Source organism: Nicotiana tabacum, chromosome 22 (genome assembly GCF_000715075.1).
Source record: "Nicotiana tabacum cultivar K326 chromosome 22, ASM71507v2, whole genome shotgun sequence".
Classification (NCBI taxonomy): Eukaryota; Viridiplantae; Streptophyta; class Magnoliopsida; order Solanales; family Solanaceae; genus Nicotiana; species Nicotiana tabacum.
The window spans coordinates 83,227,450-83,299,538 of NC_134101.1; the positions used below are offsets into that span (position 1 = coordinate 83,227,450).

The following is a 72,089-nucleotide window of genomic DNA, read 5'->3' on the forward strand; positions in this document are numbered from 1 at the left end:
CAAGCTTGGGAATGAGATTATTTTGTAATTATAAGTATTATGCTATTTCAAATAAGGAATAAGTAAATTTGTGAAGGTGAGAGGGCAAGCAAATCGAAGAAAATGAGTTTCATCAAAGTTTTTCAATTTGGGATAAAATATGGTCCGAGTTATAATACCCGGTATTTATGGACTAGTACCATATAAGGTACCACATGGCCATGATAGTAAGGTGTATAATGTGAACTAAAAGTGAGTAGTATTTTAAGTAAATTGAGATAATTCCTAATTATGTGGATAATTGACTAATTATTGGTTAATGGGGATTAGAAATTAATAAACAATTAATTAGGACACTATTGGATAAGAATTAACTACTAAAATGTGGCAGCCCACAACACCCCTAATATATGACTATTATATAATTATTCAAGGTGTCATTCTTAGAGAATTGGATGGACAACTAAGACAAAATATAGTGCCCACTCCTAAAGGTTAATAAAGCCTTTCAAATTCATTTGAGAATCTCTAAAATGAAGAAGGGTGCTTCAGCAACTTATTCAAATATTATCAATGTGACTTTGCTACCAATGATCATACGAGACTATGTGATGTTATAGCAACGAGGTTTTACGATTCTAAGGGAGTACGGTGCAATCATTCTCAAACAATATCATACGGATTCTTTCCTACTTTGATCCGCCGTTATGTGATTTGTTGCAATTGACGTATGTTAGAAGATTGTTAAGAGAATCGACTCAGGTATGTTAAGGCTATCCCTTCTTTCTTTTTAACATGATCTATACGACACGAACGAAACAAGAAAATACATAAATTCCATAAATAACTCTGTTCAACGAAATACTAGAGATGTCGATGTTTTTGATTCCCTATGTGTCATATTATTCTATCATCTGTTCATGGGTCTTAAAAATACGTAAGTTGGTAAAATTTATTTCATGATATTAGTCAGAGTCATAATGGTCTTATGACGTACTGAGAGATTTTATTAACATATTTTTACATGCATTTACATATGCACATTGACCTATGACTAGATGGCGTTATATACGCGTATATATATATGTATATGGGATATGGGAAAGGTTATGGCGTTATATATGCACCACCACCTGATCAGCTAGTATACGTTGATGATTTTGCCCATAGTAACGAAGATGATATGATGGGATGCCCTCAGAGGCTGATGATGTTATGAAACATGTACCTATGCATGGTATGACATTTATACGCATATGCATGATATTATAAAAATGAAATGATTCATAGAGCTATGCAAAAGTATATGTCGAGTCTTTTACTCCATGTTTCTCTCATGTCTATTATTTATTGATTTTCATTCCTTACATACTCGGTACATTATTTGTACTGATGTCCCTTTTGCTTGGGGATGCTGCGTTTCATGCCCCCAAGTCCCGATAGACAGTTCGAGAGCCCTCCAAGTAGGCTATCAGCTCAGCGGAAGATGTTGGTGTGCTCCATTTGTTTGAGAGTTGCTTGTTTGGTTAGTATAATTTAGATGTGTATTGTTTGGTATGGCGGGACTCTGTCCCGAACTTTATGAAAATTATGTATTCTTAGAGGCTTGTAGACAGATGTCATGCACGTAAAAGACTGTATGGCCTTGTTGGCCTATGTTTAGTGTACGAGTGGTTATTTTGGCCTCATAGGCCCGTATGTCTTATGTATAAGTTGATATCACATGTTGTATTCTACTTATCTCACATTAGCCTTCCACCTCAGTTATCTATGATAGTATGACATGAAAAGATACGTTATGTTGGTACTCGGTTGAGTAAGGTACTGGGTGCCCATCAAGGCCCATCGGTTTGGGTCGTGACAAAAGTAGTGTCAGAGCAGTTCTGTCCTAGGGAGTCTACAAGTCGTGTCTAGTAGAGTCTTGTTTATGGGTGTGTCGTGCACTGCACTTATAAGTAGGAGGCTACAGGGTATTTAGGACTGTCACTCTTTCTTCCTACTCTAGATCGTGTGGTAGAGCTCAGTTGTAAGAACTCAATTTCCTAAACTCGATCTTATTCATAATACGACAATGTCTATATCTAGAAAGACGGTTGGTAAGAGATAGAGCTGTGGAAGAGTTGAGTTAGAGGAACTCAATTTTTGCATCATGCTTATGATTGATAAATATAAGGTATTCAGCAAATCGTGTATATACTAAGATGTGTAAGTTTCTTGATAAGGATCCCTAAGGCAAGAATGTCTATCCACTCTTACGGTAAAAAGGAATAAGGAGGGAGACACAAGTTTCAGCATGTAAAAAATGCAAGGTGAAGAAGAGTACGAGACGCCCAGTTAATGAAGATTATCAATATTACAGTTCCGACAGAAAAATATAAGCACTGTGAGTTACCCTCAACAATAATAGAGGTATGTATAATTGGTCATACCCATCTCTATTATACCCAATTGGGGGCGAACAGGTGTAGATTAAGAAAAGGAAGGGATATCAGGATCCGGCTGGGGTTAGAGTGACCCAAAATGATGAATTAATTGTTTGCGTTAGTTGAGATTTTCGAAGGATATTGCAAATGTGCTAATAGATCTCCTTGTGAGACACCCGGATGACACACTCCAAAATAGTATAGCTAGATATAAGTACTATGAAGATAAAACCTGGAAGCCTTGAAAGAATAAATATTACCATAGTGTGGCTCGTGTCCCTAGTATAGCGAGAACGTTAAGCAACCCAAATAGCCACTGGAGGGAGCAAAGGGGAGCTCAAAGTAAAAGAATGTCTTGTTCGAATCAGAATAAAGTGATAGGCATAAATGTTAGCAAAAAATAAGAAAAGAGTTAATGAAGCATTATGAGTAAGATATGATACATGGATGACAACGGTAGATCAAAAGATGCCAGTACTACAGAATCTATAGTCAAGTGAAGGAAGAGACGAGAGGCGATAGGCCTTAGGACAACAAAAGAGTATAGGCCATAAAGTCATTTCAAGGAATAAGTTTGTGACTCTAACGTGATTACCAAAACGAAAAGTTAGACCACAGAAATAATAGAAATCAGTATGGGCTGATGAACAAGATAAACTAAACATGAATTAGGGACTGAGTGATTTGATAACAGTCGATATCATGAGAATTTTAGATTGCGTTCCGACGATAATAGAATGGACAACAGAAGAAGATTCATGAGAAATTCAGAGAATGATCATTCAGGAAGACGCTTCCCTAAAGCAAACAATGTGAGCAAAGTTAAGCTTAAATGACTGTATATGCCAGTTACATTAATTGTGGCCATCGCGAGTAAGGAATTTTGTTATCCTTAGTGCAGAAGGATTACCACAAGGCGGGTAAGAGTCATCGATGATGTGAAAAGATGCCAATGAGGTAAATCATCATAGCGCTAAATCTTAGCACTGCCCTAAAGGGCGGAATATGGAGTTATGTGGCATTAAGTCAGAATTAAGTGGTTTAGTAACTATGGAATGGTCAACGAAGAATGCAATAAAAATGAGAAAGGAATGAGATTGCACTTATGCAAATCCTACTGATATGCTACGATTCCGGAACATTATGCAAACATGACGTCAAGGAAAGGAAGTAAGGGTTACTGCCCGAGATGTTATTGATAAGGAGCTAGCGCGAGACGTAAGATAAGACAAAGGAAATAACCCAAGAAAAATCTCGTGGAATATTGATATGAGAATGGGCCAGCGAGTAGTTGGTAGTTTATTTAGGAAGAGCCTAGTTATGGCTAGACAAGAGGATACAGACAAATCAACAGATTATGTAAGACAAAAATAGTAAAACCCAATATACAGCCTCACAGTTATGACAATACTTGAGATATATTCAGATAGGAGTTGGTATAGTTAAAGGTACCGTATGAGTATTACAGAATTAAAAGAGAGTGCCGCCGGGAAGATAGCCAAAACTTCAGTTCAGAAGCAACCGTACGAGCACATGAGTGTGGAGGTAAGTAACGAAGGATAATTATAGGTAAGTACGAACATCAAAAATTCTATCGGATAAGCAATATAACAAGTTGGTAACTTTACAAGAGCCAGAAGGTCCTCTCTAAATACTACGATAAAAGACTAGCTGAGGAAATAAAGAAGAAGGCTTCAACCAAAGCACAGTGACCTAAAGAGGAAATGGTTTTGTAACAACTGTCCCACTACAAAATTGTATGCACGCCAAAAGAAAGTGACACCTACCGTGGCTAATGAACTGGAAGTAACTTCAAAAGTAATATTCGAGATCATATGAGTCACACGAAACTTCCAGTGCGTGGGAACTAAGATAAGCCAAGTATTCATGCAACAAGTGGCAGCACGACCAGGAAAAGCAATTGCTTGCAATTAAAGAAAGCTAAGAAGGAACGAAAGAAATTATTCGATTGGTGACGTTATGAACGCACTTAAGAGTTTGGAGTTTTATACCTACAGTATATACAGCCGTAGAAGATTCTAGTATACGTTAAAAGAAAGAATTGATCCCAGGTCATAGTCGAAGGATCAAATTGTTAAAGGATTGTATCATGAATATCCCTCAGTGCCTATGAAAGGCTAAAGTAATAACTAATACCAAGAGCCGTAGATCGGAAGATAGCTTAGGCCTATGTAAAGGATGATTAGAAAAAAATAGGAAACTAAAGAGTTACATCGACTAAGCAAAACAGGAGTGGACCAAGAGAATTGTTGACCTCAGGCTCACTCTTAACTAGCAGAGGTATATTAGAGATAGTACAATAGCCATATTTTATAATGGCTCTACGATGAAGCCAACTAAAGAGTACCAGCCTCATAAGAAGTCAGTATGAAGCTCTCACCGGATTATGTAAACACTAGAGGTGCAAGTATTATAACAAAGCTTCAAGTTATGGATGTGAATCTATGTGGGAGGAAGGTCATGAAAGGGGTATAAGATGTGATGCAAGATTTTAAGGTAAGGTAAAAGTGAACAACGTACGCAATACTTAAGTGCAGAAGGTTGTGAATATTCCATACTTCGGATAAAAGTCTAGAAGCACGGGGATTCAATATCCAGGAATAATAGTGGCATCGTCAGTGGCATATCTCATAGCCTATGGTTTCTAGGTATCGAGGAGGCTAATAAAGACAGTAAAGAAGAGTTAGAGACGATGTAATGTCTCGCTTGATGTTCCAGAATGACATAAGGGAATTTATGGTGCAAGCAAGTTGAAGGAAGGTTGCGAACAATTATGAATAGATATGTGTAGGTTGCAAGCTAAAGTATGGTAGAGCGACAAGGATTTAGGAAGACAGGAGTAAGGGTAAGAAAATGTAAGTGAAAAGGTGACAAGAATTGATAAGTTCTTGGGATTAAGCTCATGAAAATAAGAGAGTTGATGGATTTTCTAAGTTATAGAAGGATCAGTATAGCCAGAATGAACTCAAAGGAGTCTAAGATTTGTAGCGCTTATAAGGGATGGAATGCTGCCCTGGTATTGAAATAAGGGCGTAATTGTGATAGATAAAGGATGACGTTTGGGCCTTAGATTAAGTAATGACTTGAAGAGGATTTCATCAATTGTAAGGGACTAAAATACCCACGCAAGATGAATCACATTGAGATACTATGAAATACGATTATGGAAATCACTTCAAATATTTCTCGATGCAACGTTAGCCCTAGTGGCAAGGTATTACGTAAGAAGTTTCAAGTTATCAGTGATATATTATAGATCAATATTGAGGCAAACCATAATTGATGGACAAAAGTCACAAAGTATGAGTTGAGATTAGGCCGTCATTCTTAAGATGAGTAATAATGAGGATGCATTAAAGGAATTAGATTTATACATATGGGATAAGCAACAAGAGTAGGCCAGAAATTGGTAGCAGACCTCAGCAACGATAAATTGAAGTAAGAGTTATGGTAAAATATGACCTACCTAGATGCAGTAAAATCATGTGGATGAATAACTAGGTCTATGAAACAAGATATAACAATAGTCGTAAGTTCGACAAAGTACTAAGCAAGAACTTTAGTACACCTATAGATGCCCAGAGAAACATCTTGTCAAGTTATGTATATGTTCCCAAAGTGAAGCCTAGAGATTGGAAAGCTGAAGGGAAGAGTCGCACAGGCGCACATACAAGGAAAAAGTCGGACTGCATAACAGAAGGTAGTAAGAGTTATGAGATTGGAAGAATCAGGTCATGGTGTGAGAAAGAGGCCAAAAGGGGAGAATGCCCTGGCCTTTGGATTTATTTACAAAAATAATTGCCTAGATGACAAGAAGAGTACTAAAGGAGAGCTGTGGGATATGCGAATGATAAGTGCATCAGTCAACATTCAAGGACGAATGTTCCAAAGGGGGGAATGATGTTACACCCCATATTTTCGTACGTGAAAATACGCCATAAATAAATTAATGAGAGCTCAGAAGTGAGATGTTACGTCCCACATTGTTTTGTACGTTGATGTTTCGTCGTAAGTTAATCGACGTAAGCTTGGGAATGAGGTTATTTTGGAATTATAAGTATTATGCTATTTCAAATAAGGAATAAGTAAATTCGTGAAGGTGAAAGGGCAAGCAAATCGAAGAAAACAAGTTTCGTCGAAGTTTTTCAATTTGGGATAAAATACGATCCGAGCTATAATACCCGGTATTTATGGACTCATACCATACAAGGTACCACATGGCTATGATAGTAAGGTGTATAAAGTGTACTAAAAGTGAGTAGTATTTTAAGTAAATTGAGATAATTCCTAATTATGTGGATAATTAGCTAATTATTGATGGGGATTAGTAAATTAATTAAGCAATTAATTAGGACACTATTGGATAAGAATTAACCACAAAACGTGGTAGCCCACAACACCTCCAACATATGACTCTTATGTAATTATTCAAGGTGTCATTCTTAGAAAATTGGATGGACAACTAAGCTAAAATATAGGGCCCACCCCTAAAGGTTAAGAAAGCCTTTCAAATTCATTTGAGAATCTCTAAAATGAAGAAAGGAGCTTCAGCAACTTATTCAAATATTATCAATGTGACTTTGCTACCAAAGATCATACGAGACTACGTGATGTTATAGCAACGGGGTTTTACGATTCAAAGGGAGTACGGTGCAATCTTTCTCAAAGAATATCATAAGGATTCTTCCCTACTTTGATCCGCCATTATGTGATTTGTCACAATTGACGTATGTTAGAAGATTGTTAAGAGAATCGATTCAGGTATGTTAAGGCTATGTCTTCTTTCTTTTTGGCATGATCTACACGACACGAACTAAATGAGGAAATGCAAAAATTCTATAAATGACTCTATTAAAAGAAATACTAGAGATGTCGATGTTCTTGATTCCCTATGTGTCATATTATTCTATCATCTGTTCATGGGTCTAAAAAATACGTAAGTTGGTAAAATTTATTTCATGATATTAGTCAGAGGCATAAGGTCTTATGACGTACAGAGAGATTTTATTAACATATTTTCACATGCATTTACATGTGCACATTGACCCATGATCATATGGCGCTATATACGCGTATATATATGTATATGGGATATGGGAAAGGTTATGGCGTTATATACGCACCACCACCTGATCAGCTGGTATACGTTGATGATTTGCCCACAATGGCTGAAATGATATGATGGGATGCCCTCAGAGGCTTGATGATGTTATGAACGCATACACCCATGCATGGTATGACATTTATACGCATATACATGACATTATAAAAATGAAATGATTAATAGAGCTATGCAAAAGTACATGTCGAGTCTTTTACTCCATGTTTCTCTCATATCTATTATTTACTGATTTTCATTCCTTTCATACTCGGTACATTATTTGTAATGACGTCCCTTTTGCTTGGAGACGCTACGTTTCATGCCCTTTGGTCCCGATAGACAGTTCGAGAGCCCTCCAAGTAGGCTATCAGCTCAGCGGAAGATGTTGGTGCGCTCCATTTGCTTCGGAGTTTTGTTTGGTTAGTATGATTTAGATGTGTATTGTTTGGTATGGCGGGACTCTATCCTGGCCTCTATGAAAATTATGTATTCATAGAGGCTTGTAGACAGATGTCATACACGTAAAAGACTGTATGGCCTTGTCGGCCTATGTTTAGTGTACGAGTGGTTATTTTGGCCTCATAGGCCCGTATGTCTTATGTATAAGTTGACATCACATGTTGTATTCTACTTATCTCATAGCAGCCTTCAGGCTCAGTTATCTATGATAGTATGACATGAAAAGATACGTTATGTTGGTACTCGGTTGAGTAAAGTACCGGGTGCCCGTCGCGGCCCATTTGGGTCGTGACATTACTTACCTTGAAAAAACTAAATTCCAATACCGAGCAAGCCAAGCGATACTCCAAGAATGCCTCACGCGCGTAGCAACCTCCGAATGGCTCAAAACTAGCCAAAAGCAACTCAAATACATCAAATAAAGCCCAAGGAAATAATTCTAAATGATAAAGATCGAATCCTATCTCAAATCCCGATTCCGGCTAAAACTCTTACCCGAGCCTGCACATCAGAACCCGGCAAACCTTACAAAATCAGACAACCCATTCAATTATGAGTCCAACCATACTAGTTTCACTCAAATCTGACTCCAAATCGGCGTTCAAAACTCAAAATTCATATTATGAAACTTTAGGCCAAAACCTCCAATTTTCTCTTTTAAATTCATCAACCAATTGCCAAAAATGAAGATAGATTCGTGAAATGTAATCAAAACTGAGTAGAGAACACTTATCCCAATCATTGTGATAAAATTTGTTTCAAACATTGCCTCAATCCGAGACCCACATCTCGAAATATGAAGAAAGAACCAAAGTATAACTCTGCCCAACGATTCTATTTTCGGTCAAAATGTCGCATCTGCGACCTACGCTTTTGCGGATGATGGACTCGCATTTGCGAGAGGCGCTTCTGCGATGGCCCTGACCGCATCTGCGGTCACACTTCTGCGCAAATACCTCCGCATCTGTAGACCTCCACCCCTTAGTGAAATCTCGCATCTGCGATGGTTGGATTGCATCGGCGGCCATCGCACATGCGCAATATCAGTCGCAGGTGCAGAACACCAGAACCAGCAGCTCCTTAGCACTGAAAACATGAAGGAAAATGATCCGAAGATAATCCGAAACACACCCGATCCCCTCGAGACCACGTCCAAACATACCAACAAGTCCCATAACATAACACAGACCAACTCGAGGCCTCAAAACACACATAACAACATCGAAACGACGAATCACACCTCAATTCGAAATCAATGAACTTGAAACTTAAAACTTTCGCAACCGATGCCGAAACCTATCAAATCATGCCCGATTGACCTCAAATTTTGCGCACAAGTCACATTTGACATTACGGACCTACTCCAACTTCCAGAATCAGAATCCGACCCCGATATCAAAAGTTCCACTTCCAGTCAAACGTTCTAAAATTCCAACTTTCGCCATTTCAAGGCAAACTTTACTACAGACCTCCAAATCACAATCCGGACGTGCTTCTAAGTCCAATATCACATAACAAAGCTAATGAAACCATCAGAAATCCTATCCGAGGTCAATTACTAAGAAGTCAAACTTGGCTAAATCTTTCAAATTTTAAAGCTTCTAGCTGAAAATCATTCTGCTAAATAAGTTCCAAATAACCTGAAAACCAAATCCGACGATTCACATAAGTCCTAATGCATCATATAAAGCTACTCATGCCCTCAAACAACCGAGCGAAGTGCAAATGCTCAAAACGATTGGTCGGATCATTACACTATTCATTCAATAGGGGTCCTAAGACGGGTATTCGTTCACTTGTCATGACTCAATTCTCACCGTAGGCAGTGATAGTGCCCAACACTATCATTAGGCAAACCAATAGTAAACCATCAACACAAACAAATGTTTATAACAATTTTACAAATCAAGAATTTAAATAATAAATCGGAGATAGATTTAGGAACCATGATAAAATACTTTCATTCTTAGTAAGTCACGAAATATGAACAAAACATAAGGCAAAATATTATAAATATCAAATACAACCATGAACATCTACTAAAAATCTCCAAAACCTGGTGTCGCCAGTGCATGAGCATCTAATAGAATATACAAAACCACTACAACTACTATCAGAAATGAAAATAGACAGAATAAAGTAAATATATGAGGAAGGAAACTCCGAGTGCTAGGGGTCGAAGCATGAAAAATAGCTCACCACTAAGTCTCCACCTGATACGACTACACGCCTGAGTGACCACCCGATGTACTTGTCTTAGTACCTGCACAATCAGAAGTGTAGTATGAGTACCTAATTTAACGCATACCTAGTAAGCATCTAGTCTTACCTCGAAGAAGTAGTGGGGAGGGGTCGACATTGGCATTTACTAGTGGCCCAATAACAATATATATATAAAAGCATATCGGTATAAGACACAATCATATAACATCAGCGTGATCGTACGGCTCGATCCATAGATGCATCTCATAATACCGACAAGGACGTACGACTCGATTCGTAATGATATTTTATAGTACTACCGAGGCGAACGTCTTGATCCCACAGGAATAGAGAAACTTTCATCGGGCTACTAGCCCCACTCGCGAACGTACGTGCGAGTAGATCATACAACTACCGATCACATAAACCCAACACGAAGATATGAATACAAAAGAAAACATAATTTTACCATCAATTAAGTATCCCTCCAAAACGTAAAGTAAGAGGCTATGTCAAATACACAAATTCTAGTCTCAAGCTCAGTTATGAATTTATGTAATCAAACATGCAAGATTAATTCAAGTAGTACAGTTAAGGCATGATGTAGGTCTAATTCTACCCGGACATAAACAAAAATCTAGCTTACACACGGACGTTCATCATGTCGTACATACATAGCACCCATACGATAAAGCACATGATAAATAAAATACCTACGGGGATAATTCCTTCTTACAAGATTGGGCAAGAGACTTACCTTGCTTCCAAGTCTACTACTCGACTCCAACACATTACTAACACCTCAAATCGATGTCGAAGAACTCGAAACTAGCCAAAGGAACATGCAAACCAATCAACATATACTCAAGTACTCATAATTTAATTATTAGAATCAATTTCCAACCCCACACATAAAGTCAACAAAAGTCAACCTCAGGCTCAAGCACTCTAGATTTTCGAACTTTTTAAAGATAAATATTAACCATGCATCACAAACTCAAATAAATAACTTATTTTTAATTTCATAATTAATTTCGTTGTCAAATCTCATTTTTATCGATTCTAGGTTTTCAAGAAAATCCAATAATTTGTACCTATTTTTATGTTAAAACTCACACCTGATCCATGTATTTTACACAGAATAAGTAGAAATCACTTACCTAGTGATACTTGATGAAAATGCTCCTTCAAAAAACTCCCAAATCGCTCAAGCCAAGAAAACATGTGATGAAATGAGACTAAGTCCCGAAACAAAACTTATATTCTACCCAAGACCTTCTTCTTCGCGCTCGCGGAAGCACTCTCTGGATCGTAAAGAACAGAACTTCCCCTGCCCAGGTCTCTTTCTTCGTGTTTGCTATCGCTCTGTCGAGTTCCTGGAGAACACTTCTACCATTCCTTCGCGTTCGCGGACCTACTGCGGCATTCGCGAAGGCCAAGTCTGCAAGTCCTTCCCTTCCTCTTCCTTCTTCGCATTCGTATGGCCTCCTCTGCGTTCGCAAAGAGGAGCCAGGCCCTCCATCGCATTCTCGAGGACTTCTTCACTTTTGCGAAGAGCAATAGCCGCCCCCTCCAAATTTCTTCTTTAAGATCGCGAAATACACAAGCGCCAGAAAAAATCTACCAACTTCAATATTACTTCGAGTGGTCCGAAACTCACCCGAGCTATCCAGAATCCCGTTCAATTATACCAATAAGTCCATAAACATAATCCGGACCTACGCAACGTCTCAAAACACTTAAAAATGATATCACAACCAAGAATCACACCCCAAATCAAACTAATCAACTTCTAAAGTTCAAACTTCTTCCAACTAACTTCGAACGCGACAAACCATAATTAGACAACTCGAAATTGAACCAAATTTTACACACAACTCCGATATGACAATACGAACCTATCTTCGGGCTTGGAAAGCCAAGCGGGGTTCGATATCACTAAAGTCCTCTTCAAGTCAAATTTAGAAAAGTTTAAAACCTTCCAAATGCCAACTTCTGGTAATAAGCGCCAAAACGCTCCCGGTCCACCCAAAACTCGATTCGAACATACTTCCAAGTCCAAAATTACCATACAAACCTATTGGAACCTTCAAATCTCGATTCCGTGGTCGTTTACTCAAAGTGTTGTGCCACCTTAGGCCACTATTATGGAACTAAGTATTTCGAATTCAATTTGAACCTTTCCAGAACCAAACGAGTCACCCCTGCAAGTCATAAAATAGGAAAAACACATGAAAAGTCTTAAATAAGAGAACGAGGTTCTAGAAAGCAAAATAACTAGTCGAGTCGTTACGGCACTTCTGACAACACTTAAATGGTATATTAGCTATATGTGATATTGATATGGAATGATTGCTCTATGGATCAGACTCTTGACATGTTCGTAACAGGTTGGTGCAGTTCTAGTCCAGCCAAGCCTGGTTTTGCTGCAATGAATATGTTTTTTTTGTCATGGAAATTACAGCGATCAATTAATATAGGTATCCACCACAATGCAAAAGTCTCAAATGCTGAAAATCTATTGTAATATAACATGCAATTTTACATGGAACGAGTTGTCGGAGATTTTCATAACCATTACTATGACATTCGGTCCTAAGCAAATTTTGAATAGACATCCTGAAATAAATATTCAGAGCAATAAAAGATTTTGGCATTAGGATTTAACTTTGTACATGCTTAAAAGAACTTTATAGTATCAGTGAATTTACTTGTTGTAACATGTTATAAATCTTATTTGCTATAGATAGTTACTTGTATACTTGTATTTCGCTGACCTGATAGTTTAAAAGTTCTTACACGATCAATATATAAGTTAAACTCTTGATAATAAATCTGTATCCGGGAATTCTTCATCAAATAAGAAAAAAATGTAACCTGGAATATGGGTTTCTTGAAATGTCTTTAACTCAATCTAGCTCAATTTAGAAAAATCTCTACAATGTAGAAGAAGACGTACTTAGCACATCAAATGTGGTTCAATGGAACCTTCCCTTTTGCTTGCAGATAAGCTCCCAATCAGCATCATGAACTTTCAGGGTCAGATAATCAACGTCTATTACACTGTTGTCACAATATTTCCTCAAGAGATGATCAGCAACACAAAAGCAAGTGCGAGAAAAGAACTCTTAGAAACTCCTTAACGAAAACTCCAAAGTTTGCTGAACTTGAATCATTTCAAGAAGCTCTTCTACAACCAGGATTTCCTTTGAGCAGTGATCAAACATAATGTCACTTGACGTAGCAAATAGATCTCGTGGCTAAGAACGAATTGAATCCAATGCTAGAGATAAGAAATAATCTACGAGTTGGATTTCTGTAACAAGCTTGATATATATTGAATTGAAATAAGGGTAAAATCAACGTGGTCCTAAAAATCTTTTTGTTCCCTGTCCAAAAAATTCTCTCCGCACAATAACGGACAAATCTTAACGTCTCTAAGAGACTCAGCGCTTGGCACTTACGCGCCGCTTCCATGTCCACATCGGACGGCCCAATATCGGCGCGTCCTAGCAATAATTCGAACCCTCTAGCTGGAGCGACTACCTCCATGGAAGAAATTATTCCCAAATCAACCTATGCCACCACAGTTTATCCACCGGTGATACAGAGCCCCAGGGCGGATTTAGGGGGCGGAAGGGTGTTCACCCTAACCAAAATTACACGGTATATGTAAGATAAAATTTATTTTTTACCTCTATATATTATATTTTGAATCCCTTTGACATAGCCCAAAAGCCTATGTTAGTCAAAATCTTTGAAAGGTCATTGGTTCTATTTCCACTGGCTGCAACTTTTCTAACTTTTTTCTTTTTTTGAACACCCTTGGCGATAATCCTGCCTCCGCCACTGCAAAGCTCTAGCTCTAATGTCAATAGTGGATACCAAGTGAAGGCTAGAATAACAACTCATAATGGCATGCCAGCAGTGATTTTCAAATCCAAAGATTACTATGGAGTGATGGCTCAACATTGCCGACTTACATTAGTCGGAAAATTTCTAAAGACCAGACCCAAAATTAAAATCATTCGAAGCTCTTTTGCCGAGAAAATCTCAATAAAAGGTAATGTCAAAATTGGTGCTTATGGTTTTAGAACTGTTTTTATGGACTTTAGTAATGAAGAGGATTGCAAGAATGTCTTTTTCAAGCGGATAATTGAAATATATATGGACAACAAATGTGGCTTGAACAATGGACACTGGATTTCAAACCGGATGAACATTCCCCATTTGCCCTGGTTTGAGTATTATTACCAGGTTTGCCATTTCATTGTCACTACTGGGAGTATGTTAAGCAGATTCTAAGTCCAGTTGGAGTAACACAGACTTTAGACATAGCTACTGGATCAAAAACAAGACCTGAGATGACAAAAGTTAGAGTAATTATTGATCTCACAAAATCAATAATGGACAGTGTATTTGTGGGTCAAGAAGATGAGGACTAGCCCTTAAAAGGTTATACTCAAAAGTTAGAATATGAACAAGTGCCCAAATACTGCAAACATTGCAAGCGAATTGGACATTCTCTGGTTCAATATAGGTGGGCTGAAAAGAAGAAAAAAGAGCAACACGACACTGAAGGGAAGAAACAGGAAGACGGCAATAAGGAACAGCAAATACAAGAGAGTACTACAAAAGATGAAATAGTATTAAACACTACTAGAATTCCGGAAAAAAGCGACTAAAGTTGGTCTGTCAGGAAAAACGACCAAAGTTGGTCGCTAAATTGGTGAAAATAATAAAATAATTATTTTAAATACATTAGCGACTAAGGTTGGTCGCTATTTGGTCGATAATTTCGTCAAAATATTGACCGAATTGTCAGACTTGCTTAGTCAAAGAAATACTGAGATTAGCGACCAACGTTAGTCGTTAAAGGGGGACCCACTTATAAAATTTTAATAATTATAATATTATTTTAAAAAATTATAAAATATAAATAAATATAATTTAAAATTAGCGACCAAAGTTGGTCGCTAATTAAGGGGTACTGAAATTAGCGACCAACTTTGGTTGCTAATATGGAACCCAGTTATAAAATTTTAATAATTATATTATTATTTAAAATAAATTATAAAATATAAATAAATATAATTCAAAGTTAGCGACCAAAGTTGGTCGCGTACTCAAATAGAGACCAACTTTGGTTCGCTAATCTGGGACCCAGTTCTAACGTTTAACAATTATATTATTATTTTAAATATTATATAAAATATAAATAAATCTGATTTAAATTTAGCGACCAACTTTGGTCGCTAATTTTAATTCCTGGATAATTAGCGACGAAAGTTGGTCTCTTTTCAGGTCAACATTGGTCAAAATTAAAAATCACTTTTGTATTTACTATCTAAATAATATAAATGTAAGTCGTTAACACTTTTGTAATACAAGGGATGAATAGACTAAAATATACTCTAACATGCTATATATGCAGTTAAGTAGTACTACGAAGCGTGCGTGTGTGTCTATATATACTATGCACTAAGTATTAGTGCATTAGCTAATATAATATATATATATATATATAAGAACATGAAGCGCTCGGAACACAGGGCCGGATTCTTTTAGGTATTGATACACTTGTAAATTGATTCATCGACTTATAACCTACTCAGATGCATGTATATATATTAAAAACAAAACGTCTCGACTTATATCAATTAATATGTTATAATTGATTCATCGACTTATAACCTAGTGATGAATGAATGTAATTCATTAACTCTGTTATAATACAAATAATGAATACTATTATATCAATTAATAGAATAATATTATATTGGTTTATCAATTCATTAATTATTCGTACGTAGTAATGTATAAGATTGATCATCAATTACAATATAGTTTATGCGTGTGTATGAAATTACTCATATACTTAAATATAACTTAAAAAATTCCTTTACATACATGCTATTATAATCTATTAAAAGTAATTACCTAGTTAATATAATTTTTTTTAAAATTCAGAGTCGCCACTTGGGATGATTTATGGTGTCCCAAGTCACCGGTTCAAATCCCGAATCGAGTAAAGATTGACTCTGTTTTACAGTCTACGAACACAGAAATCCGGGTAAGGAATTCTTTTAACCCGGGAGAAGCTGTTAGGCATTCCCGAGTTCCGTGGTTCTAGCACGGTCGCTCAACTGTTATTATTGGCCTAATTATCTGATTTTAAAACACTTTTAAGCCTATGTGCATTTTAACTTTAAAACCGCTTTTATTTAGATATTTTTTAGAAAGATTCAACGTCATCTAAAACACATCTTGGACCACGTCACATAAATGCACCCGCGGTCCACGACACGTTTTATCTAACGTTATTGAGATTTGGATTTGGGTCACATAAATGCACACCTAAATTTATAACATATGTATCACAACTACGTCACGGGAACCGTACCCGTAGCTATGATAATTCATTATTAGCCGCGCCTAAAGCAAACTAGGATATTAAAGAGTTATTTTTCTAAATTTTGAGATTATTGTAAGGTAATGAGAGTATGGAAATTATTTTTGTGGATGAAGTGTAAATTTTATTTCATTGTTATCTTCCCGAACCATAATCCTCGTTGTGACCTATCAAATTTAAAAGCCCAAAATCTCATCAATCTCACATTAAAAATTACATGGCCCAATTTCTCTAATACACCATAGTTTCTTCAACTTAAGACTCCATTTTTAGCTATTATTAAATTACTAAAATAATTTCAAACTTAACACCAAATGTTCTTTCATGAAACAAGATATCAGAACAATGAAAAGCAAGCAACATAATATCAAATAAAGAATAGAATGTTAACACACATGTTATTGATAAAAAAAAAGAGTTTCCTTTAAAATGTTGACCCATTTACGTTTTAAGTCTAACATGGACTTGTCCAATAATATTAGCCTAAAAAACATAGATGGAGAAACTTACATTTTAGTTACTTGTAAAATTAATCTCGATCAAACAAGCAGAAACAAAACTAAAGAAGAAAAAAGTAACAAAATTTAAATCGATCTAAAAAAAAAAACAGAAGCATTGTAAGAAATAATTAGAAGATTAAAAGAATGAATCCTTCGATAGATTTCTAACCTTTGTTGCGTACAGAGAAAACAAGAATTTCAGTTTTGGGAACGGAGATCAACTGCGACGTTCCACCCCAAACTCGCAGAGCGGAGCATCGGACGAGAATTCAAACAGACCTCAAACTTTGACCTCTTCTAACTCACCAAAATGAGATAACAAAGTCGGACCTTGCGAGGTGTAATTATGGAGGAAAACAGTTGGTTTTAATCTGTTCTTGTGGTTGATTTCCGGACAGATTTTGGGGTTGGATTAGAGTGGAGTTTGGAGATGAAAACGGTGATGGTTTGGGAAGGTTTTCCGGCGTGTTCGACGCTATCGTGAATGGGAAGAGGCAGAAGAAGCAGCAGGGGTCGTTTGTGTTGTGTTCTGCGGCTGTTGGTCTGGTTGAGGTGGAGGAGCAGCAGCGGGTTATGGGGTCTGTTGAGGAAGACGACGACAAGAGGGGGATGGGGGTCTTTTTTGGAGTTATACGGCGCTGATGGTCAGACTTTTTTGTCCCTAGGCGTTCTTTTTAGTATTTCAGCTCTAGGTTTGCTTTCTCCGTTTTTTCCCTGTATTTTTTTTGTCCCCCTCTCATTGTAGGCGATAGTCTCTAATATAGGTCTAGGTTTTAAATGTATTTTTTGTGTATTTGTCAATTAGTCCGTAAATCTTTTTGCGTTAAGTCCTTAGGATCTTTTTATTTATTTTTTATTCCAAAGAAGAGTCAAGAAGGGTCCATGGGGTTGGCTTAATTGACATTGGGTATTGGGCCAAGAATTGAGCTCTATAACTCTTAAAATTGTGTTCTAACACCTTAATTGACTCCTTTTTAAAATAAGATACAAATACTACATAATGCCAAAGTTAATCCTAATTAATTAAACTAAACATGAAACTATTTTTGTGTTTTCGAAATTATATAAAGATAAAAATAAGGTACTATTTTTGTATAATTTTAAAATTTATGAAAAATACATAAACTAATTTTTTTTTTGTAATTTTTATTTTTCTTGTAATAAAATAAAGTAAAAAGTCAAAATGAATTGAAATAGCTATATTAGGCCTAAATTAAATACTTACGTGCTAAAATATAAAAAATCTTGGGAGGGTCAAAAATCACATGTCTACAGCTGCCCCTCTTTGATTGGAAACGCGAAAAGTTTTCAGACAAAGAACGATTAGACAGGTTTTTTGACCCGATCCTTATTTGGGAGAGACTAAAACTGAGAAAAAGGGAATATGACCGAGCCCTGGTATCTAAGCTGCCTACATATCCTTGGCTATAAAGGAATCAGGCCACGTGTAGTTCAGAGGTGAGTGAGATGATGGAGTATGCCGAGGTGGAGAACCGGTCGAGGTGCCGTTCCGCCAAGGTTTCGGTCCGCTGTCCTAATGTTACATCAAAAATCAAAACATAAAAAAGACTAGCTAAGCCTATCAACTACGAGTTACAGGATTCTTGTCTATAAGTCTTCTGAAGCTTGATCTTGAATCTTGAATGGTTCTTCATGCAGACTTTGGATTTGAACCTTGACGCTTGCTAGTTGCAGGTGCTAGCTCATTCTTCTTCATCTTTTCGGATCAAAACCGGGCATTCTCTCTTTTTCCTTATTGTGACTCACTTCTGTTGATCACCTCGGACTGTTGACTCACATTCTTACCACGAGCTTCTTTTGTTGTTGACTTGAATTGTAATCTGAGATGCTTTCCCTTATTCTCTAGGTGGATGCCTGGCTGCTGAACTCGAACTGTATTCCCTTGCTCTCCAGGTGGGCGCCTGATTGCCACAACTTTAACTATATTCCCTTGCTCTTCAGGTGGGCGCCTGATTGCCGAAACTTGAACTGTATTCCCTTGCTTTCCAGGTGGGTGCCTGATTGCCGAAACTTTAATTATATTCCCTTGTTCTCCAGGTAGGCGCCTGATTGCCAAAACTTCAACTGTATTCCCGTGCTCTCCAGGTGGGCGCCTAATTGCCAAAATTTTAACTGTATTCCCTTGCTCTCCATGTGGGCGCCTGGTTGCCAAAACTTGAACTGTATTCCCGTGCTCTCTAGGTGGGCGCCTGATTGCTGAACTTGAACTGCATTCCCATGCTCTCCAAGTGGGCGACTGATTGCTGAACTTGAACTGTATTCCCGTGCTCTCCAGGTGGGCGCCTGAATGCCAAAACTTGAACCTGATTGCCAAAACTTAACTGTGTTCCCTTGCTTTCCAGGTGGGCGCCTGATTGCTGAACTTGACTGTGTTCCCATGCTCTCCAGGTGGGCGCCTTATTGCCGAAACTTAACTGTGTTCCCTTGCTTTCCAGGTGGGGGCCTGATTGGTGAACTTGAACTATATTCTCGTGCTCTTCAGGTGGACACCTGATTGCCAAAACTTTAATTGTATTCCCGTGCTCTCCAGGTGGGCGCCTGATTGCTGAACTTGAACTGTATTCCCGTGCTCTCCAGGTGGGCACCTGATTTCCAAAACTTAACTGTATTCTCGTGCTCTCCAAGTGGGCGTCTGATTGCCCAAACTTTAACTGTATTCCCGTGCTCTCCAGGTGGGCGCCTGATTGCCAAAACTTGAACTATGTTCCCGTGCTCTCCAGGTGGGCGCCTGATTACGAAACTTGAACTGTATTCTCGTGCTCTCCAGGTGGGCGCCTGATTACCAAACTTGAATTGTATTCTCGTGGTCTCCAGGTGGGCGCTTAATTGCCAAAACTTTAACTGTATTCTCGTGCTCTCTAGGTGGGCGCCTGATTGCCAAAATTTTAACTGTATTCTCGTGCTCTTCAGGTGGGCACCTGATTGCCAAAACTTGAACTGTATTCCTGTGCTCTCTAGGTGGGCACCTGATTACTAAACTTGAACTGTATTCCCGTGCTCTCCAGGTTGGCGCCTGATTGCTGAACTTGAATTGTATTCCCGTGCTCTCCAGGTGGGCGCCTGATTTCAACAAAATAGACAAAACAAAGAAAATTGTCTGCCCCAGTTTGGTAGCTGGGCACATATGTGAGTGTTTATCGAATATTTTTATGAATTTGAAAGCTAGATCCCATTATACACGAGGGTCCTGACAACTCCTAGTTAAATGACAGTTTTTTTAAAAAGCTGAATTATGCTTTCTAAAGGTATGACTACCGCTAAATCTGGTTATCTAAGAAGGTCTTAAAACTACATCCCATTAACCAAGAAGGTCCTGAAAGTCAAAAATCAAGTATTATCTTAAGAGTGACAACTTTTACGGCTGAATTATACTATCCTACAATAGAACTCATGCTAAATCTTGTTATCTAACAGAAATCTTGAGGCTAGGTCCCATTATTCAGGAGGGTCCTAACAATTCGAATTGAATCCTATCCTAAGAATGAAAACTTCAAAGTCAACTTATATTTCTTTGGGGTACATTTATACTAGATTTTTCTATTCATGATTGTTTTGAATTTTAAACTAGGTCCCATTTTCCAGGAGGGTCCTGAGAATTTACGGTCAAACCTGTCTGGTGCTTGCTTTTCCTTACGGAGAGTTTCTCCGAAACAAACAAAATTTTCTGCCCCTGTTTCAAATAAAAAAAATCTTGTTAGTTTAAAAATATGGTGGTTGGTTTGTGGCCTTGACTTTGAGGGCGATTGCTCCTTCACTTCCCATGATAACTTTGATTTCCACTCAAATACCTTGCTTGTTTATTGACTAACCACTTTCTCTGTCACCCTTATCACAGAAAATACCTATTCTCCATTTAGACCCAATACCCTTTATATGTTGCATTGCTTATGAACTGACATTTACCAAACCTTTGTGTCTCACATGAATCCCAAAGAACGTCAATTTCCACCCCCTCAGTGCGTATGCTGTTCTTTCTTGACTTAAACCACTGGCCTTGAGGTCTATTGCTCCTTCACTTGCCATGATAACTTTGATTTCTGCTTGGAAGATCTTGCTTGTCCCTGGTTAATCGCTTTTTTTGTCAATCTTATCACAGAAAATACATTTGATCCGTTCACCTAACACCCTCCATCTGTTGCATTGTTCATGAATTGATATATACCAAACCTTTGTATTTCACATGGATCCCAAAGCATGTCGATTGTTACCAACTCGGTGCGCTTGTTGTTCTTTCCTGACTTATGACACTTTGATGTGCTAGCCATATCCCGTTTTGTGCAATTGGAAAGCTGGTGGCAAATTTTGAAGTCATTTCTCACTTGTTCTGACCAAACAGACTCAGGAAGAGGAAGTAAACAAGACAAAAGGAACAAAGTAAAGGACAATGGAAAGAGATGATTCCTAACAAGAAATTTACAAAGTAGAGTAGAAACCTATCAGATGTGGATACCAACTCTAATGACCATGACATGCACATGTTGATTAAGTGACCTAATCTGTCAAATAAGTTTGATGTTCAACTCTTGTTATACCCCTAAACCGTGGAACTGGGCTTCAATGCTCCGATTATCTAATCTGATTCACGATCCTTATTCGACTTGTAGTGCCCGGAGGGTATTCACCATCAAGCCTCTCTCATTTTGTTCTTTTTCTCAACTCACTATCGCCTTATGGTGTCTGTGAAGGTTTTTCAATTGTGAGCACGTGATTTTTGTTTCGCGCGACAATCGCTCCAAGAGAATTAAAAAAAATAACAAATGGTCCTGCTATGCAAATTTGGATTTTACATGGCACTTTGTTAATTATTTTTGATTTTGTGCCCATTTTTTATTAAAACAAAATACAAAATGTATGTTTCGTGCGTAATGTGAACCGTAATCCGATTGTTAAATAGGAGATCACAAAAATACGCATTTCTTTTGTCCTGATTTGTTGCTTTGTTTAAGTTTACCTACTTTTAACATTTTATACGCGTTAAATAAATATGTTAAGTGTTAATTAATGGTGTCTAGTTTTATTTAATTAGGTTGTGTATTTAGGAAATTAGAAATAAAGAAAAAAAGAGGGGAAAATTTGTTTTAAAATGAATTTGGGCCACAAACATTATAAAATCTGAAGCCCAAATGAATGGCCCAATCCACCAGTCCGCACAGCCCACTCCCCAGGCAGCAAAACGACGTAGTTTAACACCAAAACTACGTCGTTTCAATGCCAATCCATCCCAACCATTCAAACCAAGCTGATCCAACGGTCCGGATCTCTCACCCATAACCCCATTTGCCCGACCCGTTACCCGAACCAACTTTGACCCCAACACCTGAAACGACACCGTTTCCCTCGAGCTGAAGGATCCTGGCCCTTCATCGTGCCTCATCCAACGGCTGAGATCCATTCACCCACTCCATATATAAGCTTCCCCTCATACCCCACCCCCTATCCAAATACCCCTGCCTTTCATCATCCTCACAAAGAACCCCGGAACCCTAGAGCCGCCCCCATCTCCCTTCACCAGAAACCCGGCGGCATGAACGCCGGTGACCTCCGCCTGAACACCATAGAACCCCCTCACCGCCCTGAACATTGATCTGTTGGCCGTTTAGTTCGAATCCCTTCCCACCTTCTCGAATCTTCATTTGAAGATTCGAGTTGGAACCCGATTTACACCAATCGACCTCAACTTCACACCAGACAGTCCCCAGACCCCCCTCGTGACCAAACCATGCTTGGTTTGGTCCGAATCTAACCAGGGAAACACGAATCCCAGATCTAATTTTTGAACCCTAGTTTTCTCCGTGCATGTTCCGTGTCTGTTCAAGCCGAAGAGATTAAGGTCTAATGGACCTTAATCGAAGTGTTTCTCATCTGAGAAACACTTCGATTAAAGTCCGTTCAGCCTTAAGAAAGGTCTGTCCGAGTCCAAGTTAAGGCTTTTGATTTTTTTTCGAGATTTAAGGTGAGTTTTGCTTTTTCTTTTCTTATTTCTGTTAGTCCATGTGATTGATTAAAGGTCTGTTCATGTTTTGTTTTAATTTGTGTCTTTGAATTTTTATCAACTGTTGTTTGTCCACTTTACCTGAACCTCTGTGTTTGTTTGAATCCCTCTCCTATTCTGATAATGCGTATGTATGTATGTGCTGTGCGAATAATTGAGCTTCAAATTTTGACTGATCAACTGATTCCTCGAGTACCACTTTGTTTAGTCAGTATAATTCAAATCATGTGTCGATACTATTAAATGTCTGATTTTTGGCTACGATTGTGCATGTTATGATTAATATAATCGAGTCGACATGTGTCGTCAATTAGTTTCAATTGCCTGAACAATAACAAATCGATTTGCTTCTGGACACATTTGTTTGAATCAATTAGGAACTGAGTTTGTTTACTTATAGTTGTTAATTTGAATCAGAAATGTAAAAGGAATGTTTGTTTAACTTCTGAATTGGAGGGCATGTGCACTTTCTGCACAACATGTGCATTTGTGCACCACAGGTGCATTTGTGCACAGCCTGTGCCCTGCATAAGGGCTTTTGAATAAAATAATCGACAGCACATGCTGTCAGATATATATTCTGCTGCCCATTACCCTACTTTAGTTAAGAAGTATTAAACCTCTTTCAAAAGGGTAAGTCTGCCAGGGAATGTGATGGGTTTCTAATATTAAATAGCTAAGTGGAACTGAAAAGGGACAGCACATGGGAGGGGTATCTGATTAATCTAACAGGCTGTTAAAGGGCAGACTTTAGGCTTATAAAAGAGGAGGACTTCCATCAGTTTTAAGGGAAGACATATGATAATAGAGAGAGACAGAGGGAAATTGTTAAGGAAAAGATAGAGGAGATCAAGAGAGATCTGAGAAGAGAGGTTTGGAGACATACATAGATACACATATATACAGAAATAGAAAGAGAGCAAGAAAGAGATAAAACAGATTAGGAAATCAGAAACTTGGTTTTGTTTGTCTGAAGTTCATATGTTGTCAATTTGTTAGGTAGTGTTGCTTCTTCTAAGTTTCAATCGAGATTACTGTTAGTGTTTTGTTGCATTTGGTATATCTCGGAATTGGATTGTCTGGAGTTTTGTTTCCACCACACTGTGTGCTGCTTCATTTGGCTACTTTCTCTTCAACTATAGTTCCACCCCTTGCAATAGAATCTGCTCTGCTGTGTTGTTTTGATTCGCTGCTGTTACTCTGATTCCTACTGCTGCTGATCTTCCCTGTTATTCTCTTCTTCCTCTTTGCATTTCAGCATTCCAGGTACACATTTCAAGTCCCATATTGATGTAACTGAAACAGTTTGAAAGCATGAAATGAAAAGGTTGAAGAAGTTCAAGTATTTGTTGTAATATTCATGGTACATTAACGGGTCTGTAAAAAATTGATTAGTTTATAATTCAATAGTGTGAAAGTATGTACTGATACTCGATTGAATTTAGCCCTTTGTGTTAGTTCGTCAGTTGTTTGTTAGTACGGGGTACGTATACTCCGACCTTGTACAATGCTGTTTCTGTTTCATTTTAGTTTTTTTTGGGTTCCATTAGGCAGTACATAGGGTCACATTCAAAGTCCCATTGGTAATAATATCTAGTAGCTAAATCCTTTAATCTAGCCTAAATAAGTTTAGTTAAGTTCAACTCAAGAAATGTTCGGATTAAGTGTTATATTTCGTTAGCTCGTATGTGATTTCTTGTCAGATTAAAGCATTTTTCCATTAAAGTATAACATTTTCTTAACTTTGTAAATAATTAATTATAAGAATCCGGATCAGGCCAAAGCATATAATTAAATTAGCATGTACCTTTTCTTCTAATTTTAGGGACAAATGTATTAGAAATGTAGCCACTTTAGGATATCCTTTCTAAAATAGAGACGAGCCTCGCCAAATAAAAAATGCAAAATTGCGGGGCCCTCGATAAATAATCATAATAAATATTTAGAATTCAGGCTAGGCCGTTTAGTGAATCTCATGGCCTTCTCAAAAATAATAATGCGTTAGGTTCTTTAGGCGCGACTTAATTAAAATCATATTCTTAAATTCGGGTGCACATTGATGTGACCCAAATCCAAATCTCAACGAAGTCAAAATGTGTTGACAATCACGGGCGCATTGATTGTGACGTGGTTCGAGATGCATTTTCACGACGTTGCAATTCTATAAAATAAGTGATAATGATAAAAGCGGTTTAAACTTAATAAAAGCATGTAAGTCATAACATTGTATTTAAATCAGATATTTAGCCATTATAACAATTTAAGCGACCGTGCTAGAACCACGGGATTCGAGGGTGCCTAACACCTTCTCTCGGGTCAACAGAATTCCTTACTTAGAATTTCTGGTTCGCAGACTTCATTTGGGAAAGTTGAAAATTTCCTCGATTTGGGATTCAAGATAAACCGGTGACTTGGGACACCAAAAGCCAAACCTTTCCCAAGTGGCGACTCTGAATTAAATAAATAATCCCATTTCGAATATTGTCACTTAAATTAAAAAAACTCCCCTCGCGCATTTAACCCTTCGGGGCGGGCGCGCAAAAAGGAGGTGTGACAGCTCTGGCGACTCTGCTGGGGACATTTACCCAGAACCACTGGTTCAGGGTTCAAGAATTCGAGCTTAGAATAATTGTTATATTTGGCTTTATTATCTGATCTTTATTACATGTTTTTGCATAACGTGCTAAATGTTATCTTTTACCGCTTTGATATTATCTGAACTGTATATAAACTGTGCCGAAACCCTTCTCTTCTTACCTCCGGGGAGAAGCTCGCTGGTCGAGACTCCCTATTCTGTTAGTGTTAATACCTGAAATAAGAAAGAGGTCGGACAAGTTACAAAGCCGGACGATCTCGCGGGTCCCCGGTACGTAGCCCCCTCCTCGACTCGAGTTGTCCGCTCGGGTACACAGTCTAGAACAAATACCCAGGTTACGAACCTAGAATAACTTGACTTCATGCCGGATCCCTAGTAGGAACGCTTATCTGCATCATGTTGCATTTGACTTAGGGGACTCAACACAGGGGTTGGGTCCGTCTAGGACAGGCAACCTGAAATGAAAAGACCACCCTGCTGCATCCTATTTGTTTTGCGCATTTATTTGCCTCGGTTCCGCATGCTGACCGGTTTTTAAAAAAAAAAAAGAAGAAAAATAGCGGCATAGGGAGATAATTACTTATTTTGGAAAAATAGAACCAATGTCCAAGTAGTGTCAAAACCTCGCCGGAATTTTTTCTAAAAAAGGAATAAAAACAAAATTTGTCTTCTTAGTTTGAGTTATTAAAAAAAAAATATAAAATTTTTCTTTTTTTTTATCACTTCCAAAATCAAAAAAAAAAAGAGAAGGTATTTATTTAAAAGTAAAAAAAAAAACGGAGATTCATAATTCAAAAAAAAAAAATATTGTCTCTTTCGTAGTACCCCTTTTATAAATTCAGACTAATGGTCCAAATATTTCCTAAAAAATAATAATATTTTCTTTAGTCTTTATCTCTTTGCCAAAAGAAAAAAAAATATAATAAAAATACGTATTCTTGATTTCTAGGTTTATTTGATTTTTTCTATTTACGGTATTCTCGAACTACGCCGGTTTGATTCTCACCAGATGTGAGATACGTAGGCAACCCTCGTCGGGTTCAACCCCATTTTGCTAAAATAGCCAAAATCAATAAATAAAATAAATAAATAAAAAAAGAGATGTGTCAAATTTTTAAAGAGTCATAAATAAGTCAGGTGACGCTGTTTTGTCATAAATAGCCGAATGATTCCGAAAAGGGACGCCGGAAGGCTGACTTTGCATAAACAGCCACCTTTGGGTCTTGTTTAGCATTTTTGTCCAGTTGACCCACACAGCCTTAAAATCTTCGTCCCCGAAGTGTTTAAAGGCCGTGTTCAAAACTTGATCCCCTCTGTAAAATATTTTGAGTCAAGTCATTTTTTGTTAAAATCACCTTAATAAATGTGCAGGATGAGCACGATGCAAAATGAACATTTTTCAATAATGACCAAAATCCCTGTCAAGTTACGGCTATGGTGGAATGATCTAGGTGTTGAAGGACAAAACGAGGTTAAGAAATATCTGAAAGGTCTTGTGGGTTTGTTGGAAATCCAGCCTCGGGGAGATATCATAAGAGCTTTGGTTACCTATTGGGACCCGGCGCACAATGTTTTCCATTTCTCTGATTTTGAACTCACCCCGACTTTGGAAGAAATGGCCGGATACATCGGGAATACTGAACTTTCCTTGAAGGAAAAATACTTGGTCGCCCCAAGAGTCGTCACGGTACATCGGTTCCTAGATTCATTGAAGATACCTAGAACAGTCCACAACCCGGATCTGGCAGCCGGATTTTGTACTCCATGCTTCATATATGATAGGTACGGTCATGAGGGGGGATTCAATAATCCAATCAACAAACTGTGCAGCAAAGGAGTTCGTCATAAGTGGGACAAGCACAGACGGGTAGCGTTCATGATGATGTTCCTGGGCCTTCTGGTATTTCCAAGGAAAGACGAAAACATTGATTTGAAGATATCTGGGGTCGTCAGCACTTTACTCACGCAAAGTGACAGTACTCTCGCGCCAATGGTGGTATCTGACATCTTTCGAGCTCTTACAACTTGTAAAGCTGGGGGAAATTTCTTCGAAGGTTGTAACTTGCTCCTACAGATATGGATGACCGAGCACCTCTGCCATCATTCCGAGATTTTGAGCCATGGTTCCCCGGAAAAGACCTGCATAGAAGAATCTTACACGAGAACCAAAGAGATCAGTTTGCCCAAAGGAGTCCTGGCATGGACCTCGTTCTTTCAAGCTCTTACTGCCAGCCAAATACAATGGACGTTGGGATGGTTGCCTGTTGATGAGATCCTATATATGTCTGCAGCTAAAACTCATTTCTTACTGATGGGGCTTAAGAGCATTCAACCTTACGCACCCCGCCGAGTTTTGAGACAGTTCGGGAGATGCCAGACAGTACCTCATGAGGAAGATCTTAGCACTCAAGCAGTTGAGATAAGTCCTAACGGACAATTCCCAGAAGCGAAGATTCGCCAAATCTGGAGCGAGTGTCAATATTTGAAATCAGATACTTGCGTGCGGGATCGAGCCAAAGGAGAGACGGCGCCAGGTTACTTTGCATGGTATAGAAGGGAACTTGAGCATGAAAGGCCAGCTAAGAGACCCCACATCCGGAATTTCACCGAATCATCGCAAAGGCAGTGGGATTGGTTAGCGAAGGAAAGAGGCTATTGCGCCGAAATCAGCAGGTTAAAGCAACAAGTGGGAAGCTTGAAATATGAGCACAACGTACAAGTTTCTACCAATCTGGGAGAGCGGAACAGGTTAATTCAGGAAAACGAAATGCTTAGAGCCCAGATCAAACAGATAAGGGTGGATGCGGATAAACAGCCAAGGCGTCGATCAGACGAGCAACTGATAAAAAGGCTAAAAGTGAAATCAGGGAATGGCAAGATGGTTTGGAGAAATCTGAAAACGTCATAGCAGAGCTCAGGGCACAGTGGGATACAAGAGCAGATAAGCATCGCCGATACCTGAATCAATTGGAAGGCGACCACGAGAAGACTGTTGCTAAAATAAAGAGAGAGATGGCTGCACTTGAGATCAAAGCAGCTAATCAGGCCAAGGATTTCCAAATTGAGAGCAGATACTGGTACGACTCAATAGCCCAGATAAAGTTGGAAGTATGGCGACTGAAGCATCAGCATATACAGGATGCTCAAGTATTCAAGATATGTAGCGATCAGATAAAACGCCTACTCGTAGAGAAAAAGCAAACCAGAGATTGGATCAAGGCTATTGCTCATGCCATCACCAGACGATGTCTACGATGTGAGAACATGTCCAGCGTTACCGTCCTCTCGGCAGTAATGGGTTATGTCAAGCAGACTATGCATGAGCTGGAGCAACTTGAGAGGGATCTCACGCCTAGGACCGCGGTGAGGCCGAACGATGCCCCGCGGACACCAATTTTCAAAACCATAATGCACTCATAGGTCAAATCTGTATCTTAGCATCTTCTGCTTGTTTTTCCCATCAGAGTGATTTTTAGTCTATTTTGAGTCTAGGTTTATTTTCAAAGTTCGCTTTTTCTTTTGCAAAATGTAGTTTGTAATAGACCATTTCAACAATAAAGAGGTTGCTTCTTTTACGCTCATTTGTGTTTTTCAAACTACGTAATGATCTGATTCACGTAGGCATCGTGATACGTAGGCAATCCTCATCGGATCCGGTCGCATTTCTTTTACTGCAAAAAAAATAATAATAAAAAAATAAATAAAAGAAAAACAAAAAAAAAAGAAGAAAAAGAAAAATATATAAAAAAGGGGAAAACTAATAAGAGGAAAAATGCCGGAATGATGCGTTGCTCTCGTAGCAAACATATAGTAGTCCACTTAACTGTATAGGTGCATCATGCCCAACGTGAGATTGACTATCTGTTATTTGCTGCAAATTAACCGTGCATTTGTCGTTGAGTATCTTCCAGGGTTTTTGAAAAGACGGTTGGTTTGGTGAAAGTCTGGCCTCGCACTCATACTTCACGAGGTCAAGGAGAAGTGTTCAACTACCTGTTGTTAGGACCAGAAGCAGTACTCACACTTACTTCACCCGGTCAAAAGGAAGTGTGGAAATGTCTTCAGAAATTCCATTGCAAACAATCCCTGTTTCCGAGGAGAGCTCGATCTCAGCCGTCCTCACACCTGAATCCACAACTGCGGAGGAAAATAGAATCCTACAGCTCCGCATGTTGGAAATGTTGGACGACTGGAATAATGGGAAAGAGCCGCCAAGTGTCGTCCCTGGATTCCCTGAATTATTCTCCAGGTCAAGTGGGACTTCTAATGTCCCCATAAATTATCCTGCTACCCCATTCGGGTACCCAGCCACCTCAGCCTTCTCTGCTGGATCGCCTTCTGAGCCTCATCCCCGAATGTCAGCCACCGATGCAAGCATGAACATCTTTACTGCATCGCCTTGCCCGATTACGGCACAGCCCGCCACGTGCAAACCAAGCTTTGACTCATCCTCTTTTACATTCCAAGCACCATCGTTCTCAATGGAACCAACTAGGTTCGCTACCAGCACTAATCCTCTACCGCCTCAGTGCGAGCTTGCACCCGGGCAAGATCAGAACCCCAGAATTGCAGAACAAAATGAGATTGCCAAGAGAATGAGAAGCCTTGAACAAAGTTTGAAGAATATGTAAGGATTGAGCGGACAGAAGAGCGTCTCTTATGCCGACCTATGCATGTTCCCTCACGTGCACCTGCCAGCGGGTTTCAAGACCCCGAAGTTCGAGAAATACGATGGGCACGGTGACCCCATTGCACATCTTAAGAAATATTGCAACCAATTGCGGGGAGCCGGCGGAAAAGAAGAACTGCTAATGGCATATTTTGGGGAAAGTCTAGTAGGGATAGCCTCAGAATGGTATATGGACCAGGAAATGTCCCGATGGCATATATGGGATGATCTCGCCAGAGATTTTGTGAAACAATTCCAGTATAACATCGACATTGCGCCAGACCGAAATTCGCTGTCGAATTTGAAGAAGAAACCTTCAGAAAGCTTCAGGGAATATGCTATTAAGTGGCGTGAACAGGCGTCAAGAGTGAAGCCTCCCATGGATGAAGTGGAAATGGTCACTACTTTTCTCCAGGCTCAAGAATCTGACTATTTCCAAAACATGATGTCAGCCATGGGTAAGCCATTCGCGGAAGCGATCAAGATTGGAGAGATGGTAGAAAATGGTCTGAAAACAGGTAGGATTCTGAGTCAAGCAGCCATAAGGGCAACCTCCCAGGCCGTCCAAAGCGGGTCCGGAGGAATGACCAGAGGGAAGAAGAAAGAAGAAACAACTATGGCAGCCTCGGAAGCAAGGGAGTATCGTCATCCCAGGCCCCGTTTCCCGGAAAGAACCCCACAACACTATTTCCCCCACTCCAATTTGGCATATGCTCATCAGCCTTATATGGTCATGAATGCCCAACCTTATGCCCATCCACCACAACAAGCCAACCGAGGCCCAGCTCCACCTCCCAGAAATCAGCCTCCTTACCGCAACCACTATAACCCACAACCCCCGCAGAATAACTTTCGCCCTCAGGAGCCACCTCGATGGCGGACTTTCACGCCCATCGGTGAGCAATACTCTACTTTGTTCCCTAAGCTAGTCCAATTGGGTTTCTTGCAACCAATCCCTCAAACAAGGCAAAACCCGACATCACCTTCTTACAAAGCTGGAGTCAGATGCGCCTATCATTCAGGGGCCGAGGGACATGATACAAATGATTGCTGGTCGTTGAAAAGAGTGGTCGAGAATTTGATAGAGCAAGGGAAAATAGTGCTAAGGGACGAAAAGATCCCAAATGTGACTAACAATCCATTGCCTGCTCACAATAATGGGCCGCTGATCGGAATGATTTGCGAAGACAAAGAATTTGACCCTACTTTGAAAGCCATAATTTCCATTGTCGACACGGGGAAGAGGCCCGAAACAGACCAGAAACCAGGAAAGGGGGAGGAGGCCAAGGCTATAAAGAAAGAACTTGAAAAGAAGGTGGAGAAGAAAGTGGTACCGGTAGGGGATGGAGTTCTTTACATACCACGAGGTCGAGCTGAGAAGACGCAGAACTTCGCAATCAAAAAGACAAAACCTATGTACGTGCCGAAAGGGGCCTATGTGGTCCGGGGGACGATTCAACCACCTCGGCTGAACGAGCCAGTGGTTATCGGACGCGCGCCACAAAAGCCAATGACCAACCCGTCCACAGTGCCGTGGAATTATCAAAAGACTTTGGTAATGTACAAAGGTAAAGAGGTCATGGGAGAACTTCCAGAAAATACTTTCATTGGAAGGTATTCAAATACCCAAGAACTGAACAACGCCACACAAAGGCGCTTCCCACCAAAGAAGCCCGTAAGTGTTGAAGAAGCGGAAGTGTTCTTCCAACAAATGAAAATGCCGGATTACGAAGTGATAGATCAACTGCGCAAGTACCCCGAGCAAGTGTCCATGCTATCATTATTGATGAGGTCGGCCGAGCATCAAAAGATCTTACTGAAGACCCTGAATGAAGCATATGTGCCAGTTGAAACCTCGGTTGAACAACTAGAGCGGATGACAGAAAGATTCTTCGCCGTCAACCAAATCTCTTTCAGCAAGAATGATTTACCCCCGGAAGGAGCGACACACAACAAGCCTTTGCATCTAACAGTTAAATGCGAAGACTATTATGTCAAGCGGGTAATGTTGGATGGGGGTTCGGGTGTTGACATTTGCCCGCTCTCCACGCTGCAAAGAATGGAAATTGGGACCGAAAGAATCCGACCCAACAATGTCTGCGTAAGAGCTTTCGACGGCATCAAGAGAGATACCATGGGAGAAATAGACCTGTTGTTGGTCATAGGACCAGTCGAATTTCAAGTAACCTTCCAGGTGCTCAACATGGATACATCCTACAATTTTCTCCTTGGCAGACCTTGGATCCATACGGCAGGAGCCGTGCCTTCCACTCTTCACCAGATGGTGAAGTTCGAGTACGAAGACAGAGAGATCGTGGTCCATGGGGAAGATGAGCATGCTATTTATCGGGACCCATCCACCCCATATCTGGAACCGAGAGAAGGGAGCGAACATACGGTCTATCAAGCTTTTGAGATTGTACTGGCAGAGCAGCACGAAGAGGGAATACCCTGCCCCCAGCCTTTCTTGTCTAACGCCTCGGTTATGGTGGCCAAAGAGATGATCCGGCATGGATTTAGGCCAGGGAAGGGGCTTGGACGAACCCTTCAGGGAATAACAGAACCCATTACTTTGCCAGTCACCAAGAAACCTTTTGGACTAGGTTTCAAACCTACTCCAGCAGACGAAGAGTGGGCAAAGAAAAGGAAAAATGAGGTTTGGAAGTTACCTCAACCACTGCCGGATTTATATGCAACTTTCATCAGGCCAAGGTACGTTGAAGAAGAAGATGATGAGGTCTTCACAGCTGAGGAAATCGAGGAGATATGTGGGGCGATGAGGGAAATGCTCTACGAGGTCCACATGGTTCAACCAGGTGAAGGCACAAGCACTGCTGCAATGCTGTACATGGGGCCGAACGCCCAACTTCAAAACTGGGAGGCCACTCCATTCCCGACTAGACGGAAGTCCGGGTAGACCTGTCCTGCCACCTTTCCTGTGTCACAAGTTATCTCCAGGACATAACTTGAGCGTTTTCTTCCTTTCAATTGTTGTTTTGAATTCCTAAGTTGTAAACATTGTTGTCTTCCAACTTTCCAAAGAAAAATAAAAAAAAATCATCATTGCTTTCCCATTCTTTCTTTTGTTCTAATTTTTGTTATTTTTCCTTTTACCTTTCTTTTCAGTTATAATAATGCGGCTTTAAATATGACATGCTCGCGGACTTCACGCCCAGGTCACAATGAGCTATTTAACTGCGAATTAATGAACCCAGAATCAGAATATGATGCGGAAGAAGCTTTTAGGGAGATAAACCGAGAGTTGGAATATTTCGAGAATAAACCTAAGCCGAATCTGAATGACACTGAACCGGTAAATTTAGGAACCCCGGAAGAAATCCGGGAGACCAAGATAAGCATTCACACGGACAAGAAAACGCGAGAGGCGATAATTCAACTTCTTTTTGAATTAAAAGACATGTTTGCTTGGTCATATGATGACATGCCGGGACTAGGTGTTGACCTAGTGGTTCATAAATTGCCGATTCATCCTGATTGTCCTCCAGTTCAACAAAAGCAACGAAAATTCAAAACTGAGGTCAGTGACAAGATTAAAGAGGAGATCACCAAACAACTGAAAACGGGAGTGATTCGGGTAGTCCAATATACAACATGGTTGGCAAATGTGGTTCCAGTACCAAAAAAGGACGGGAAAACTCGGGTATGTGTAGATTACCGAGATCTGAACAGAGCAAGTCCTAAAGATAATTTCCCGCTGCCCAACATCCATATCCTCGTTGATAATTGCGCCAAACACGAGATACAGTCTTTCGTAGATTGTTACGCTGGGTATCATCAGGTATTGATGGATGAAGAGGATGCCGAGAAGACTGCCTTCACCACGCCTTGGGGCACCTACTGTTACCGGGTCATGCCATTTGGTTTGAAGAATGCTGGGGCTACTTACATGAGGGCCATGACTGCCATTTTCCATGACATGATGCATCAGGAAATAGAGGTGTACGTGGACGATGTGATAGTCAAGTCCAGGACGCAAGATAATCACATCCAAGACTTGAGGAAATTCTTTGAGAGATTAAGGAAGTATGACTTGAAGCTGAACCCAGCCAAATGCGTTTTCAGAGTTCCGTCAGGCAAACTTTTGGGCTTCATCGTAAGCAGGAGAGGTATCGAGCTAGATCCAACTAAGATAAAATCCATCAGAGATCTGCCTCCCCCGAGAACAAAGAAAGACGTGATGAGTCTGTTGGGCAGGTTGAACTACATCAGTCGGTTTATTGCCCAGCTGACAAGCACGTGTGAGCCCATATTCAAGCTGTTAAGGAAAGATGCAGCGATTAAATGGACCACTGAATGTCAAGAAGCTTTTGACAAAGTCAAAGAATACCTTTCGAATCCCCCGGTCTTGGTCCCTCCAGAATCGGGAAGGCCACTTTTCTTGTATCTAACAGTCTTGGAGAACTCTTTCGGTTGCGTCCTCGGGCAACACGACGTAACCGGAAAGAAGGAGCAAGCAATCTACTACTTGAGCAAGAAATTCACTGGCTACGAAGCCAAATACACTCTGCTAGAGAGGACATGCTGCGCTCTCACGTGGGTTGCTCAAAAGCTGAGACATTATCTCCAAGCCCACACTACGTTCCTCATAAGTAGGTTGGATCCTCTGAAGTATATATTTCAGAAACCAATGCCTACTGGGAGACTGGCTAAATAGCAAATCTTGCTTACGGAATTCGACATAGTCTATGTCACTCGCACGACAATGAAAGCCCAGGCGCTAGCAGATCATTTGGCCGAAAATCCGGTCGATGAGGAATACCAGCCAATGAGTACCTACTTTCCAGATAAAGAAGTAAACACCGTAGAAGTGGTCTCGGAGGACGCTCATGTCTGGAAGATGTTCTTTGATGGAGCCGTGAACGCCAAGGGTGTAGGGATTGGGGCAATTTTGATCTCGCCTTCTGGTCAGCATTATCCCGCCACAGCTAGACTTCGTTTCTTTTGCACAAATAATACAGCTGAGTATGAAGCCTGCATCATGGGCATGCATATGGCAATCGATCAGGATGTCAAAGACTTACTGATTATGGGAGATTCTGACCTGATTATCCGGCAAGCCCAAGGCGAATGGGAAACTCGTGATGTCAAACTTATCCCTTACCGACAGCATGTGGAGGACCTCAGCAAGCGCTTTACATCAATAGAGTTCAGGTATATCCCGAGGTGTCACAATGAACTGGCAGATGCACTTGCTACTTTGGCTTCAATGCTACCCTACCCGGGCAACGCCCACGTCGATCTTTTGGAAATCCAAATCAAGGAAAGACACGGTTACTGCAATATAATCGAGGCAGGATCAAATACGCAGTCGTGGTACCATGACATCAAGAGGTTCCTAAAGACACAAGAATACCCCGAGCACGCTACTGGAGATCAAAAGAGGACCATTAGGCGACATGCAAGTGGTTTCTTTCTAAGCGATGAATTGTTGTATAAGAGGACCCCGGACCTCAATCTTCTAAGATGTGTCGATATCGAGGAGGCAAGAAAGATCATGCACGAAGTACACGCAGGTGTGTGCGGACCTCACATGAACGGGTATGTCTTAGCAAAGAAAATCCTTCGAGCAGGTTATTACTGGATGACCATGGAAAAGGATTGCTTTAGCTTCATTCGGAAGTGTCATCAATGTCAGGTGCACGGTGATTTGATTCATGCACCTCCCACGGAGCTGCATCCCATGTCTGCACCTTGGCCATTTGTCGCCTGGGGCATGGACGTCATCGGACCAATCGAACCGAAGGCTTAGAATGGACACAGGTTTATACTGGTTGCCATCGATTACTTCACAAAATGGGTAGAAGCTGTCACTCTCAAGTCAGTCACTAAAAAAACTGTAGTGGATTTTGTACACTCAAATCTTATCTGTCGTTTCGGTATTCCTCGACTATTATTACAGATAATTCAGCAAACTTGAACAGTCACTTGATGGGAGATGTATGCGAGCAGTTCAAGATAACGCATAGGAATTCTACTCCTTATCGGCCGAAAGCCAATGGTGCTATGGAAGCGGCAAACAAAAACATCAAGAAGATTTTGAGGAAAACGATCCAAAGTTCCCGACAGTGGCATGAGCAGTTACCTTTTGCATTGTTGGGGTATCGCACTACGGTACGCACATCAGTAGGAGCGACTCCTTATCTTTTGGTTTATGGGACCGAGGTTGTAATACCGACAGAGGTAGAAATTCCTTCGCTTCGAACCATTGTCGAAGTAGAAATCGAAGACAGCGAGTGGGTCAAGACTCGGTTAGAGCAATTGACTTTGATTGATGAAAAGCGAATGGCCGCGGTTTGTCACGGACAGTTGTACCAACGAAGGATGGCCCATGCTTACAACAAAAAGGTCCGACCTAGGAATTTCGAAATAGGTCAGCTGGTACTGAGGCGTATTCTGCCGCATCATGAGGAAGCAAAAGGGAAGTTTGCTCCAAATTGGAAAGGCCCATACATCATAAGGAAGGTATTGCCGAGAGGAGCATTGTATTTAGGTGATATCGAAGGAAATGACCCCGACACAGCAGTAAATGCGGATGCAGTCAAGAGATACTACGTCTGAATTATACTCCAGTTGGTCCTGACACATTTGAAAATGACGAAGGTCTTATTCCCCACTACTCCCAAACACTACCCAATTCTCTCTACAAACTTTTGAGCCACAAAAAAAAACATTGATTGAGGCCTGAACTACGTTTGACTTGATTCCGAAAGGATACGTAGGCAGCCTCTCCCTGAGGTTCAGTCACACCAACAATAAAATCCCATTCGCCCTGAAATTGAAACCGGGGCACGTCGAGCAGTTGAGAAGTTAGTATCATCTACCTCTCTTTACCAAGCACAAGCTTTCAGATCAATTACCAAAGATAGTGGGAAACTAATAAGTGTCACAAATGGAGACCGGCACACGCTGAATTGAGAGAGATAAAAAGAGAGAGTCTCGTCGGTGAAAACCTTCGGGCACCACAAGGCGACGGGAGCAGAGAAACAAAAATGAGAGAGCTTGTTTAGTAAAAACTCACAAAGAGTGCTATCAAGCTATGACAGGAAGAGAAATGAGAGAGGTCAGCCAGCGAAAACCCGCAAAGGGCGCTGTTGGCCGAAAAGAATTACTCCACCCCAAAGAGGTCTCGGCAAAGTTCCACCGGTTTAGAATCACAGATTCGTTCTGGTTCAGGGAAACGCAAGTTCATGAAAGGTCAGGCGTCCAGGCCAAATAGCATGTCATGTCATTTAAAGCCAGCATTATCTTCCTCAGATAAGTTTTTCTCGTCCCGAAAGGGGCACTCCTTTTCTGAAATTCGTTTATCTTTTCTTTGTTTTTCGTCGAATCTCTCTCATGTTTAAGCCCAAGTTCTAGATGTACCGGAAAGGATAGTTGGCAGGTTCGTTTTCACGGAGTTCCGTTTCATAAAGGAAAACACCCCGTTTCGTTGGTACGTCTGTCCAAACTTGATGAATCATGATGTTTGATGGCGTTCGAAGTAAAAAGGAAAAGAGAAATTTCCCCCAGCAAGTCCGCCTTCAGACAAATCTCCACAGAGTCTCCCCCTGTACAATCCCCACAGAGTCTCCCCAATATATAAAAAAAAAAAAAATCCCCGTTGGAATTTCCCCAGCACATCCCCAACAACTCCCTTTGTAAAAATTCCCCAACAAGCTTAACCCCAACAAATCCTAGAAAGCCCGCCTTGAAACAAATACCCAGCATGCCCCATTGTACAAAAGTCCACACAAAGAATCCACTTTGTAAATATTCCCCCACAGAGCTTCCTTTTGTACAAATCCCCACAGAATACCTCCAATAAAACCCCCGTTGAGAACCTCCAAGCAACACGGGACAAAAAAAGAGGGAAAGAAAAAGAGCCTTACGAGGCAAATCATCACAGAATCTGGAAATACAAGCCTGAGCAATCTAAAAGGTTCCGACATATGAATCAAATCAATGGCGGGACTTCGCAACAGAAATGAAGACGCAATAAAGCAACCGGGAACGATCAAGGTCACCAAACCGACCGTCATTTCCGAACTAACAATTGTTCTTTGTCTGCAGAGTTGAAACAGGTTTAATCCAAGACAATCGTGCAAGAAGCACGTGTCGCCCAAAGAAGAAGGTACACGGGTACAATAAATATTTTGGCAACAAGGAATTCACTCGAAAGGTAAGTTTTCACGAAACTCCCTTTTGTCTTTTACTAAAACAAGAAAATTCAAAAAAAAAAGGTCAGTCGTTGTTCTCGAATTTTGTCCCCAGCTAGTCAGCATTAGGGTTTTAAACCCTAAACTGAATTTTTCCTTTTAGTCAGCATTAGGGTTTTAAACCCTAAACTGAGCTTTTCCATGCAGTCAGCATTAGGGTTTTAAACCCTAAACTGAATTTTTCCTTTTAGTCAGCATTAGGGTTTTAAACCCTAAACTGAACTTTTTCCATTCAGCCAGCATTAGGGTTTTAAACCCTAAACTGAGCTTTTCCATGCAGTTAGCATTAGGGTTTTAAACCCTAAACTGAATTTATCCTTTTAGTCAGCGTTAGGGTTTTAAACCCTAAACTGAACTTTTTCCATTCAGCCAGCATTAGGGTTTTAAACCCTAAACTGAGCTTTTCCATGCAGTCAGCATTAGGATTTTAAACCCTAAACTGAATTTTTCCTTTTAGTCAGCATTAGGGTTTTAAACCCTAAACTGAACTTTTTTCCTTTCAGCCAGCATTAGGGTTTTGAACCCTAAACTGAGCTTTTCCATGCAGTCAGCATTAGGGTTTTAAACCCTAAACTGAATTTTCCCTTTAGTCAGCATTAGGGTTTTAAACCCTGAACTGAACTTTTTCCATTCAGCCAGCATTAGGGTTTTAAACCCTAAACTGAGCTTTTCCATGCAGTCAGCATTAGGGTTTTAAACCCTAAACTGAATTTTTCCTATTAGTCAGCATTAGGGTTTTAAACCCTAAACTGAATTTTCCATTCAGCCAGCATTAGGGTTTTAAATCCTAAACTGAGCTTTTCCATGCAATTAGCATTAGGGTTTTAAATCCTAAACTGATTTTTTTTCCATTCAGCCAGCATTAGGGTTTTAAACCCTAAACTGAGCTTTTCCTTTCAGCCAGCATTAGGGTTTTAAACCCTAAACTGAATTTTTCCATTCAGCCAGCATTAGGGTTTTAAACCCTAAACTGAGCTTTTCCTTTCAGCCAACATTAGGGTTTTAAACCCTAAACTGAATTTTTCCATTCAGCCAGCATTAGGGTTTTAAACCCTAAACTGAGCTTTTCCATGCAGTCAGCATTAGGGTTTTAAACCCTAAACTGAATTTTCCCTTTAGTCAGCATTAGGGTTTTAAACCCTAAACTGAACTTTTTCCATTCAGCCAGCATTAGGGTTTTAAACCCTAAACTGAGCTTTTCCATGCAGTCAGCATTAAGGTTTTAAACCCTAAACTGAGTTTTTCCCTTTAGTCAGCATTAGGGTTTTAAACCCTAAACTGAACTTTTCCTTCAGTCAACATTAGGGTTTTAAACCCTAAGCTGAACTTTTCCCTAGTTGATCAGTATTAGAGTTTCAATTCTAAAACTGAACTTCTCCCCAGCTAGTCGGTATTAGGGCCCCAACCCTGAACTGAACATTTTTATCTTCCTTCATCAATTTTATGAACTTCCTGGCGAATAACTCACGAAATTTTCCTAGTGAAACTGGGGCAGAAAATTTCGTTCGTTTGTTTGTTTTCTCCCGCAGGTCTAACCTCGAGCCACACGATTCGAAATGACCCACGAGATGAGTCTCAACTCAGAATCAAAGAAGAAAAAAGACAAAAAAGAAGATGTCCCGAGAATATCAGAGTAAATGGAAGGCGGATCGGCTCCAACATTTGACTAAGGTCCTGAACTCTGCCAGTCGGGTTTCACTCAGTATCCCAAAGATTGAACAAGTCGCCGCAACTCGCAAGCATCAAGATTCGGATCAAAGTCTCCAAGCACAATCAGCTAAGACCCAAAATCAAGTCGCAAAAGAATCATAGATAGGAATCTTGTAACTCGCAGTTGACATGCATATAAGTAGTTAGTTCGGTTCCAATTTTCCTTTGGTTGTAATAAGGCGGTCAGTGACGCAGCAGTGACAACAGCAATAGCAGTAACAGCAAGCATTGCAATCCCATGGTAGTCCCAGCTGCCAAAACTTCCCGAACTACATTGACCTGATTCCTGTTTAGCCCAGGATATGTAGGAAATCTTTGAAGCAAGATTCGGTCAGATCTTTCAAAAACATGCTTCACACGGAGTAGTCCATAGGCAAAAATCGCTCATACACGCTCACTTTATCTTTTCACGAAAACTCTTCGTGTTTCCGAACAAAGAGGGGCAGCTGTGAGCACGTGATTTTTGTTTCGCGCGACAATCGCTCCAAGAGAATTAAAAAAAAAATAACAAATGGTCCTGCTATGCAAATTTGGATTTTACATGGCACTTTATTAATTATTTTTTATTTTGTGCCCATTTTTTATTAAAACAAAATACAAAATGTATGTTTCGTGCGTAATGTGAACCGTAATCCGATTGTTAAATAGGAGATCACAAAAATACGCATTTCTTTTGTCCTGATTTGTTGCTTTGTTTAAGTTTACCTACTTTTAACATTTTATACGCGTTAAATAAATATGTTAAGTGTTAATTAATGGTGTCTAGTTTTATTTAATTAGGTTGTGTATTTAGGAAATTAGAAATAAAGAAAAAAAGAGGGGAAAATTTGTTTTAAAATGAATTTGGGCCACAAACATTATAAAATCTGAAGCCCAAATGAATGGCCCAATCCACCAGTCCGCACAGCCCACTCCCCAGGCAGCAAAACGACGTAGTTTAACACCAAAACTACGTCGTTTCAATGCCAATCCATCCCAACCATTCAAACCAAGCTGATCCAACGGTCCGGATCTCTCACCCATAACCCCATTTGCCCGACCCGTTACCCGAACCAACTTTGACCCCAACACCTGAAACGACACCGTTTCCCTCGAGCTGAAGGATCCTGGCCCTTCATCGTGCCTCATCCAACGGCTGAGATCCATTCACCCACTCCATATATAAGCTTCCCCTCATACCCCACCCCCCTATCCAAATACCCCTGCCTTTCATCATCCTCACAAAGAACCCCGGAACCCTAGAGCCGCCCCCATCTCCCTTCACCAGAAACCCGGCGGCATGAACGCCGGTGACCTCCGCCTGAACACCATAGAACCCCCTCACCGCCCTGAACATTGATCTGTTGGCCGTTTAGTTCGAATCCCTTCCCACCTTCTCGAATCTTCATTTGAAGATTCGAGTCGGAACCCGATTTACACCAATCGACCTCAACTTCGCACCAGATAGTCCCCAGACCCCGCTCGTGACCAAACCATGCTTGGTTTGGTCCGAATCTAACCAGGGAAACACGAATCCCAGATCTAATTTTTGAACCCTAGTTTTCTCCGTGCATGTTCCGTGTCTGTTCAAGCCGAAGAGATTAAGGTCTAATGGACCTTAATTGAAGTGTTTCTCATCTAAGAAACACTTCGATTAAAGTCCGTTCAGCCTTAAGAAAGGTCTGTCCGAGTCCAAGTTAAGGCTTTTGATATTTTTTCGAGATTTAAGGTGAGTTTTGCTTTTTTCTTTTCTTATTTCTGTTAGTCCATGTGATTGATTAAAGGTCTGTTCATGTTTTGTTTTAATTTGTGTCTTTGAATTTTTATCAACTGTTGTTTGTCCACTTTACCTGAACCTCTGTGTTTGTTTGAATCCCTCTCCTATTCTGATAATGCGTATGTATGTATGTGCTGTGCGAATAATTGAGCTTCAAATTTTGACTGATCAACTGATTCCTCGAGTACCACTTTGTTTAGTCAGTATAATTCAAATCATGTGTCGATACTGTTAAATGTCTGATTTTTGGCTACGATTGTGCATGTTATGATTAATATAATCGAGTCGACATGTGTCGTCAATTAGTTTCAATTGCCTGAACAATAACAAATCGATTTGCTTCTGGACACATTTGTTTGAATCAATTAGGAACTGAGTTTGTTTACTTATAGTTGTTAATTTGAATCAGAAATGTAAAAGGAATGTTTGTTTAACTTCTAAATTGGAGGGCATGTGCACTTTCTGCACAACATGTGCATTTGTGCACCACAGGTGCATTTGTGCACAGCCTGTGCCCTGCATAAGGGCTTTTGAATAAAATAATCGACAGCACATGCTGTCAGATATATATTCTGCTGCACATTACCCTGCTTTAGTTAAGAAGTATTAAACCTCTTTCAAAAGGGTAAGTCTGCCAGGGAATGTGATGGGTTTCTAATATTAAATAGCTAAGTGGAACTGAAAAGGGACAGCACATGGGAGGGGTATCTGATTAATCTAACAGGCTGTTAAAGGGCAGACTTTAGGCTTATAAAAGAGGAGGACTTCCATCAGTTTTAAGGGAAGACATCTGATAATAGAGAGAGACAGAGGGAAATTGTTAAGGAAAAGATAGAGGAGATCAAGAGAGATCTGAGAAGAGAGGTTTGGAGACATACATAGATACACATATATACAGAAATAGAAAGAGAGCAAGAAAGAGATAAAACAGATTAGGAAATCAGAAACTTGGTTTTGTTTGTCTGAAGTTCATCTGTTGTCAATTTGTTAGGTAGTGTTGCTTCTTCTAAGTTTCAATCGAGATTATTGTTAGTGTTTTGTTGCATTTGGTATATCTCGGAATTGGATTGTCTGGAGTTTTGTTTCCACCACACTGTGTGCTGCTTCATTTGGCTACTTTCTCTTCAACTATAGTTCCACCCCTTGCAATAGAATCTGCTCTGCTGTGTTGTTTTGATTCGCTGCTATTACTCTGATTCCTGCTGCTGCTGATCTTCCCTGTTATTCTCTTCTTCCTCTTTGCATTTCAGCATTCCAGGTACACATTTCAAGTCCCATATTGATGTAACTGAAACAGTTTGAAAGCATGAAATGAAAAGGTTGAAGAAGTTCAAGTATTTGTTGTAATATTCATGGTACATTAACAGGTCTGTAAAAAATTGATTAGTTTATAATTCAATAGTGTGAAAGTATGTACTGATACTCGATTGAATTTAGCCCTTTGTGTTAGTTCGTCAGTTGTTTGTTAGTACGGGGTACGTATACTCCGACCTTGTACAATGCTGTTTCTGTTTCATTTTAGTTTTTTTTTTGGGTTCCATTAGGCAGTACATAGGGTCACATTCAAAGTCCCATTGGTAATAATATCTAGTAGCTAAATCCTTTAATCTAGCCTAAATAAGTTTAGTTAAGTTCAACTCAAGAAATGTTCGGATTAAGTGTTATATTTCGTTAGCTCGTATGTGATTTCTTGTCAGATTAAAGCATTTTTCCATTAAAGTATAACGTTTTCTTAACTTTGTAAATAATTAATCATAAGAATCCGGATCAGGCCAAAGCATATAATTAAATTAGCATGTACCTTTTCTTCTAATTTTAGGGACAAATGTATTAGAAATGTAGCCACTTTAGGATATCCTTTCTAAAATAGAGACGAGCCTCGCCAAATAAAAAATGCAAAATTGCGGGGCCCTCGATAAATAATCATAATAAATATTTAGAATTCAGGCTAGGCCGTTTAGTGAATCTCATGGCCTTCTCAAAAATAATAATGCGTTAGGTTCTTTAGGCGCGACTTAATTAAAATCATATTCTTAAATTCGGGTGCACATTGATGTGACCCAAATCCAAATCTCAACGAAGTCAAAATGTGTTGACAATCACGGGCGCATTGATTGTGACGTGGTTCGAGATGCATTTTCACGACGTTGCAATTCTATAAAATAAGTGATAATGATAAAAGCGGTTTAAACTTAATAAAAGTATGTAAGTCATAACATTGTATTTAAATCAGATATTTAGCCATTATAACAATTTAAGCGACCGTGCTAGAACCACGAGATTCGAGGGTGCCTAACACCTTCTCTCGGGTCAACAGAATTCCTTACTTAGAATTTCTGGTTCGCAGACTTCATTTGGGAAAGTCGAAAATTTCCTCGATTTGGGATTCAAGATAAACCGGTGACTTGGGACACCAAAAGCCAAACCTTTCCCAAGTGGCGACTCTGAATTAAATAAATAATCCCATTTCGAATATTGTCACTTAAATTGAAAAAACTCCCCTCGCGCATTTAACCCTTCGGGGCGGGCGCGCAAAAAGGAGGTGTGACACCAATAAGACTCTCTCATTTTGTTCCTTTCTTCTTATTTCCTCTAATTCTGCAGATGGCAAGGCATCAACCATGGTAAAAATCAGGTGCTCCTAGCATAGCTAACTCAACACTCTCAAAGATTATCTGGGAGGTCTTTTTGGACTGTAATGAGGCTTTTGGATAGGGTTAGAAAGAAAGGATACCATAAAGGCTCAAAATAACTAAGACAACGGGGTTAATTTATTTACAACTTTTGGAATTCATTCTAAAAACTTTGTCCCAATTTCTAAAACAAGGAATTTGATTCTCTTTTTCCTTTTCTTTTGATGGAGTTACTAAGAAAGACCACCCCACTCCCGACTTCATGGGATTATGATTTTTTTTTTTTTTTGGTATGACCGAACCCTATGGCTGCCTACGTATCTTGTGGTGACAAGAATCAGGTTAAACGTAGTTCACAAGACTACTCTTTGTTACTATTTGCCTTTTTTTTCTCTTTAATTTTCTTTTTTCTTTCTTTTCCTTTTTTTTTTCTCTTTTTCCTTTTTCCCTTTTTTTTTTGGAATGAACTTTCTAAAATAAACCTATGGGACATAAACCATTTTTTCTTTTTTCGCATGACTCTAACTTGATTCCAAAAGAGGAGAGGTCAAAGAAATTAGTATTGGCTCAAAAGGGTATCAAATGGTATAAATGTTTGGATAGCTGAAAGAGGGCCTCCCAATCCGTAAAAATGCCAAGTACAACATATGCAACTTGAAATGAAAATTGAAGATCATGCACAATATTTCTTTTGCGGCTTCGGCATTGATATCACTGATATGCCTTCCACTTTTCTTTAACGCCTTGTCAAGTACAGAATCCTTGTTGGGTGATTCCCTTTTCACAATGGAAATCCCCCGTCAATTCGGAGAAAACTTTCTTGACTTTATCTTGTAACTTAAGACGCACTTGAACTCAAAGTTGCTTACTTCAAATCATCCGGGATGCACTCTCCCTTGACAAATTTTTGTCACCCTATTAACTTTCCAAATTATCTGCCCCAGTGTCACACAATTCGGGCTTCAAATGATCTCAAAATTGTGTACTTATTTCCTTCAAATGCCCCAATCATCTTCAAAAGTGCTTCATTGCTTCATGAGTAAACTAACTTTTAAGACCAGACCTAGAATTATGTGTGCATGTCATGTCACTAGAACGCACAAGAAGAGAACTATAAAAGGAGAAGAGAAGTAAACAGAAATGACTAGAAATAACAGAATACAAAAAATTGCATTAGACATATGGTGAAGGGGTTTGAACAACAAAACAAGCACTAAACTGAGGTTACAACCCTGGAACAAACCTAGACAACACTAAACGAGTTACTACGACTAAACAAATCAGGCAAAATAAAAGGATAGAAAGGGTTTGAGCCACAAGACAATATCCGGATTACAACCCTGAAATAAACCGAACAACAGAAATGACAACAAAATAAACCACCAAGACTCCTCCCTGTCTAGTCAAGAAAGGAGCATCTTTACAATCACCAAGCTCAACATCTTAGCCACTGACTTCAACATCAACATTGCTAGAACCTTCACAAGTCTTCATCTCATTGTCCTTAACAAATTGCTTTTGGGTCCCTTTGGCCGGCTCGTTCTTATGATCAACGTTCGGAACCAAGAGTGATAGCACTGAAAGCTTTGCGAAAACTGGACCTTCGAGGATCTCAGAATAGTTCTCATATTCCTTTTCCACACAAATCATGTCCTCCATATGCGTCTCATGCAATGGACTTTGGCTAGTATCTGCTGCATTTGGATTTTGCGCGGTACTGTCACCTGCATCAATAAGCTTCTGGACTGCTCCTTTCAGATGCCAACACCTTTCTATGTCATTCCCTGGGGCATCTGAGCAATATGCGCACTTTTGAGAAAAATCAAACTTCTTTAGAAGTGGGTTTGGCATTTTTAACTGAATCGGCTTCAACATGTCCAATTGCCTCAGCCTCTGGAACAAACTGGTATACGATTCTCCAATAGGGGTGAAAGCCTTTTCCATTTTCAGTAGTCTTTTCATTTTATACTCTGGCCTCGGTTGGAACCTTTTGCGGGTAGGTGGTTGATATGCCTGAGGGGGCGGGTAAAACATTTGTGGAAGTGGTGCGGGCCATCGCGGGCCTCGTGGACATGGAGCATATAGTGGTGCATTGTGGATGGGGTATCAGGAAAATGATGTACGATTTTGGGGGTTCTGTGGAGAGAAGTAGCAGTGGAGAGGATTACAAGGATATCCACGGGGTCGACATTGAGGCTGAAAGCGTTTAGCAAGAACGACCACTGGACCCTGTCGTCGGTGGGGCTCACCAACATCTTTTCTATCAATGGAAGGACTATCCCGAGCAACTTGTTCGTTCCATCTGACCCAAAAATCCCTAAAACTTTTCTTGGGTTTCTTTTCCATCTGAGATAGGGAGGAGCGGTCTGGGACAATGTCTATATTGTACTGGAAGTGTCGCACAAAATCTTGAGCCATGTCGCCCAATGTATGCCACTTGACGACATCTTGACGATTATGCCATTCCAAAGCTTCCCCAGTTAAGCTCTAACTGAAATACGCCATCAACAAATCATCTTTCTCGCCAACACCTCTCATTTCACTGCAATAACCCCTCAGATGGGCTACCGGATCTCTACCCCCATCATACAAGTTAAACTTTGGCATTTTAAACCCCGCGGGCAGGCGAACATAATGGAACATACATAATTCTTTGTAAGACATGTTAACCTGGTCTCTCATCCCTTGCAAGCTTTTCAGCTTCCTGGATATCTCATCCCGCTCTTCTTTTCCTGCTGACCTCTCATTTTCAACATGAAGCTCATTCCGGGGGTTCTGATTGTATGAGTCAGGAACCTTGTGGGTAACCTCTGAGGGGTAATACTGGGCATCATGAGCTTTGAGTGGGTATTCATTGTTGGGGATAGTGGATATGACAGGAGGGCAATTTTGGGGAAAGGTAATTGGATGACGAGTGATGGAGCTACTAGGGTGGTTGGGAAAGCTGTGATAAACGGGTGGATCTGGAGAGTATGAGGAATCATCCGGCACTATGACCGAAGTTTGGGTAAGGGTAGCATCTAAGAAGCTAGGTGGTGGCGGGGGTGGTGCCTTCCCAGTCATCCAGGCCTGATACATGTCCGTCATGTGTTGTCTTAACATCCTTACCTCATCAGCCAAACCAGTATCCTGTTCAACCAACTGCTTTCGGGTACCGGTATCAACCAACCCAATCTTGTTGTTGTCCGCCATTGCCTTTTGACTTTATATTGTGAAGAGGAGTTACTACTTCGAGAACCACAAACCAACCACCTTTCTGCTATGAAGAAATCAAAAAGGAACAAAATGGAGTCATCCCGTTAGCATTAGCGCATTCAACAACAAAATATCACATTGCGTGCAATGCATCTAGCAACAATTAATGGTTCTAGAATGACTTCGATGGTCATAAGATCACTTGGCATCATCCCAATTTGTCAATTTGAATCTTCTCCTTTCTTTTCTTTCCTCGCACTTCTTAGCTCGCTCATTTTCTTTCCCCTTTTTTCTTTCTGATTATCGCTTTTTTTCTTCCTTCTCATTTCTCACATCCCATAATTTCACCATTTTTTTCTTCTTTTTTTTCCTTTTTTTTCTTTTTCTTTTTCTTTTTGGTAAAAGAAAAAAATAATTCGATCGAACCTTATGTAGGTTGCCTACGTATCATGACGCTGCATGAATCAGATCTTTGCATAGTTCGGGAAAATTAGGAATAAAGGAAACAAACTAACGTTCTCCTTTTTTTTACCTTAATGACTAATCCGATTAGAAAAGAGAAATAAAAGAAGCAAAACCTTTTTTGAATTTTCTAGACTTAATGTTCTATAACCTATTCTAAACTCAAGCTTAACGGATTTTTTTTTCTTTTTCTTTTCTTTTTGGAAACAAATACTCTATTGAGGAAAAATCCTAGAAGAGAGAAAGATATTTTTTGACTCTTTTTTTTTTTGAATTTTCATTTGATATCCCTGAAGAAAAACTTCGTAACGAGAAATGAAAATAATAAAAATTGTTTTTGGATTTCAATTTTTAATTACCTAAAGGAGAATTTTTTTTTAAAAAAAAACAGAAGATAAGGTATCTTATTTCTTTTATGTGCAATGTCCTAAATCTAGTAAAAATAAAAGATTTTTTTTCTATAACCTCAAAAGAAAATCTTTTTTTTCTTTTGAATTTTTGGAATTAATAGCTTAGAGAAACCTTTACAGAGGTACTAAAAACAAAAATTCTCTTTTTTTAGTCATAATATACTAAAGGAAATATAAAAACAAATTTTTATTTTAAGCTCTAGATATTAATTGCCTAAAGGAAGAACCATATCAACGATTTTTTTTTAATTTCTAGGAGTAGTATTCCTAAAGAAAATTCTAACGAAAATATAAAAACGCAAAATATCCTTTTTTGGATTTTTGATTTATAACACATCTTTTTCCAATACAAAATAGAAAATACAAAAACAAAAGACCCAGTATTACTGTACAAAACTAGAAGGTAAAAGACGACATAAAAAAAACAACAGACTCAAAACATAATAACTAAAAAAAGTCTCCTTAAGCAAACTCATGACTGGATGGTCCTAAGACGTCTGTCATGCACAAACTCCGGTAAGTAGATCTACACCTGTATGAGAAAATCGAAACCAATACTATGTGAGACAATAACATTCCTTACTAGACATATGCCAGACATGATTGAAGCTATTTCTGCAAAATTAACCTATGCGGCTAAAAGTGGATAAAATGCAAGATTTGGCTAAAACCCCGCGAAGCCAAGAACCTAAGACTTACTAGGAAGACCGGACCGTATGTGGGTTGCCTACGTATCCCGCCCCGAGAGACGAGAATCAGGTTCGCGTAGTTCGGACAGATTGGATACGGGCGAGAATTAAAAAAATAACTAATTTAGAGAAAACATATTTTGTCTTTTTTTTTTTAAAAAAAAATGATGAGACATGTAACTTTTTTTGGATTTTTTTTTGATTTTCTAATTTACGGAAAATGATAAAAAAGTGCAAAATCTCTTTTTTTTTTGAATTTTCAAGCTCTTTTTTTTCTTAACAAGAATGGGACAGAAAACATAATTGGGCCCCACTCGCTTTGTCTTCACACTTCAACCTCATTTTCTTTTTCTTTTTCTTTTTCATTTGCCCTCAACTATCATTGGTCCGCCAAATGACCATTTTACCCTTGAAGAAATGCAACATGTAGCATTTAGGATGCATCAAGATGGTCTGTTATTTTGGGTACACCTGCCCTAGACGGACCCAACCCCTGTGTTGAGTCCTCAAAGTCAGATGCACGTGATGCAAACAAGCGTTCCTACTAGGGATCCGACATGAGACTGCGTTATTCTAGGTTCAAAACCTGGGTATGTGTTCTAGACTTGTGTACCCGAGCGGACAACTTGAGCCGAGGAGGAGGCTACGTACCGGGAACCAAAAGGCCATCCGGCTTAGTAACTTGTCCGAGCCTCTTTCTTATTTCAAGGTATGACACTAACAGAATAGGGAGTCACGACCAGCGAGCACATCCCCGAAGATGAGAAGAGAAGGGTTTCGTAGCAGTTTATATAGAGTTCAGATAATATTAAAGCGGCAAAAGCAACATTTAGCACATTAGGCCCAAACATATAATAAAATTAGCTAACAGATAAAGCCAAATATAACAATTCATCTAAGCTCGAATTCTGAACCCTGAACCATAAATTCTGGGTTCGATCCCCAGCAGAGTCGCCAGAGCTGTCACACCTCCTTTTTCCTACCACCCGAAGGGGGGTATAAGGGAGTTTTTTCCAACTTAAAGTGACAATCGAAACGGGATTATTTTATTTAAAATTCAGAGTCTCCACTTGGGATGATTTATGGTGTCCCAAGTCACCAGTTCAAATCCCGAATCGAGTAAAGATTGACTCTGTTTTACAGTCTACGAACACAGAAATTCGGGTAAGGAATTCTGTTAAACCGGGAGAAGGTGTTAGGCATTCCCGAGTTCCGTGGTTCTAGCACGGTCGCTCAACTGTTATTATTGGCCTAATTATCTGATTTTAAAACACTTTTAAGCCTATGTGCATTTTAACTTTAAAACCGCTTTTATTTAGATATTTTTTTAGAAAGATTCAACGTCATCTAAAACACATCTTGGACCACGTCACATAAATAAACCCACGGTCCACGACACGTTTTATCTAACGTTGTTGAGATTTGGATTTGGGTCACATTAATGCACATCCGGATTTATAACATATATATCACAACTACGTCACGGGAACCGTACCCGTAGGTATGATAATTCATTATTAGTCGCGCCTAAAACAAACTAGGATATTAAAGAGTTATTTTTCTAAATTTTGAGATTATTGTAAGGTAATGAGAGTGCGAAAATAATTTTTGTGAATGAAGTGTAAATTTTATTTCATTGTTATCTTCCCGAACCATAATCCTCGTTGTGACCTATCAAATTTAAAAGCCCAAAATCTCATCAATCTCACATTAAAAATTACATGGCCCAATTGCTCTAATACACCATAGTTTCTTCAACTTAAGACTCCATTTTTAGCTTTTATTAAATTACTAAAATAATTTTAAACTTAACACCAAATGTTCTTTCATGAAACAAGATATCAGAACAATGAAAAGCAAGCAACATAATATCAAATAAAGAATAGAATGTTAACACACATGTTATTGATAAAAAAAAAAGAGTTTCCTTCAAAATGTTGACCCATTTACGTTTTAAGTCTAACATGGACTTGTCAAATAATATTAGCCTAAAAAAACATAGATGGAGAAACTTACATTTTAGTTACTTGTAAAATTAATCTCGATCAAACAAACAAAAACAAAACTAAAGAAGAAAAAAGTAAAAAAAAATTCAATCGATCTAAAAAAAAAAAAAACAGAAGCATTGTAAGAAATAATTAGAAGATTAAAAGAACGAATCCTTCGATAGATTTCTAACCTTTGTTGTGTACAGAGAAAACAAGAATTTCAGTTTTGGGAACGGAGATCAACTGCGACGTTCCACCCCAAACTCGCAGACCGGAGCATCGGACGAGAATTCAAACAGACCTCAAACTTTAACCTCTTCTAACTCACCAAAATGAGATAACAAAGTCGGACCTTGCGAGGTGTAATTATGGAGGAAAACAGTTGGTTTTAATCTGTTCTTGTGGTTGATTTCCGGACAGATTTTGGGGTTGGATTAGAGTGGAGTTTGGAGATGAAAACGGTGATGGTTTGGGAAGGTTTTCCGGCGTGTTCGACGCTATCGTGAATGGGAAGAAGCAGCAGGGGTTGTTTGTGTTGTGTTCTGCGGCTGTTGGTCTGGTTGAGGTGGAGGAGCAGCAGCGGGTTATGGGGTCTGTTGAGGAAGACGACGACAAGAGGGGGAGGGGGGTCTTTTTTGGACTTATACGGCGCTGATGGTACTTTTTTTGTCCCTAGGCGTTCTTTTTAGTATTTCAGCTCTAGGTTTGCTTTCTCCGTTTTTTCCCTAGCTCTGTATTTTTTGTGTCCCCCTCTCATTGTAGGCGTTAGTCTCTAATATAAGTCTAGGTTTTAGGTGTATTTTTTGTGTATTTACCCATTAGTTCCTAAGTCTTTTTGTGTTAAATCTTTAAATTCTTTTTATTTATTTTTTGTTTCAAAGAAGAGTCTAGAAGGGTTCTAGGGTTGGCTTAATTGGTATTGGGTATTGGGCCAAGAATTGAGTTCTAAAACTCTTAAAATTGTAGTCTAACACCTTAATTGACTCCTTTTTAAAATAAGATAGAAATACTACACAATGCCAAAGCTAATCCTAATTAATTAAACTAAACATGAAACTATTTTTGTGTTTTCGAAGATTATGTAAAGATAAAAATAAGGTAATATTTTTGTATTTTTTTATTTAAATTTATGAAAGATACGTAACCTAAAATATTTTTTTGTAATCTTTCATTTTTATGACGAAAATAAAGTAAAGAAGTCAAAAATAGTTAAAATAGCTATATTAGGCCTACATTAAATATTTACATGCTAAAATATAAAAATCTTGGGTAGGGTCAAACTTAATAGGGTCTGGGGAGGGTAGTGTGTACGCAGACCTTACTCCTACCCTGGGGTAGAGAGGCTGTTTCCAAATAGACCCTCGACATCCTTCCCTCCAAGAACTTCCCACCTTGCTCTTGGGGAGACTGCTACTGCAACCGACGAAGGTGTTGATAACATAGGAATGGCTCTAGTAGTGGGTAGAGAAGATGCAGTTTATACCCTTATACTTACAATTTTAGAGCATTTCAATGGTAGATTTACCTCAAATCATCAGACCGTCCGAACTTTACTTAATGGACTTAGATGTAAGACCCTTAGTGAATTTAGATGGTATAAAGATACTTTTATGAGTAGAGTTATGGAACTACCCGAGAATAGATATGAACACTGGAAGGCCAAGTTTATAGACGGCCTCCCTTCCTTATTTGCTGAAAGAGTAAGGAATGTGTTAAAGGGTAGTTGCGGAGAAATTCTGTATAATAATTATACCTATGGTAAGCTTATAGGTGTTTGTACAGAAGAAGGCCTAAAATTGTGTAATGAGCTAAGGCTTTCTAGACAGCTTAAGATAGATAAGCTTAAAGAAAGGTCCCAAGTAGGTGACTTTTGTACCCAGTTTGGTTTACCCGGAACTTCCACTCAAAATAGGAAGAAGAAAACCAAATATCATAGGTACCCTAACCCGGATAGCCCATATAAGAAAAAGAGGTCTAGATATAGGCCTAAGGAAGAACGTGATACTAGAAAAGCGCATAGGAAATCTACTCGATTTGCGAAGAATAGATCCAAACGTGATCTCGCTGATATTAAGTGTTATAAGTGTGGGAAGTTTGGTCATATTTCCCCAAATTGCAAAAATATGAAACAGAGGCATATTGATTCATTACAATTAGAAATTCTTAGCATGAATATATTCGATGCTTTACAATCTGTTAAAGTTCAACAAAAGATTAAATTGATTGCTGAAAAAATGGCCGTTGATGTTTGCGCTGATCACCCTAGTGCCTTTTGGAACAGGAAAAGGCATATTGTAACTCTTCCATACGAAGAAAATTTCGGTGAGGATGATATTCCTACTAAATCTCGACCTTGCCAGATGAATGCCGAGTTAGTTGAATTCTGCAAAAACGAGATTGATAGTTTGTTACAAAAGGGTTTGATAAAACCCTCAAAATCTCCTTGGTCATGTTCTGCCTTTTATGTTAATAATGCGGCAGAAAAGGAACGAGGTATTCCTCGCTTAGTTATAAACTATAAACCATTAAATAAACATCTAAAATGGATTAGGTATCCTATCCCTAATAAAAGGGACTTGCTATCTAGGTTGTATGACGCCAATATATTTTCAAAATTTGATTTAAAATCTGGTTATTGGCAAATTCAAATATTTAAAGAGCATACTTATAGAACTGCTTTCAATGTTCCATTTGGGCAATATGAATGGAATGTTATGCCATTTGGTTTGAAAAACGCCCCTTCTGAATTTCAAAAAATTATGAATGATATTTTTAACCCATATTTGGATTTTATCATCGTTTATATTGATGACATATTAGTATTTTCTAAAACTTTGGAAATGCATATTAAGCATCTTGATATTTTTAAGAAGATTGTTATACAAAACGGTTTAGTAATTTCTAAACCTAAGATGAGTCTATTCCAAACGAATGTTCGTTTTCTAGGTCATAATATTTGCCAGGGAAAAATTACCCCAATACAAAGATCAATTGATTTTGCCTCAAAATTTCCTGATGTTATTACTGACAGGACTCAATTACAAAGATTTTTGGGGAGTCTAAATTATATATCCCCTTTCTATAAAAGCTTGTCACGAGATCTAGCCCCTCTATATGATCGGCTGAAAAAAGATCATAAACACCCTTGGACTAACCAACATACTGAGTTAGTCAAAAATATTAAAGGGCGTGTTAAATCTTTACCTTGTTTAACCCTTGCCAATCCTACTTGGCAAAAAATTATCGAGACAGATGCGTCTAATGTTGGATATGGAGGGATTTTGAAACAAGTAAATCCCAATAATAAGAGTGAATACTTAATAAGATTTCACTCTGGTAAATGGACCGAAGCCCAGAAGAAATATGCTACTGTGGCGCATGAAATGTTAACAATTGTTAAGTGCGTATTAAAATTTCAAGACGACTTATATAACCAAAAGTTTTTGATAAAAACTGATGCTCAATCTGTTAAATACATGTTTGACAAAGATTTTAAGCACGATGCTTCAAAATTAATATTTGCTAGATGGCAGGCTCAGCTGGCGCCTTTCGATTTTGAAATACAATACAAAAAAGGAATTGATAATTCCCTTTCGGATTTTCTATCTCGGGAATATCTAGAATAGATTATGTATTATTATACCATGGTTTTTGATGATAAGGTATTGATCACTATTCTTAAAGTGATTAAATTAAATAGAGACTTACAAGAAGTTATACTTGATATAATTATGGCTGACATAATTAAAACAAGGGAAGAAGAAGACTCTAATTTTCAAGAAGTTATTGATATTTTTCAGTTAATTGAAAATGTGTGTCCCTTCGGTCAAGATAATATCAGCACTAGAATTATGCTATCCTTTTTAATTAATAATGATTTGCAATTTCTGCAGAATGGACCCTTCATGGGTCACCAGGGGCAGAGGTAGGGGAAGATCTTCCCCTAGTAGGACTTATTCTCAGGGATCGTCATACGGATCCTCATCAAACTCCCCAGTAATACAAAGAGGGAAAAAGAGTTTGATAAACTCAAAGGTACCGCATACAGGTGAATCCTCAGGACATTCTATACATTTGGAAGATATTCCAGAAGATAGTCCGTTATATGGACATCTGCAGGCTTATCTGGCATCCAAAAAGCAAAGTGATACTTTTGCTTCAATTGCTAAAGAGGAAGACAATGATGATATCAAGTCATATGAAAAGTTACCAAAGAGAGAAATGATATTTCTCCTTGAAAACTCTAAGATTCAGAGAAAAGAAGAACCATGAAAAATATTTCAGAGATATCTGATTAATGGATTATACTATCCGGGTGAATCATATAAAACCCGCACCTATTATGAGAATATCCTGATCAGTACAGGTAGTGCAGAATTCTAGCACTTTTCGGGTTATAACACAAATGAAAATGTTTATAACTTTTCAAAAGTCATTATCAAACAGATTATATCTGTTGAAGAATGGGGTATTTCAACAATGAAAGAAAGGCAGATAAGCCTTAATAAATCACCTATGAATTTCACTTATTGGGATTATATTCAAGCATTTGATAGGGTGCTTTATTATAACAATGAGAGACATAAGCATACTTGGTTTATCAAAGTATGCGCAAAGGTATTTACAGGACCTATCCCTAACTGGTTTTTAAACTGGTGGTCATACCACGGTCCTACTACCAAGATTTTGCCCGAACCATTTCTAAAGTTATACAAAGAATGGACAAAAGCTTCACCGTTCTTAACAGAGTTATATCACGCAGATCATATCTGCTACCTAGAAAAAATTGATCAAATCTACTTCTTTATTGAATTTTCTATCCCCTGGATCCATAAATGGACTCCGGAATTAGGTTATACGGAAGAACAAATCCCTTGTTTATATAGGGTATTCTACAATAATTTTTGGGACAAATTGATGAAGACTGATCCCAAAACAAAGACGTTATATGGACAAGAATTATTAGATTCTATCAAAACACAAATCCATTTATATGTAACGGCCCCTCAAAAAAGGATAATAGAAGAAAGCACTGTTAAACATATTGCTCGGAGAATATCAATCCAAGACGGAGATAAAATTGATTTAATAAATCAATACTTAGAAGGATTGAAAAGAAATCTGCTCCAACCACTAGATCAGTGCGAAAAATCAGACACTTCGATGAGAAGTGAAACGAGTGGTGATGACCTCGTAGAAGATACACAACCTATACAGCCAGAAATGATATTATCTGACAGAGATATCGACAAGGTGGAAGAATTCCTCCAACAAATGCACAATTTGGACAAAAAGAAGACTTGACAGCTTATCAGCCGCCAGGACCCACTTAAACAGTAGATACACTGTTCATCCACAGTAGAAACACTGTTTATCTACAGTAAAAACACTGTGTAGGGACCCAGATGTGGGACCCATTTTACTATTCAAGATTCTTTTTTTTGTTATATAAGGATGCTTCTTCATTTGAAGAAGGAAGGCCGGAACCCCCCTCTCTCTACTTTCTCTCTCTCCTTCTCTCTCTCTCAACCAACCACCTTTGTAAACATTTAGTATATAGTTTAGTTTATAGCTTGTAAATCAAGTTGAAGAATTAATAAAAGTTTTGGAGTTCATCTTCAGGGCCTTGCTTCTCGGCCTACAAGGTACATATTTTTATTTTTCTTTTTAGTATTTCTAGTCTCTCTCCCTAGCCGTGACTATGTCCGGCTAAACGGTTCATATCTATGTTGAAGAACTAATTTCTCTTGCATATTAACCATGAAGAATCCAGACTCTTTCAAAATATAAAGAAATTTTAATATAGTTTCTTGATTTGGTTCCAAGATGGTGGTACAGTCGGTTCTGGTACTACTCTTATTGGCTTTGCCTTAGTGGCTACGTCTAGCCAGTTGTGACATTAAAGCCCGTCTGAAATTGTCAAAAGGGCTACCTCTTTCACAGTTAGAACTGCTAGACACATGGGCTCAGTAAAAGTATGTATCGGGATTAGACAGGCCCCTTGCTTGGGTAAAAGGATATAGATCCTTCCATACAGTCATTAAACTATAATAGAATTTCCGTATATTTCGAATCCTTATTGGTCGCGCGAACTACCGCCAACCTTTATAGGTACTAAAGCAGCTAGATCTGGATGGCCGTGCGGACTACCGCCCGCCTACCTAGGTCCTGGTGTAAATGGTATCAGAGCCTAGGAATTTTCATGGTAAATATGTAATAGATATGAAAGATTCAACATAGATATGAAGCTTTTGGAATGGATCTGGGAGAAACAAGTACTAAAAGTACTAGACTTGAAGAGGTAGATATACCTCAAAACCTTGATTTATTAAATAAATGGACAATTCCTAAAGTTTCTATAAAAACCATTTATGATTATGGTTGGTTTAATAAACTTTCTTCTAAACAATTGATAAAAACGACTGAGCAGTCTTTAGCATTAAATTCGTCTGAACAGACTATTCGTTTGTTAAACAAACATGATATAGATTTATATAAACATCATTACCATTATGTGCATATTGGTATGGTTCAAATTGCATTTAAACCTTTAACCCTTAAAGGATTACCAGAGACCTTTTTAGCAGCTCTTAGAGATGCTAGAAATCTGAATTTCAGACAGTCTCTAATGGGTTCGATAGAATCTACAGTGGCCTATGGTCCAGTATATTTTAATACTCAACCCAATCTGCAACTATCTCTTTCTGATGTTAATATTCTCGATGCTTTGACTTTAAATGTGAAAACGCATGGTTATAATTATGCGCCTGGTTCTGAACTTATATGTCTGTCCTATAGGATTTATTTCAAATTGTTATCTACTTTGAATCCTAGATGTAAGTTATACGATACATCGGATCAGACCATATTGGTCGAAACCAATTTTGCAAAGTCCAAGGTCACCACTAGGAGACCTATCAGGTGGGAGGAAATTAATTTTCCAACTACATGGACTTTAAATTCTGTTATATCCCTAAGTCAGATTACTAACGACTTGTCAAATACTGAATTTTCGCATGTCACTCAAAATCCGGATGGTAGGATTTGTATTCAATTTGATGATAAGTCTACTATTTATAATAGACATTCATTTTCTAATCATAGACTTCTACCTGCTATTCAACATATTTCCCCTGTTGAACCAGTTTACGGTCCAGCCCACAATCGTGCGGCTTCTTTACACACTATTGCTAGTGATAAGCCTGATCAAAAGGTTAAGAGGGTTGAAAGGGTTAAGATTAACCCTCAAACAAATATTGTTCAAGACAATGACAATATTTCAGATAAGGATATTCCTTCTATATCCGAGATGGATTTCGACCCCAATAATATTTAATGATTCCACACCAAATTGATTTTAGCCCCGGTTCTCAGGCCCGTATTTATATTCAAAAGGAATTTTTTTAGTGAAAAATGGAATCAGTTTAAAACATGGTTTTTTGATGCTTATAGTAAGGATGATTTGAATAATATATCTCAAGAATTTTATGAAACTTGTGCCTTACATAATCAAATTATGTATTTTGTTATAGGTGTTTGTACAGAAGAAGGTCTTATATACTATACTACGTATGTACATAATTTTAAATTGAATTAAAATCCTAAATTTTACTATTCAATATTTAATATCGAATATGTATATATATATATAGCTTATATACTATATACTATATATATATATATATATATATATATATACACACACACACTATACTATATATACATAGTATATAAGTCATATTTATATATATACTATACTATACTATACTATACTATGCACTAAGTATTAGTGCATTAACTAATATTATATCGAATATAGCTTATGTATATGTATATATATATATATATATATATATATATATATATATATATATATATATATACTATACTATACTATACTATACTACATATGTACATAATTTTAAATTGAATTAAAAGTAATTTAATTTCTTTTTAGAAATAGCGACCAACTTTGGTCGCTATTTTGGTCAAAAAGTCATAACTTATTTTGCTACCAAAATAGCGACCAAATTGGTCGCTATTTCTAATTCCACTGTCAAAATTGGGTTTCCCCTCCCATTCTCTTATTTTCTTCAAAATATTTCTCCAAACTCTCTCTTTTTTCTCTCACACTAAAATCCCCCCTCCGACTCCTAGCAGCAGCGGCGCCACCGACGCCCACTGACGGCAGCAGCTCCACCGTCGGCGACCTCCACTTCCTAGGTAGGTTTCTCTCTGTCACGACCCTAACCCTGAACCCGGTCGTGATGGCGCCTCTCGTGAAGACAAGACCAACCAGTTAAACCATTTCATTTTTAAAGCAATTAATTAAAAAAAATATAGTCTAAACATGGTTTAAATAATACTAAATAGCGAAAATATAGATAACAATGCGGGAATCCAGCCCGACACAGCCCTAACTGGGGTGTCACAAGTCATGAGCATCTACGAGTCATAATACAAGTCTGCTAGATCCAATAACTAGTACAAATGTTCTAAAGGAATAGAAATGGCAAGATAATAGAGACACGGGGCTGCGGACGTCAACAACTACCTCATAATCCCTGAAAGCCGCTTGGAACTGGAGGAATCAACACTCAGGAGCGGAACCAGCAACGCCTGAATCTGCACACATGGTGCAAGGAGTAATATGAGTACTCTGACCCAGTGAGTAATAAATATAAATAATGACTGAAAGTAAGAAATCACGTAAAACACAAGGCATTCCATACTGAAGTAGTAAAATCACTTAAAACAATAAAACAGTAAAAAGTCAAGTGAAGATCCCTTTTTCAACAAGTAAAACAAGTAATTATCAGGTAAGTAATCAAATAGAAGTTTGCCCCTCGAGCACAGTATCAACAAATCCTCCCCTGGGGCAACATCTCAGAACAATACCACCCCTTCGGGCTCAATCTCAGAACAATAACAGCTCCTCGGGCTCAATATCAGAACAGTACCAGCCCGTCGGGCAATATATCACATCACAATGGGTACTCGCGCTCACTGGGGTTGTACAGACTCCTAGAGGGGCCCCTTACGGCCCAAGCGCAATATCAAGCCATCTCGTGGCATCAAATCTAGGCTCTCGGCCTCATATCAATCAAGCCACCTCATGGCGTATATATGTATCTTAGGCCCTCGGCCTCATATCAGTACCAGTGTATCCTCACAACAAGGCCCTTGGCCTTACTCAGTCCGAAAATCATCACAAGCCCCTTGGGCAATAGTACAACAGTATTTCTCAGCCCAAAACATCATTTTAAAATATTATTTAAGTCTCAAAACTGAGTAAAAATGGCTGAGTAGTAAAACAGTGGAAAATAACGGGACTGTGTCATGACCCCAATCTCCGGTCATGATGGCGCCCAACACGAGGCTAGGCAAGCCCGACCAATTCGTCACTCACAATACCTTATGCAGAATTCATTACCAATTAATAGGATTTATTGCCAAATTAACGTGATTATAACTCTATAGCAATAGATAAACAGTACGAAAAACTCCATGAAATATCACTATAAATCCCACCGATCTGGTGTCACGAGCCGAGATCCTCTATTACTAGTCTGTGTAGCAAACTATACATGGAGTGGTCCAGAATGTGGAAAATAAAGAGGATAAGAGGAGAAATCGGGTCCTGCGGACGCCATGCATCTACCTCGATGACTCCGGAATAAGCTGAATAGCAGCAGAAAGCCCAAACTATGCCTCCGGGATACCTGTATCTGCACACATGGTGCAGGGAGTAAAGTGAGTACTCCAACTCAATGAGTAATAGCAATAAATAATGACTGACAGAAAGAAAACTCGTAAAATCACTACGCAGTTCTATATTAAAACGGCGAGAATATCAAAAACAACAACTGAATGAAGAAGTCAGTTAAAGGTCCTTTAAGCCAGTATTCTTTTCATTTACTCCTCACGATAACTGAATTCATATTTGCACTGCTGCGCGTGCAGCCCGATCCATATAGTATGCTGATGCGGCGCGCAACCCGATCCATATATATATATACTGCTGCGGCGTGCAGCCCGATCCAAGAATAGTCGACTGCGCTCACTGGGGGTGTGCAGACTCCGGAGGGCTCCTTCAGCCCAAGCGCTATACTACTGCGGTGTGCAGTCCGATCCATATAATATACTACTGCGGCATGCAGTCCAATCCATATAATATACTATTGCGGCGTGAAGTCCGGTCTATATAATATACTACTGCGGCGTGTAGTCCGATCCGCATAAATATATATACTGCTGCGGCGTGCAGCCCAATCCATAGCATATCAAATACCCTCACAATGGGGTTCTCGACCCCTCTCAGTCAATATAGACTTGGCCCCTCGGGCACACTAAGATAAGACGGGGTTCTCAACCCACACGTTACTCTCATTAGGAATTAACAATTTCTAAAGCTGGTTCATATTATGTTTATCAGTTAAGAACATGACTAAGGGTATGATTTCGACAAGAAAAGTGAGGTCAACCAATACAAGTGCCCCCTAAGGGTTCTACAAATGGACACAAGGCCCCAAACATGGCAACTAGCCCATAATATAATGATATTAATTAAGTCTCCGTCAAAAGTACAATAGAGTCATCAACGGGATGGACCGAGTCCAAATCCCCACTAGTAACAAACCCCACACTCATCATACAGTGTGTGTCTCATCTCAACATAGCACCACGTTGTGCAAATCCGGGGTTTCAAACCTTCAGAACATCATTTATAACCATTACTCACCTCAAGCAGGCCGAAATTCTAGCTCGCTACTCCCTTGCCTCGCAAATCAACCTCCTCGAGCGTCTAATCTGATCAAAACCACAAGTAATACGTTACAATAGGCTAAGGGAATACAACCCAATCGAAAAGACTCGAAAAATATCGAAAATTACGAAGTTGGCAAAATTTGAGCCCCGGGCCCACTTCTCGAAAAATTAGAAAATTGATATCACCGGATTCCTTATCTCGCCACGAGTCTATACATATCAAATTTACCGAAATCCAAGCTCAAATGCTCCCTCAAACCCCCAAATTTCTATTTCAAAAGTCAAGCCCTAATCCTTCTTTTTTTAATCAAATTTTCATGAATTTAGATGTTGAATCTACAATTAAATGACGTTTCTAGGCCATAGGACTCACTTCCAATCGATTCCCAGTCAAAACCCCCTTTAATCCTCGTCAAAAGCTCTCAAGGTTACTCATAAATGGAGGAAATGGGTTTGGGTTTGCGGATGAAATATTTTTAACATTCTGCCCGGATCACTGTAGCTAACTCTATGCGATCGCATTCAAGCCCCTACGATCGCATAGTCCAAAATTTGCAGCTCCAGAATTAACCCTATGTGATCGCATTCTATACTCTACAATCGCATAGCACAATGACCTTAGCCTATGCGATCACACACCTGCTCCTGCGATCGCATTGAACAAATTTCCACAAAAATCCCGGACTAACTTTACACTGTGCGATCGCATGCCTCCCTATGCGATAACATTGAAAAACCAAACAACCCCTCAAAAATGCTTCTATGCGATCGCAATCGCACTCCTGCGATCGCATAGAACAAATGTCTGCAACACTTCAGTTGAAAAATCTGCAACTTCCAAAGGTTAGAATTGGTTCGATTGACCATCCGAAATCACCCCGAGGCCCCCGGGACCTCAACCAAAAGTGCCAACCCATCCTAAAACATCATTCAAACTTGTTCCAATCACCAAAACACCACAAACAACACCAAAACCATTAAATTACATCGGATTCAAGCATAAATTTCTTAAAAACTTTCGAAATACGCATTTGATCAAAAACCCGATCAAAACACTTCCGAATGATCTGAATTTTTGCACACACATCCAAAATCATCTAACGAAGCTATCGCAACTCTCGGAATTCCATTCCGACTCCCGTATCAAAATCTCACCTACCAACCAGAATTCGCCAAAATGCTAACTTCGCCAATTCAAGCCTAATTCTACTCCGGACCTCCAAAATTAATTCCGATCACACTCCTAAGCCACATATCAACCCCCGAAGCTAACCGAATCACCGGAAATCACATCCGAGCCCTCTAACTCAATAGTCAACATCCGGTTGACTTTTCCAAAGCAAGCCTTCCTTAAAGAGACTAAGTGTCTCATTTCCTATCAAAACCAATCCGATTTAACTCTAACACACCGAATACCGATAACGAAACATGAAGAAGCATAAAATGGGGGAAACGGGGCAGTAACTCATGTGACGACGGGCCGGGTCGTCACAGACTGAGTTCAAGTAATAATTCAAAACAGTGAGGAAATGGTAATAAAAATCCCCGAAGGGTTCAAATAGTTGGCACGAAGCCCAAATATGGCAATTAGCCCCAAAACATGATGATAGCAATTAAGTTTCAGTCAAATACGCGGTAAAATCATCAATCGGGATGGACCAAGTCACAGTCTCCAATAGTATACGACCACACGTTCATCATCAAACGTGTGGCTCACATCAATATAGCACTACGATGTGCAGTCTGGTGTTTAAAACCGCCAGAGCATCATTTACAATCATTACTCACCTCGAACCGGCTAAAACTCTAGCTCGCGACACCTTTGCCCCTCGAATTGTCCTCCACGCGCGTTGAATCTATCCAAAATCAGAACGAATATGTCACAATATGCTAAAGGAACAAAGCCCAAGCGAAAACAATCGCAAAATACCAAAAATTCCGAAATTAGCAAAACCCGAGCCCCTGGCCCACTTCTCGAAACTCATGAAATTTTTACATCAGCGGGTTCCTTATCTCCCCACGAGTTTATACATATCAAAAGTTCTCAAATTCGACCCTAAATGGTCCTCCAAATCCCCAATTAGAAATTCAAAATTCCAAGCCCTATTTCTTCCATTTTAGCAATAATTCAATGATTTTCTAGGTGGATTTCACAATATAAACGAGTTTTAGGTCCGAAATTCTTACTTCCAATCGTTTCCCCTCTTAGAGCACTCTTGAAAATTCTAGCAATTTCTTGGTAGTTCAACTATAGTAGTGGTTGTGCCTTCCACCAAATGCATATATGTTTTCCTTTCTCGTTCCGCAATGAGTTTTGGAGCAGCTGGCCAAATCTTTTTGAAGCTATTTAGATGAATGAACAACAGACCACTTAATTCCTTGACCTTTAATGAGGAATCAAACAAATAAGATCCTTGGGGAAACCATCAGAATTCCCATCTTCACTTTACTATAATGGAGAGAGCATCTTTGTGTCCTTTTGCTCCTATACATAGCCATCATGACTTGTTTCACAATAGTGGGGGACCCACTAACTTTTATAAATATACTTCTCTTGTACACTTCTCAAAATGCAGCCCAAAATCTCACTTTAAGACTTTTAAGCTCTCACTTTAAGACTTTTAAACATGGTTGTCCATTTACCACTATATTAATCAATATTCTGGACACTTTTCAGTCACCTATGCAAGGTCTAGTTTGACCATTCAACTCTCCTTTAATAGACATGTTGTAATACATAGTTTTAAAGTCTTTATTGCAGCTACTATAGACAATATAATGAAAGTCCTCAGTGCGCTTCCCATAATTAGTCATGAACTAATTTACAAGACCTCAATTAACAGCTCCCTAAACTGTAGCCTATAGATAGATTCTCATCTCTTAAATTTGTCGTCGAAAACTTTTTTTTCTTTTCTTTTTCCTGAAGCGCCAAATATCAACTTCACCAATTCAAGCCTAAATCTTCTCTACAACTCCAAAACCCATTCCATTCGCGCTCCTAAGTGACAAATCACCTCGCGAAGGTAACCGAACCATCGAAACTCAAATCCGGGCCCTCTAACACATAAGTCAACGTCTGGTTGACTTTTCCAACTTAAGCCTTTCTAAAAGAGACTAAGTGTCTCATTTCTTACCAAATTCTCTCCGAACCCAAACTAATCAACCCGATCACATAAAACACGGATAACGAAGCATAAAGAAGCTGGAATGGGAGAAACAGAGCGGTAACTCATGGGACGACTAGCCGGGTCATCACATTTTCCCCAACTTAAACAAACGTTCATCCTCGAACGAGTCAAGAAACATACCTGAAGCCTCAAATAGGTGAGGATATTTGTTTCGCATCTCTCGCTCGGTCTCCCAGGTAGCCTCCTCCACGGGCCGACCTCTCCATTGAACTTTCATTGAAGCTATATCCTTTGATCTCAACTTTCGAACCTGATGACCCAAAATAGTTACTGGCTCTACATTATAGGTCAAATCATCATCCAATTGAATTGTGCTGAAATCCAATACATGAGACAGATCCCCATTATACTTCTGGAGCATAAAAACATGAAATACCGGATGCACACTCGACAAGCTAGGTGGCAAAGCAAGCTCATAAGGCACCTCCCCAATCCTCCGAAGCACCTCAAGAGGCCCAATGAACCGAGGACTTAATTTCCCGTTCTTCCCAAATCTCATAACACCCTTCATGGGTGAAACCTTCTTGCCAACCATGTAGGACACATCTCAAACCTTCCTATTAGCCTAACTCTTTTGCCTCGACTGCACTGTACGAAGCCTCTCCTGAATCACCTTCACCTTCTCCAAAGCATCATGCACCAAATTAGTCTCCAATAGCCTAGCCTCACTAGGTTCAAACCAACCAACTGGAGATCTACACCGCCTCCCATACAAAGCCTCATATGAAGCCATCTGAATACTCGACTGGTAGCTGTTGTTATAAGAAAACTCTGCAAGTGGTAGAAACTCATCCCATGATCCTCCAAAATCAATGACACAAGCACGCAACATGTCTTCCAATATCTAAATAGTACGCTCGGACTGCCCGTCCATCCGAGGATGAAAAGCTATGCTCAACTCCACCTGAGTACCCAACTTTCTCTACACAGCTCTCTAAAACTGTGAAGTGAACTGAGTACCTCTATCTGAAATGATGGAAACCGGAACACCATGCAAACTAACAATCTCCTGGATATAAGTCCCTGCCAACCGCTCTGAAGAATAAGTAGTACACATAGGAATGAAGTGCGTGGACTTGGTCAGCCGATCCACAATCAGCCAAATAGCATCGAACTTCTTCAAAGTCCATGGGAGTCTGGCAACAAAGTCCATAGTGATCCTCTCCCACTTCCACTCAGGAATATCCATCTGCTGAAGCAAACAACCCGGTCTCTAATGCTCATATTTCACCTGCTGACAATTGAGACACCGAGCTACAAATCCCACAATATCTTTCTTCATCCTTCTCCATCAATAGTGCTGCCTCAAATCCTGATACATCTTCGCGGCACCCGGATGAATGGAATACCGCGAGCTATGAGCCTTCTCTAGAATCAACTCTCGAAGCCCATCCATATTGGGAACACAAATCCGGCCCTACATCCTCAACACACCATCATCACCAATGGTCACATCTCTGACATCATTATGCTGAACTCTGTCCTTAAGGACAAGCAAATACAGATCGTCATACTAGCGCTCTCTGATGCGTTCATATAAGGAAGACCGAGAAACCACACAAGCCAACACCCGACTGGGCTCCGAAATATCCAATCTCACGAACCGATTGGCCAAGGCCTGAACATCAACTGAAAGAGGTATCTCCCCAACTGGAATATATGCCAAACTCCCATATTCACTGCCTTTCGGCTCAAAGCATCGGCCACCACATTGGCCTTTCCTGGATGGTACAATATAGTGATATCATAATCCTTAAGCAACTCCAACCATCTTCGCTGCCTCAAATTAAGATCCTTTTGCTTGAACAAATGCTGAAGACTGCGATGATCCGTGAACACCTCACAAGATACACCATACAAGTAATGCCTCCAAATCTTCAATACATGAACTATGGTAGCCAACTCCAAATCATGAACGGGGTAGTTCTTCTCATGGGGCTTCAACTGAAGAGAAGCATAAGCGATAACTCTACCCTCCTGCATCAACACACTACCAACCCCAACTCTTGAAGCATCATAATACACGGTATACGAACCTAAACCTAATGGCAAAACCAACACTGGAGCTGTGGTCAAAGCTATCTTGAGCTTTTGAAAGCTCCCTTCACACTCGTCCGACCATACAAATGGAGCACCCTTCTGAGTCAACTTGGTCAAGGGCGATGCGATAGATGAGAATCCCTGAATAAACCAGTGATAATAGCCTGTTAAACCAAGAAATCTGCGAATCTCTGTGGCTGAGGATGGTCTAGGCCAACTGTGAACTGCCTCTATCTTCTTTGGATCAACTTGAATACCCTTGCTAGACACCACGTGCCCCAAGAAATCCATTGAACTTAGCCTAAACTCACACTTGGAGAATTTTGCATAAAGTTTCTCCTCTCTCAATCTCTACAACACAACTCTCAAATGCTCCACATGCTCCTCCTGACTACGCGAGTATACTAGAATATCATCAATGAAGACTATGACAAATGAATCGAGATAAGGCCGGAACACGCTGTTCATCAAATGCATGAAAGCTGATGGGGCATTGGTCAGCCCAAAAGACATCACCAAGAACTCATAATGACCATATCGGATCCTGAAAGTGATAGCCTGAATGGAGATCAATCTTGGAGAACACTCTCGCTCCTTGAAGCTGATCAAATAAATTATCAATGCGAGGAAAAAGGATACTTGTTCTTAATTGTTACCTTGTTCAATTGCATATAATCAATGCACATTCTCATTGTGCCATCTTTTTTCTTCACAAACAGAACTGGCACACCCAAAGGTGACAAACTAGGCCGAATGAACCCCTTATCTAGGAGTTCCTGAAGCTGCTCCATCAATTCCTTCAATTCCGTTGGTTCCATACGATACGACGGAATAGAAATGGGCTGAGTGCCCGGCACCAGGTCAAACCCAAAATCAATATCCCTGTCCGGTGGCATGCCCGACAGGTCTGTAGGAAACACATCAGGAAAATCCTTCACAATTGGAACAGAGTCAGTGCTAGGAGTCTCAGCTTCGACATCCCTCACAAACGCTAGATATGACAGACAACCCTTCCCAACCATACACTGGGCCTTCAAGAAAGAGATCACTCTACTAGGAACATAATCAGTCATACCATGACACTCGATTCGCGGTACACCTGGCATAGCCAAAGTGACTGTCTTAGCATGACAGTCCAGAATAGCACGACACGGAGATAACTAGTCCATGCCCAAAATAACATCAAAATCCACCATGCTTAATAGCATTAGATCCACTCGGGTCTCCAGACCCCCAATAGTCACCACACACGACCGGTACACACGGTCCACAATAACAGTATCGCCCACTGGGGTAGATACATGAACAGGTAAAGCAAGAAACTCACAAGGCGTACCCAAATAACGAGCAAAGTATGATGACACATAAGAAAAGGTGGAACCGGGATCAAATAATACAGAGGCATCTCTATGACAAACTAAAAAATACCTGTGATAACAACATCTGAAGCAATGACATCGGGTCTGCCGGGGAGTGCATAGAAATAGGCCTGACCGCCCCTGATCGACCTCCCCCTCTAGGGCGACCCCTAGCTGACTGAGCCCCACCTCTAGCTGGCTGAGCGGGTGGTGGTGAAGAAACTGGCACTGAAGCCGAAGACTGACCCCTCTGCTGGGACAAACTAGCAACACGACGAGGAAACTGCCTCCACATGTGCCCAAACTCGCCACACTCATAACAACTCCTATGTGCTGGAGAAGGGGACTAAAGGTAACCCCTCACACCGGAGTGACTAGCAGATGCACCCGGCATATAAGAACCCTGAGCTGATGGAGCACGAGATGAACTCTGAGCTGGAAGGGCGCTGAGTGATGACTGGCCCTACTGAGATCCATGATAACAATGACCTAAAGATTCCCTACGATAACCTGGGCGAGCTGACTGAGTAGGCCTGAATGAACGTCCTCTACCATGCTGAAACTGGCCCCTCAAAAGAGCACCACTATAATTGCCCAATCCTCGAGGCCTCTTGGCCTCCCTCTCCTCTCGCTCCTAACGGCTAACAAACTCAATCTCATGAGCAATATCAACCACCTCCTCGAACGAAGCACCCATCACTCTCTCTCTGGTCATAAGAATACAGAGATGATAATTAAGGCTGTCAACAAATCTCCTGATCCTCTCTTGATCTGTCGGAACCATACAGATGGCATGATGAGCCAACTCAAAAAACCTCAACTCATACTGTGACACAGTCATATCACCTTGTCGTAGTCACTCAAACTATCTCCGCATCTCCTCTCTGCAGGACTGTGGCCAACAGGACTACGCCTCTTATACGCCTCCCACCAAGTGAAGGCAGCCCCAGAAAACTGAAAGGTAGTAAATGCCACACCACTGGTCTCAAGAATCCCTACTCTATGAAGCATCCGCTAGCAATTATCCAAGAATTCCTGGGCATCCTCACCCTCTGCACCGCTGAATGTCGGAGGCTGGAGTCTACCAAACCTCTCAAGACGACGCTGCTCATCATTCGGCATAACCGGTATCACAAACTTCTGAGCTGGTGCAACCGGCTAGGCTGGAGGTGCCTCCAGCGTCTGAAGTCCCTGCACTACCTGCTCAGGTGTGCGAGCAATGGGAGTCTGGGTGCCTCCCCTGGACTATGAAGTAGCTTCGACTGTAGTGGCTGAAACCGCTTGAGCTAGGCCAGGGCAAACTGATAAGATTTGTGCCAAGGCCTCCTGAAGACCCGAAATCACGATGGGCACAGCTGGTGCTTGAACTGGTGCTGCTGGAGCATCTATAGCTGGAGCCTGATCCTGAACTAGGGAAGCTGGTGGATCAATAGGTGTTGCCCTCGCTGCTCTACCTCTACCATGACCACGACCGCATCCTCGGCCTCTAGTGGCCGCAGCTGGTGGCATTGGTGGTCGTCCACCTCGTCCGGTAGCTCGAGTCCTCACCATCTGTGAGAGAATAGAATAACAGTAGTTTAGTACTCGGATCAACAAGTTTGCACGACAAGAGTTTGAAGAATATGAAGTTTTTCCTAAAGGTTCTGCAGCCTCTCGAGGATAAATACAGACGTCTCCGTACCAATCCGCGAGACTCTACTAAACCTGCTCATGACTCGTGAGACCTATGTAACCTAGGCTATGGTACCAACTTGTCACGACCCGAACCCGATCGTGATGGCGCCTCTCGTGAAGACAAGACCATCCAGTTAAACCAAATTCATCTTTTAAAGTAGTTAATTAACACAAACATAGTCTAAACATGGTTTAAATAATACTAAATAGCAGAAATATAGATAACAATGCGGGAATCCAGCCCGACATAGCCCTAACTGGGGTGTCACAAGTCATGAGCATCTATGAGTCATAATACAAGTCTGTTAGATCCAATAACTAGTACAAATGTTCTAAAGGAATAGAAGTGATAAGATAATAGAGACACGGGGCTGCAGATGTCAACAACTCCCTCGTAATCCCTAAAAGTTGTCTGGAACTGGAGGAATCAGTATTCAGGAGCGGAACCAGCAATACCTGAATCTATACACATGGTGCAGGGAGTAATGTGAGTACTCCGACCCAGTGAGCAATAAATATAAATAATAACTGAAAAGTAAGAAATCACGTAAAACACAAGGCATTCTATACTGAAGCAGTAAAATCACTTAAAACAGTGAAATAGTTAAAAGTCAAGTGAAGATCCCTTTTTCAACAAGTAAAACAAGAAATAATTAGGTAAGTAATCAAATAAAAGTTTGCCCTCGGGCACAGTGTCAACAAATCCACCCCTCGGGCACAGTATCAACAAATCCGCCCCACGGGCAATATCTCAGAACAGTATTAGCCCCTCGGGCTCAATCTCAGAATAGTAACAGCCCCTCGGGCTCAATATCAGAACAGTACCAGCCCCTTGGGCAATTTACCACATCACAATAGGTACCCACTACGCTTACTGGGGGTGTACAGACTCCTGGAGGGGCCCCTTACGACCCAAACGCAATATCAAGCCATCTCGTGGCATCAAATCTAGGCCCTCGGCCTCATATCAATCAAGCCACCTCATGGCGTATATATGTATCTTAGGCCCTCGGCATCATATCAGTACTAGTGTATCCTCACAACTAGGCCCTCGGCCTTACTCAGTCCGAAAATCATCACAAGCCCCTCGAGCAATAGTACAACATTATTTCTCAGCCCAAAACATCATTTTAAAGTATTATTTAAGTCTCAAAACTGAGTAAAAATGGTTGAGTAGTAAAACAGTGGAAAATAACGGGACTGAGTTCAAGTAATAATTCTAAACAGTGAGGAAATGGTAATAAAAATCCTCGAAGGGTTCAAATAGTTGGCACGAAGCCCAAATATGACAATTATCCTAAAACATGATGATAGCAAAAAGGTTTCAGTCAAATACGCAGTAAAATCATCAATTGGGATGGACCAAGTCACAGTCCCCAATAGTATACGACCACACGCTCGTCATCAAACGTGTATCTCACATCAATATAGCACTACGATGCACAGTCCGTGGTCTCAAACCATCAGAGCATTATTTACAATCATTACTCACCTCGAACCGGCTAAAACTCTAGCTCGCGACGCCTTTGCCCCTTGAATTGGCCTCCACGCACATAGAATCTATCCAAAATCAGAACGAATACGTTACAATATGCTAAGGGAACAAAGCCCAAGCGAAAACAATCGAA

General features: G+C 39.8%; 2 long non-coding RNA genes across 4 annotated transcripts; both read right to left on the reverse strand.

Moving 5' to 3' along the window:
* Window positions 1–9,967: 9,967 nt before the first annotated feature.
* LOC107828573 (uncharacterized) lies at window positions 9,968–17,831 on the reverse strand. 3 transcript variants are annotated; one of them, XR_012704984.1, is made up of 4 exons: window positions 17,267–17,831; window positions 13,145–13,391; window positions 11,346–12,389; window positions 9,968–10,246 (listed from the first exon to the last, which is right to left on the reverse strand). It is a non-coding gene; the product is annotated as an uncharacterized LOC107828573 (long non-coding RNA). The 3 variants fall into 3 exon arrangements; XR_012704986.1 differs by having other exon boundaries at window positions 11,346–12,611; XR_012704985.1 differs by having other exon boundaries at window positions 13,145–14,544; window positions 17,267–17,825.
* A 31,217-nt stretch (window positions 17,832–49,048) lies between these two features.
* On the reverse strand, window positions 49,049–52,187 carry LOC142176412 (uncharacterized). The gene is made up of 2 exons (XR_012704987.1): window positions 51,626–52,187; window positions 49,049–49,289 (listed from the first exon to the last, which is right to left on the reverse strand). It is a non-coding gene; the product is annotated as an uncharacterized LOC142176412 (long non-coding RNA).
* Window positions 52,188–72,089: the final 19,902 nt, after the last annotated feature.